The sequence below is a fragment of the Carcharhinus amblyrhynchos genome, chromosome 24, assembly GCF_965287045.1.
Source record: "Carcharhinus amblyrhynchos chromosome 24, sCarAmb.v2.hapA, whole genome shotgun sequence".
Classification (NCBI taxonomy): Eukaryota; Metazoa; Chordata; class Chondrichthyes; order Carcharhiniformes; family Carcharhinidae; genus Carcharhinus; species Carcharhinus amblyrhynchos.
Genome location: NC_137347.1, coordinates 16,463,731 through 16,535,819, shown reverse-complemented (window position 1 = coordinate 16,535,819; position 72,089 = coordinate 16,463,731).

Genomic DNA, 72,089 nt, shown 5'->3' with positions numbered 1-72,089 from the left:
AGTGAATATTTCTGAACACGTTCCTTCCAACAAATGGAAAATCCAGAAAATGATGCAACAGAATTCTTAGGGGAAGTGGATAGTCTTAATCCAGTTACAGCACAAGTTCAATACTACTTTTAAGATTAATGCAGGATTGTTGTTAACATGTTGCAAATGACCTCAACTTGTTTCAAACAATGATCTTTCTTTTTATTCATTCATGGGACATGGGCATTGCTGGTTGACCAGCATTTATTGCCCATCCCTAGTTGTCCAAGCGCAGTTGAGAGTCAACCACATTGCTGTGGTCTGGAGACACATGTAAGTCAGACCAGCAGATTTCCTTCCTTAAAGGACATTAGTGAACCAGATGGGTTTTTTTGACAATCAACAACGGTTTCATAGTACCCAGTAGATTCTTAATTCTAGATATGTTTAATTTGAGTCAAATTCTACCGTGGCAGAACGTTAGCTGAGTTTCTGGATTAATAGTCTAGCAACAATGCCACTAGGCCTTCGCCTTCCTCTTTTATCAATCAGACATGAATTTACAAGGCAAAGGAAGCAGACATTCCGATTAAAGGCAGGATTATCCTTCAGCTTAGCCAAGAGAGACAAGTGATTATTGAGTGTCTATGTTCTTCACAATCTTCTTGAGTGGTGATGTTGACATATTTTTAGGAACCCTAGGATAAAACAGAGAACACTCATAATTTGAATGACTCAGTGTCCTTCTTGCAACAAGCATCAACCTTTTATTTCAAGGGAGTGAAAATTCAGTCTGCCGCAGCTCAGGAGGTTTATACACTCAGCAGTAAGTAACTTTCTTTCACACACATAGCATCCACTAGGCGTGGGATGGACATACAGAAGATATGAATTTCTTCACAAAGTAAAGCCAAGGATGGAGGATACAAAAGGCACAGTAGCAGATGGTGGCCATCCCCATGAAGAGCTGCTGTACCTGAATTGGTTCTTCCTAGAGGGTGCTGAGGAAGAATCCTTTGCAGTATTGACTGACCTCTTGGAGGTTAAGGTCCTAGAGAATGATTGATCTTTCCAATTGATGGGTGCACCTTAGGAAGAATCTGTTGCACTTTTAGTGGCTGAGAAGCATTCAGATCTTAGTTCCACTGAATCTAACAATAGATTTCTTATCGTGTTGCCCATCAAGACTTCCCACAGAGGATTGTTATGTATGCAGGACATAGACCCTTTAAGAAATGTGTCAGATGACCTGGAGCATGGGATGACCTGCCTGGGAAACCACCCCTCCAGCCACTCAAGGGCTGGAGTGCAAGAAGTACAGTTCTTCAATAAACCCTATAGTTCCTGTGGCTTGCCTTTCCATGTGACTTCTTTGAAGCTTCCCCGCCCCAGTAGTCTCAGACTTGATAAGGATGTTTTTGCCTGAGTCCAAATTAAAGTCCAAAAAGCATCACACTGCGAAAATACTGGTCCTTCCCATGGTGAAAGGCAACTGGCACTTATACTTCAATCACAGCTGAAAATCTTCTTCTCTTCAAAGCTAGAGATCAAAGCAGAAGCTGTGGCAGATTCCTTAGCATGTCTGAAGCTATAGAATCCTGGACAGCAATCTTATCCCACAGTTGATTGTCTGTTGGAAATTTCTCTCTTCACAGAAAATGAGGCTATTTTGTCTCCATAGCTTCAGAAATTCTTCCCATTCTCCATAATGGAGGAACTTTGTACAGAGAGAAATCATAGAAATCCTACAGTGCAGGAGGAGACCATTCAGTCCTAGGTGGCACGGTAGCACAGCGGTTAGCGCTGCTGCTTCACAGCTCCAGGGTCCTGGGTTCGATTCCCGGCTTGGGTCACTGTCTGTGTGGAGTTTGCACGTTCTCCTCGTGTCTGCGTGGGTTTCCTCCCATAGTCCAAAGATGTGCGGGTTAGGTTGATTGGCCATGCTAAGAAATTGCCCCTTAGTGTCCAGGGATGTTTAGGTTAGGATTAGTGGGTAAAATATGCAGGGATATGGGGGTGGGGCCTGGGTGGGATTGTGTTCGGTGCAGACTTGATGGGCCGAAGGGCCTCTTTCTGCACTGTAGGGTTCTATGAGTCTGCACCAACAACAATCCCAACAAGGCCCTATCCCTGTAACCCCACATATTTACCCCACTAATCCCTCTAACCTACTCATTCCAGGATATTAAGGGGCAATTTAGCATGGCCAATCAACCTAACCCTCACATCTTTGGACTGTGGGAGGAAACTGGAGCATCCAGAGGAAACCCATGCAGACATGGGGAGAATGTGCAAACTCCACACAGTCACCCAAGGCCAGGTTTGAACACAGGTCCCTGGCGCTGTGAGGCAGCAGCTTCTGCTCCAATATGACTCTCTTACCACAGCTTATAGAAATTTACGGTCCTCTTGAAGTATCATTGGGAGATCATCTCTTATTTTCCTCACAGTCGTACAAGAAGTTAGCCTTTTTTTCTCCCTTGCCTCAGATCTTCAATGCCTTTTCAGTCTTTGATATAGCAGTTGATGATACAGATGTGACAGTCCTTCTTGGAGTCAAAGATCATTTCTCTTCTGAAGTTTCTTCCCCGAATCCTTCAAGGAATCAACAATTTTCTCAGTGACTGGAGTATTTCTCTTCTAGTCCCAGAGGTTCAAAGGTCAACTCCCTTCAGTCTTTCATTGAAAAGTCTGGTCCTCCCATTCTGACAGTATAGTTAAGAAAGCCCACTACTTTATAATGAAATTTGGCTTGTCAACTACAACTCTCACCAACTTTTACAGGTGCACCATTGAAAGCATTCTTTCTGATTCTATCATAGTTTGGTATGGCTCCTGCTCTGCCCAAGACCACATGAAACTACAAAAGGTCGAGAATATAGCTCAATCCATCATGCAAACCAACTTCCCATCCATTGACTCTGTCTACACTTCCCACTGCCTCGGCAAAGCAGCCAGCGTCATTAAGGACCCCACACACCTTGGGCATACTCTCTTCCACCTTCTTCTGTCAGGAAAACAATACAAAAGTCTGAAGTCACATACCAAGCAACTCAAGAGCAGCCTTTTCCTTGCTGCCATCAGGCTTTTGAGTGGATCTACCTTGCATTAAGTCTTCTCAATATATTATTTAATCCTTTATCCCATGCAGAAACATGTTTAGCTGCGTCATGAACCCTCTTTACTTTTCACTCCAATGAGTTTCTCTTGTAACATATTCTAAAAGTCTATTACTCTATCGATGGATTTATGTGGTGTTTGCAGTTCCTGTCAAAACATAGAGAACTTCTTTAGCTTATGCAAAAAGAGTTGGATTGGGAAAATTATATTTTATGGTATGCAGGAGTACTTGAGGATGCCATTTGGCTTAGATAGTTAGCACATGATTCAGAATGATGCCAGACTTCAGCCAGGCTAATGAGGTTAGCTTGCTAGAGTATGAATTACCTGATGAGTCTTCCTTATTCAAAAGAGATACCTGATGAGTCTCCCACCTAAAAGAGATACCTGATGAGTCTCCCTAGGTTAGAGTTAGTTCGGTATGCAAAAGAGATACGTGATGAGTCTTAATTGAAGGTTAAGTCAGGGAGCCTCATGTTCCCTATTTAAAGCAGGTGTGTCAGACTCTCTCCCTGCATTCAGCAGGGAACTGGAGAGCTGACTGTATGGTATAAATTAAGTAACTTGGTGATGGGACTTTCGCCTCTGTGGAGTTATTACAGCCAACATGTTCAATTCCCACTCTGGTTGAGATCCCCATAACCCGATGCATTTACCCTAGCTAGTTTCCCTGACATTAAGGGCAATTTAGCATGGCCAATCCATTTAACCCTCACATCTTTGGACTGAGAGGAGAAAACCAGGGCACCCAGAGGAAACCCACGGGAAGAATGTAGAAACTCCACACAGACAGTGAACCAAGCCAGGAATTGAACCCGGATCCCTGGCACTGTGAGGCAGCAGTGCTAAACCACTGGTCCACCATGCTACCCCTTCACCTCCTAGAGAAGCTCAGGGTAGTGCATCACTCACAGAAGAGGGTCAGGCATGATCACTGTCTCCCACCACCTTAACTAATGTCTTTTGGGAAGGAAATCTGCCATCCTTACCCGATCTAGCCTGCACGTGACTCCATACCACAGCGAAGTGTTGAATCTTAACTGCTGTCTGTACTCAGGTCAAGAGCTATTAGGGATGGGCATCAAGTACATAAGAACATAATAAGAACATAAGAAATAGGAGCAGGAGTAGGCCATCTAGCCCTTCGAGCCTGCCCCGCCATTCAAGATCATGGCTGATCTGTCGTGGCTCAGTTCCACATTCCCACCCTCTCCCCATAACCCTTAATCCCCTCTCCTATCAAAAACCCATCAACCCGCGTCTTAAAAATATTTAGCGAGGCAGCCTCCACCACTTCAACAGGCAGAGAATTCCAGAGATTCACCACCCTTTGAGTGAAGAAGTTCCTCCTCAACTCCGTTCTAAACCGCCCCCCCTTTATCTTGAGGCTGTGCCCCCTAGTCCTACTGTCTTTTTTGAGCGGGAAGAGTCTTTCCACCTCTATCCTATCCATCCCATTCATCATCTTATACGTCTCAATGAGATCATTCTCATTCTTCTAAACTCTAACGAGTACAAGCCCAGTTTATTCAGCCTCTCCTCATAGCTCAACCCCCTCAGCTCCGGTATCAGCCTAGTAAACCTCCTCTGCACTCCCTCCAAGGCCAAAATATCTTTGCGCAGGTGCGGCATTTGAATGTGATACCCACATGCCATGAAAAAATTGACAAAAAATTCGTACTTAACGAATTTGGAACTGAGGTGGAAGAGTCTCAGGTGGTCTTGCATATCTGTAAAATATGAACAGACATCAAAATCATGGGTGTACAAAGGTTTTAAAGTCTGTTTATAATTTTCCCCAATTACTTTTTCTTGGCAATTAACCCTTTTTGAGCCTTCCTCCATTTCCTATTCCTGGTACCATTATGTTTTCCCATGGCAATCCAACCGGCTAATATATTTTAGTGGAAGGGAAGAAGAACATGCAGAGACTTTGTCAGGCGGCTCAGGGCACCTGCGAGGTGCTCTCTAGCTTTCTAGCAGACCCATATTCTGCATCTATGGACAGAAGTGACATTACTTTGCTTTATATGAAAGACTCACATTCATAAGGGCACCTTTCACAGCCTCAGCAAGTTCCAAAGCACTTTACAGCCAATAAAGCACTTCTGAAGTGTAGTCACTGTTGCAAAACACAGCAATCGAAACATACAGAGGGAGATCCCACAACAGCAATGTGAAAATGCCCGGGCAATCTGTTTCAGTGATGTCGTTGGATAGATAACTATTTGCCAGGACATTTGTGATAACTCGCTTGCTCTTCTTTGAAAGTGTTTCCCTCGGATCTTTTACATCCAGCAGTGAGAGCAGCTGAAGCCTCAGTTGAGCACCTCATCAAAAAGGCAGCATCCCCAATAGTGCAGCTTTCTATGGTTCTGCATTGGACTGTCAACCGAGATTTTGATTTCAACTCTCTGGCATGGGACTTGAAGCCTAATCTTTGGACTCTAGATGACGCTATGGGCAATAAATGGTTGCCCAGTCAGTGAAGACCACATCTCCTGAATTAACTACATTTTCTCTGGTTGTCTTTCCCAAAGCAGAGTGCACCAACAGCTGTACCTTTTCCTCCCTACCCGAAGTGATGTCACTAAGGGATTAAAGTATCTGATTAAACAACATGTTGGGTGGTTCTTTCTTCTATTCAATCACAGCCGTTTCATATTTTACATGGTTTAGCAGGAACGGAAGCATACCAGGGTGAGTAGGTCAACTTTGCCTGTCAGGTAGCACTTCCCAAGTGCAGGGCCTGACAATTACCACTGCTGCCTCACAGCACCAGGGACCCAGGTTCAATTCCCGGATTGAATCACTGTTTGTATGTAGTTTACATGCTCACCCTGTGTCTACCTGTGTTTCCTCTGAGTGGTCCACTTTCCTCTCACAGTCCAAAGGACATGCAGGTTAAGTGCATTGGCCATGCTAAGTTCTCCCTCAGTGTACCCGAACAGGCACCACAGTGTGGCAGCCAAGGGATTTTCACAGTGACTTCATTGCAGCGTTTATGTAAGCCTACTTGTGATACAAATAATTAAAACGTAAAAAGAAAACTTATCTTCTGTGGGACAGCAGGGAAAGGCAGAAGACAATTAGCTGTGATATCAAACTTGGCTGCACTTCCTTGCAGGCATGCTGCAATTCTGAACAATGGTATGCTGTTTTGGAGATGGGTTAGAATAACATAAGTAATTTTAAAGGATTTATATTTGTATTTGTAATCATTAGAAATAATTCTAGTTTTAAGTGGGTTTAATTTCATGTTTCTGTGCCTGGAGGGGTAAAACCTACAGTTAGGTTCATGCTGGACAAAGGTGTTTGTATGTGTGGGGGCTGGTTTCAATTTCAGCTGTGATCCTATTGTGCTTAGAGAATGTTACCATGTGAAGAATAAGTAGAACTAGTAGGGATTGCTTGGTAACTGGAGGCCCTTGTAAGGATGAAAAAAAGCTTTTATGTTTTGGCTTTAGCTGAACCTCGGGGAGTATACAACTATAAGAGTTGAGGTCAAAATGTTGTGTGGTTTCAAGAAGAAATTAGATATATATTTTCCAATGAAAGGGATCAAGGGATTTGAGATGAAGGGAATTTCAGGAAATTGAATTTGATGATCGGTAATGATTATAAACAGCAATTATAGCATCTTGATTTCCAAGGTCATTAAAAAGTGCTTCAAATGCACTACACTACACTAGATTCAAGCCCACACCATTTTGGCTTGCTCCTTTTTAATTCCTTCCACATTTTTTTCTTTAACAGGTTCCTGACAGGTTGTAATGCTTCTGGGGCTCTCCTAAAACTTTCCAGCAATTTGCTCCACTCCCTGATTTATGATTAGAGCAGGGAACAGCATGGTAGCACAGTGGTTAGCACTGCTGCCTCATAACACCAGAGACCTGAGTTTGAATCCTGGCTTGGGATCACTGTCTGTGTGGAGTTTGCCTGTCCTCCCCGTGTCAGCGTGGGTTTCCTCGGGGTCTTCAGGTTTCTCCCACTGTCCAAAGGTTTGCAGGTTAATTGGATTGGCCAGGGTAAATTACCCTTCAGTGTCAAGGGGGACTAGCTAGGATAAATGCATGCATTATGGGGATAGGAGTTGGGTGGGATGCGATCGGTGCAGAATCAATGAGCTGTATGGCCTCCTTCTGCATTGTAGGGATTCTATGATTTCTCTTGCCTGACTCTGAAAGTCATATGTAACTGCCCACATCCCTTGGATGGAATCTTCCTACACCATCACGAGTTGCATTCTGACAGCACCTGAGTTGCACCTGTATTTATGAATAATTATGGTAATATGTTTAATGGAGGTTGAATGTTTTTTGCACTTTGAGATAAAGGTGGCTATAAATGTAACACAAACTAAACTGAAAGCGCTGAAGATGAAAATCATGCCACTAGCATCTGATTACTGACTCTGGCAGCAAGTCACCCTACCATACGCTCTGACAGAACTGTTATGGTGTTAAAGAGGAACCCAAAAATTCAGAGATAATTGCTTGAAAACAAAAAAGGGAATGTGTAAAAAAAAATTAAAAATGTATTCTGGTTCAGAAATGAACATTTGCTTCTCTTTGAGTTGTCTTTGCCTTCCTGCGTGAGTGGGAACAGACTAAAATATCTGATCCCTGAGGATTACTATTGCAGCTTCCCAGTAGCTCGATACAAAGGAAGCAAAGTGCTGCACAAGCAAGATATTTTAAAGTTAATCACAGAATGCGTGTGTGTCAAGAACCCTAACACTGTACTGCAATTAAAATCGGAATTGATTGACAAGGGTAAAATCAGCCCTGCCATGTGATATTGTAGCGTCTCACCATCAGCACTGTGTTTCACAGGAATGCTGATGGAGAAACTCTCTCGCTCTTCAAAATTAGTAGTGCTAGTGTGACATCCTCTATAAATGGCTTGCTGCTGGGCAGATATCCTCATTAAAATGATTGCTGATGTAAGGATCACTCATCAAAATGGATTTTGATCGTAATCGTCCCAGTATAAAAAAAGCACTCTTCCTATCAACATGTCGTTTCATCGCATTAGTTTGTATTAGATTTAAGCCTGCGTCCCAGGGGTGAAAAAACATTGCTCCAGCTGCCTACACTAACCTCCCTCCTCCGCCCACTTAATTATTAAACGTGTGTGGGAATTTTACACCATAAATTTAAAAAGGGGGTCACCAGTCATTTTGGAAAAGATGGTTAATGTCTTACTTATGAACACAGCTCACAATGATTACCCATGATTACAGCATAAATGATATTGTGCTGTTGAAGTTGTCAGACGTTTAAAGAACAGTGGGGCTCCTTTAGTTATACTTTATTCCCAAACTAAAAGCCCACTGCTAGTTTTGAGAAGGTATCAGTCCGATTGAGTTTCTGTACAGCAGGAAAAACCTACTCTGAAAAATTCAGCATCCACGACTCCAGAAATATTTAATTCACTTCGACCATCCCGATGGTCGCAGGATACAATGATCATTAAATAATAATTTGAATAATCATAGCAGTTCATTTGTATTAAATAGTTCACAACAGATTTGGACATGATGTGAGAAACCTCCAGGGTGGAGAAATATGAGAACCATGGGGTCAAAGCCACCTGTTGCTTCTCAGCCTGTTGCACATACCATATCACATCTCAAATTACACTTTTAATGTAACTCAGAAGTCTGAAAGAAATCTATCCAATCTTCATTTGAATAAATCGATATGAAATGATTCCACCAACTCCTTAGGGAGCCTGGTCCGTATATTGGCCACTGGCTCAATGAACTATTGATTCTGCAAATGCATTTTCAAATAACACCCTCCCCCCCTGCCCCAACACCCGCACTCTCTTAAAATCAAGCAATGCCCTCTGGTTCTGTTGATCTGGTCCAGACAGAGTAGCTTGGCCTGGTTGACAGTATCTAATCCCTACGGAATCTGAAGAACAGCCATTATAGAACCTCGTAACCTTCCTTTTCTTTCAAGGAGAGCTAACCCTTCTATCGGCTGGAGGATGGCATAGGACATTTCATTGTGTTTCATTTTCTTTGTGAACTTTGTGCTTATAAAGCTGAGAGACGCTGTTGCCCAGTATCCACTGTAAGCAGTCATGAGTTACCTACAGCATGATTAGCTGGAGCCTTATCCTTCTATCCTGTCCATTCTGTTTTATTGCTTAATAAAATGTCTATGACCTCGAACATTTTGAACAGTATGTCATCACTGCAGACTTCTGTTTTTAAAAATAGTTTAAATTCAATGCACGACATTTAGTCAGGAACATATTGGGAAGGAACATTTCAGCTTGGAAAGTGGATGGTATTAGATCGGCTGCCATTATTGCCCCTCCTGGTATTAAATCCTGCAGATTAGACTGATACTATCAGGCAGGTATACGTCTATATTTTAATTTATATACATATTATATATAGGCAACACTATCCATTTCTCGTTGCTGCTCAAGACAAGTTTCTATCCCACGTTTTTTTTTTAAAAGGTGAACGATATTCAAAGAACTTAATTTATCCCTCCAGGTTTTTGTTTAATATTCAGTCAGAGGGCAACAAATCCTTACCTAACCTGTTCCCTCATCCGCTCAGTGACAGAGCAATAATGGGTCTATCCCATTTCACATTACATGAAAATGATTGCCAGGCCTCATGTCGACTGAAGCACACATCCATAATTTTTTTTAAATCACCTGTTGGGAGATATAGCAGAATTTTTCTGTGCAAGTTGTAATCTGCTCATTTAGAGCATGTATTTTCTTCTTAATTTTGCAGATTTTTAAGCAGCAGAACCATGACATCTGTGTTTTACCGATTGAAGAAAAATCACTCACAATAGAACAGCTCCTTCAAGAAGTGGCAGTCTCATTTTATTATTCTTCACTTTTCAGCTTTACCTCTGTCACTATAGATTTATCTTAAATTATTGTATATATAATGATTCAGTGATAGATTCCAGCTCACAGAGTAAAAACACAGCAATGAGTTTATGCTCTGCCTTCACAATAGCACAAGCTGATGGCATTCGGACATACTCTCCCTTATTAACAAAAATCAAATGTCTTGAAGACAACCAGCCACTGGACATTCCAATGCTTTCTTGAAGCTCAGAGATGTAACCTTTGTGTTCAAAAGATCCGATCAAATAATTTGATTTCTATGCAAATCGATAGCACCCCAATTAGATCAGACTTTCTTTCACGTGATGCAACATTAAGGCATTGGAGGATATGGACTACAAAGCACTCAGTAGAAGCATGAGTGCATTGATAAAGTAATAATCAGATCTATAAATTTAAATAATTGTCTATTGAGGGTGTTGTCATGCTTAATTAATCATAGGATCACCTAACAGTTGACTGGCTTTAGGAAGTGAGATCATTCACACTAAAAGGTACCCTATTGTCAACACCGCACATGGTGACACGCTAACATTACACAAGAACACATGAAATAGAGTCGGCCATCCTGCCCTTCTAGCCTGTCCCGCCATTCAATGGCTGATCTATGCCGGCCTCAACTCCTTTTCTGCGCCATTTCCCCAGAGCCCTATATTCGTTTATCAAATATTTATCCTCCACTTTAAATACTGCTAATGATCCAGCCTCCGGTAGGCTTTGGGGTGGAAAATTCCTGAGATTCCCCACCCTCTGCGAGAAGAAATTTCTACGCTCATCAGTTTTAAATGACCATCATTTATCTTGTAGCTATGTCCCCTTGTTCGATACTATCCCACTAGTAAAACCATTTCAGCATCTACCGTGTCAAGTCTCCTCAGGATCTTATATGCTACGGACAGGAGAAGGTTAATTTAGGCAGCATGAATTCTTCCTTTTGTCACCTATCCATAAACAGAAAGGTGTTTTAATTTGTATTCCTCTTTATAAGCAGTGGAGCATTTCCCAGCCTCTCAATTTTGGTGTGATCTATTACTTAGCCCCACAGCAAACCTGAGATTGGATGGACTCATTGGGTTAGTTTATTTGCATGCACTCAAAACATGAAAGAGAGTTCACAACATGTCCTTCACCTTCGGATAGAAAAGGAAGGGATAGGGAAAAGAAAGATTTACAATACTGAGGCTACAGATGTTTGCTGAAATATTCTGTCCTCATTCATGGCTGGGATTTTCCAGTGCTGCTGAAAATTAATGGAGTTTTGGCTGGAACACAAAATTTTCCATTCTTGCTCTCAATGGGTCCTGCCATGGATGAGCATGGAGAACCCCACCTATTGTTTGTGTGGGTTCCAGAGGCAAGAAGCAAAGTCTAATGAGGCATTCCTTTACAGAGGGCAATGGGTTGAAAACCGATGCTGGATAATTCACTTTTTAATCAGTCTTGTAGGCAATGGTATGGACTTCCAGCCGAGGCAAGGTAGATGGGGCCAGGTATCCAGAGCTCCTTTGGTATGGCCTGTTATCAGATATCAAGTTTTGCACAGAGCTTGCAGCCTGTACTTTTGAGCATGAAAATAATTGGTGGGTCCATCAGCATATTTGTGAACTAACCACAGCTCAGCCAATGTATCAGCTTCCATTATAGAATAGCAGCTTCTGCCCAACTCTGGGTGGTAGTTTTTATTTTGCATTATACCCAAGAGCACACAGTGATTATTAGTGATAGAGGGAAGGAGTGGGACATTGAAATCATAGAAACTCTACAGTACAGAAGGAGACCATTGAACCCATCAAGTCTGCACCGACCACAATCCCACCCAGGTCCTACCCCCATATCCTTACATATTTACCCACTAATCCCTCAAACCTAAGCATCTCAGGACACTAAGGGCAAGTTTTAGCATGGCCAATCAACCTAACCCACACTTCTTTGGACTGTGGGAGGAAACTGGAGCACCTGGAGAAAACCCACACAGACACGAGGAGAATGTGCAAACTCCACACAGACAATGACCCAAGCCGGGAGTCAAACCCTGGTCCCTGGAACTGTGAAGCAGCAGTGCTAACCACTGTGCTACTGTGCCGCCCCTAAATTGGTGAAAGGGAAATTAGGATAGCAGCTACTAATACTGGCCCAGATGAGTTCTTCATGTATAACTTGGTCCAAAAGTGACTTAATTGCCTCTTTTCTTCCTCATCCTCCACTATTTCCTCGTGATCATTCATGATATTCAGCCGTTCATCATATAGCTGGTGACAAAAGCTGTCCCTTCATGATCTCCAGGTTGTGCAACATGCAGACCCCAACAAACTTCGAGATGTGCTCCACGTACCTTGAGCTCCTCCAGAGGGTCCTGGCACTGGACGCATTATTTCAGTACACTATCTGTCCTGTGACATTCCATATGGCTCAAGGCTTTCATTGTATACACATTGCATGTGTGTGTATGAGTTGTATGGGGATCACTCGTGCATGGGATCATCAGCCATGTTATCAACATAATCTTTTGTCACCGAGTAGCCACTCTTTGGTTTGCTGTTATAGCACAGGGTCAGAGAATGATGGCACAACTGCCATCATGATACTGCACATCAACCTGAACAATTTTCTGGATGTGGTCAAACACTCGTGGTGTTGTGTAATTCCTTTCAATTGCAGCATAGGGCAGAGTTCACGTGCATTGTCTGATAAAAGATGTGTATGTATCCAACTGCAAAAGCTTGCAAATCTAGCAAAGCCTCAAGCTTATTAGAATCATAGAATCCCTACAGTGAAGAAGGAGGCCATTCGAGTCTACATCGACCAAATTCCCACAAGCCTTATGCCCATAATTCCCCACATTTACCCTGCTAATCCCCTTGACACCAGGGTTAACTTAGCCAATCCACCTAGCCCACACATCTTTCTATTGTTGGAGGAAGCACACACAAACACAGGAAGAATGTACGAACTCCACACAGACAGTAAACTGAGGCCGGAATTGAACCTGGATCTCTGGTGCTGTGAGGCAGCTGTGCTAACCATTGTGCCACCATGCTGTGCATCTGTTTCAGCCTAACCAGAGAGAACAAAATATAGATTTGCTCTCAATATAAATGGCAGTGACTCCCACCCCGCATACGACAAAGGGCAGCAGATTGTGCGATGTTGCAAAGATCTCCATCTCCAACTATTTGTATAAAAGTTCATCATTATCATGGTCACCTTAATGGCCACTGGCAATTGGCCTGCTTTGAGTTTGCCATTATGGCTACAGCAGGAAGCAGATTAAAATGGGGATACTATACTAAACTGCAGATTGAGCTGCTCTTAGTTCTGAAAGCAGTGCACAATGCCATGGGCAGGTCCAGAACATCCCAACCCTTTACCCTTTGTGCTGAGGTATGATAGTAAAATCCACACTCTGTGTGAACATGGCCTCCTGCTGAGGAGCCATCTTCTCCTTCCTCTTCATTCCTCTTCCAGCAGTTTGCCTGCAGCACGTGGTTTTTACTCATTCCCTGAGTAATGGTACATTCCAGAGATGTTTACATCCATGTCTGGGAGCATCTGGTTTGTGCAGAAGCCTTGAAGTCAATAATAACTCCCTGAGCACCTGCCACACCAACACCAGCAGACATTGGCAACTTTAAACAAATGAGAGAAAGCACAAATGCTTGTAGAATCAGGGCAATGGCCAAAAGAAATCAATCAGTAAGAAGTTGATAAATAGCATGTCCAGCTGTCCATTTAAGAGGGGACATTAGCTGTGGCATTGAGATCTAAAAATGTACTGCTGGCATCAAGACAGTGTAACACTGAGAGTCATCAGGCTTTTGATGCTGTTCAATTGGCATACTTGATGCTCATGCCAATATGGCATCCAGTGCGATTTGTCCCAAAAATGTGCGTACATGCCAGGAACACAATTGTAGATATCAGCAACAAGCTTGGCACCTAAATCACAGGGTGCTGCCAGATCAAATTCCACGCTGAATGTATTTACATTTTCCCTTAAAAAGAGCAATATTACGATTTCAGGAGTTAAATAGCTTAGTGCAATAGGTGAATAGGTAAGTCCTTAATTGGGACAAGTTAGTGACAGGCTGATTAATTAATTGCATTTCTTCAGGCAATCATGCACATGTGACAGCCTTAACCTTCAATTAAGAATTTCAGAATAAACTGTAGCTGTTGTGATGGATACTTGACACATTTCACAACTGCTATATGCCACCAAACTCATTAAGATTCAAATAGAAAAGTCAGGTGCCATGGCATGGTTTGGTTCACTCACATCACAACGTTTTTATACATATTCTGCCAATGTGTCATCATAGATCCATTCCAAGCTTGCAGGTAGCTGCAGTCATTTGACTTAGGAAGAGCTCAGAGGACATGTAATCTGGGGAAAGGTGTCTGAGTGAAGTGGTGCATTGGACAGCTGCATAAAATTCAACTGTTTCAAACAAGTGTCCTTTATTCACTGATACACCAACGTATTGGCCTTTCAGAATGCTTACCGCTCTCAATTAATACAAGTATATTGACCTTTTGCTACAGCACTGGGAAGTGCTGGGAGATTGAAACTGAATGATAAAAGACCACAGCAGAGACTCTCCAGTCCCCATTTCTGAAGCGGCAGGAATGGAGTAGTACTGTGAGATTTATAAGGGATTAGTAGGGAAGTGGCAATATGATGCTGAGTAGCTGCTGATATGGGTACTGAAATTTTGAAGTAATCTGTTAAAAGCCTTTATAGAGGCATGAAGTATGTCATGGATTCAGGAAATAGAGTCAGCCACCAAGAGATGAAGCAATGCAGCGCCATATTTGGAATGTCAGTTCTTTTGCACAACGTGTGTGTGAGGTAGACTGCATTGTTAAGACAAGATAGCAACCAGGCACAGGTCTGGGTGCATTTATTATCTGCGAGGTTAGTATACAGATGTGGAGGAAGCTGACAAACATTAAGGATACTCGTAGGTAAGTCTAACCAATGTTAACATTGACATAGTGCATGGACAAGCTACAAATGCTACCGGGTGCCCTGTTACACATTTACAGCTGGCTCCTGTACCTGGAAAGATGGGGCACTGTGGAGATACTGGGCAAACATGGTTTGATAGTCAGTAGCAAAAAAAAAACAGCGATGAAGGTGCTGGCTATGCTAACCAAATCATCAGTCACTTGTTCAATATACTCCTGGGCAGCACAATGGTTGCCTGTGCAGATTATCCCTTTGTTGTTCTGAAATGTTCAGCTACATCGTATAAATCATCATCCAAAAACACATCAGGTACCACATCCAGCTCACTCACACCATCTCTCCACAGCCGCTGAGCTGTCAGACTGAACAAGCTGAAATCTCCTTCCATATAGACCTGGAAAAACATTTTGCCTGCAGTAAAAACTGCAAATACTGGAATTCTGTAATAAGAACCAAAAGTACTGAAAATACTCAGCAGGTCAGGTAGCATGTGTGGAGAAAGAATTAATTCTTCAAGTTGATGGCCTCTAATCGCCACATCGACCTGGAAAAGTTATCGATCTGGAAAGTTGACTCCACAATACTGCCTGATCTATTAGGCTGGTTTGCCAAACCCTGTGGACATGGGAGTGGAGGCAGTGGAAGAGCTGCTGGGAAAATACGGGAAATGGCCCCCTGATGCAATCTTGCCTGCGAGGAATTTTGTCAGGGGTGCACCGGGAACAGATTTGGCTGCGCATTCTACAAGGGAAGGTAGCCATATAGTCCAGCTAAGGTCCCACTAAGGAGCCATTTTGCATTAGCAACAGTATTTTGCTACCTGCCACACCACCCTCCCACACCCATGTGAATGCTACCAGCTCATTCAAAGCAGCCTTTAAACTGAAGGGCAGGGGACTGGGAAAATCACCCCCAGGATGTTTCACACCAGGTATAATACAAGTGACCCGCTAGGAAGCTTCTATCAAACAAAGTTTATTTAAGAATACAGTAAACATATAATAAAACAATTAGCAATAACTTTTACCAATTACAAACAAGAAAAAAATCATGATATTGTATATAACTTAATTGTTAAATGTACTGTTCCAACACAAACAAACCCCAACAAACACACACCACGGTTTTGGTTTAGCATAGAAAATACATATGCTCACGTAATGCTGGATCTTGCAGCTTTGCAACACCTGCTGTGAATCAGTCCTTTGGATAACCACCGATAGCAAACTTTCACCCCTAAGACAGGAAAGACTGCTTCCAGTCTGCATTCCAAAGAGCTTCTAACTAGCCAGTAGCCAGGAGAATTTCAAATACCAGGGAGAGAGACATAAACGCTGTTTTCAGTCTGGGGTTCTACAGATTCCAACTAAACTGAAAGTAACTCTTGGATTTTCCTGGTGAAGGAACCACCTGACCTTAACCAGCCAATCTGTAAATTCTGGGACATTGCATTAGACCCAAATTAAATATAAACATTGGTGCAATTATCCTGCTATAACAAGCATAAAATATACCGGTACAGGCACAATGGCAACAATCCTAAAAGGCCTTCTTCATTGAGCTGCCGACAAACATGGTCAAAATACAACTCTAAAAGGCACAGTAGTGTCACAAGTGTACAAAATTCTGAAAGTTCTTGACAGGGTGGCTGCAGAGAGGGTAATTCCAGGAGTATATTGGTTGGAGACAGGGCCACAATATGATAGCTGAGTAAGCTGACATTTGACTACCTGCAATCCTTGTGAAAATGAGTCATGTTGGAAATATGGGATCAGAAAAGCCCATGGAATGATTTTGCTGCTTTTCTTATTTCTCAGACCTTGCGTCCCAGCCTCATCTGGCAACACAGCAAAAATGTATCAATTATCGGCTGGAAAAAGAATTAGAATCAAATTGTTTGCCTCAAACCCTTTAGATTGAAATTTTAATCAGCTTCTATTTCATAAAAGACAGAAATACCGATGGGGAACACTGCCTCCCAAATGTAAATTGGCCTAGTAAATGCTTTCATTGTCATGATTTGTGTTATAATGATAGGCTCCCACGCAGAATGTGGGAATGAATATTGTGGGTGTGTAACCTACAGGAAGGGAAAATCACCAAGGGGCTATTTGCAGTGGGGCCCCAATTGCCTGAATTCTTTCAGAGGTACCATTTCCAGGAATAACACTGCATCAGCAACAAAACTGAGGGACAGGCTGACCATGCAATTATGACCTGGGACACCAGCCGTAATGAAACAAAAGTTTAAGAGAAGCGATGAGGAAAGCATTTTATAGCCACTTATTTTAAATTACCACTGCTCCAAGAACATGATGGCAGTGATGTTTATGGACAGTTACTTGAGAATAGGGCTATTTTAGGATTTTATCCTAAGTAACTAAAGGAGCAGCAGCCACTTTGATGCCAGCTATTCAATTAAATGCAACACTTTTGCTTTGAAAGAACAATGCCTTGATGCAACGGTATAATACCACAGTAATAATCAGCACAAGATCTCAGCACAAACTTAACATCAATTAGGTGTCGAGGAAGGCTTACACATGGAAAATGTTCTTCCATATTTCTCTTTGCAAATGCTGGCTGTAATTTTACCACCTCAACCGTCACCATTGGAGCAGGTGAGGGGTGAGCAATGGAAATGTCGACCTCAGGCAGGATTTTACGGTCTCGGAACAAGCGAGGCCATAAAAATCCCACTCGCTATCTGATCCGTTTCATGGCTTCCGCATTTTCTGTTTTGACTTCAGATACTTAAGTTTTATTTTGAGTTTTTAAGTTTCTTCATTAGTGTCACAAGTAGGCTTACATTAACACTGCAATGAAGTTACTGTGAAAATCCCCTAGTCGCCACACTTCGGTGCTTGTTCGGGCACACTGAGGGAGAATTTTAGCATGGTCAATGCACCTAACCAGCACGTCTTTCAAACTGCGGGAGGAAACTGGAGAACCCAGAGGAAACTCACCTAGAAGCGGGGAGAACGTGCAGACTCCGCTCAGACAGTGACCCAAGCCAGGAATTGAACTTGGATCACTGGTGCTGTGAGGCAGCAGTGCTAACCACTGTGCCGTGTCACTCTATCTAACCTAATGCACTTTTTCTTTAATTATAACACAGCCCATGGACAATAATTAGGATTCTTGCTAAGCTGGTGTATCTGATAAACATTTTTGGGTGTTAGGAATTGTGTACATGTTAGAGCAGCAGAGAAGCAGCTTCAATATCCATCACCGTGTTCTGAAGCTGGCTTAAAAGTGCAAATTGAGACCCTTTGTGCACACAATGGAAGAATGTCTATCCTGACTGCTCCAATTTGGTGAGCACAAAATTAGCCCAAACTTACATCTGTTTAATATAATCAAGTGAAACAACGATGCCATGTTAACAGTCAATGAACTGCATTGCAAGTTGTACATGAAGCCAGAGGTTAACACATTTTCACATTGCACTAAAGAATGGGGAAATGTTGATGCTATGGTTGACTGCTTCACAACAATTTTCTTTGCTCAGAACAAAAAAAAGACTGCTGTATTCATTAATAGACTGAAGCCAAACAATCTAGAAAAAGATAAGCAGAAAATGCTGGAAATACTCAGCAGGTCAGGCATGGAGACAGAAACAGAGTTAATAGCCTGGAGTTTTACCTGGAGGTTGGTTCCTTGCAAGAGGGAGGGGTGCTGTGTGATCTTGGGAAAACCGGAAGACGTGGCGAGTGGTCTATGGGGTTCCTGATTGCAGAGTGTTGGTGTCAATTGGTGGTCTTGTTGGTGTTCCACTTGCAGGTGGAGCAACTATTTGTGATTGAGTTGGACAGCAGTGAAGGGAAAATAAGAACCGCATTTCCGTTTCCATTTTTATTTGAAAGCGTGTCGTAAGTGCGGATGAGGCAGCCAGAGTAACCTTCCATGGCGTCAGGACATTTCAAAGTGCTTTATAGTCAATCAAATATTTTTTAAAATGCAGTCATTATTGTAATGTGGGAAACATGGCAGGCAATTTAAACACAGCAAGCTCCCACAACAGCAATTTGATAATGACCAGATAATCTGATTTCCAAATTGAGTGATGAATATTGGCCAGGACACGGGAGATAACCCACATACCCTACTTCAAAATAGTGTCATGGGATCTTTAATGTTCATTCAGCGAGGATAGATGGATAAGGTTAACTTTCAGATAAGAAGTTAACACTTCCCACAGCACAGCATTCCCTCGGTACTACATTGGAGTGTTGGGGGGTGGAGTTCAACCTACATCCTTCTGACTCAGAGTTGAGAATGCTAACAACTGAGCCACGCCAATACAGTGGTTTGGGAGGACAGCAACTGGTGCTCAAGAGGCAGGATTCAGATGGTGGTCAGAGGTGTTGTCCTAATGGTAGTTGGGGATGGATGGGGGAGATTTATTGGGTGGTTTGTTGGGCCTTGAGGAAACATATCTGCTCTTTCTAGCCCATAAGCCATGCTGTAAAGTCCCTTATCTCATGGCATCAATGACCCTCCCACCTTGTCTCCTTTAAGTTGCCAAGATTCTTGAGGCCCTGTAACCTCAGCTGTCTGGAGGTAAATATAGATTAACTGTTAAAATAATGGCACAAAGCCTCATTATAATATTTAAATAACTAAACTGCTTCCAATGAGCAGATCCATCCCCTCAACTGAACATGGTCAAGTTCACAGCAAGTTATGTTGCTATCTCCAATTTCATGCATTTTAGCCTCTGACATAATCCTAGATTATTTACTTTTTGCAACTAACATTCAGCCCAATAGTTTAGATCCATGACTTTTCATGAGAACTGGCCAAGTGTAGGCAACCTAAAAACAAAGAGGAAAAACTGTGGGGGCAAACTTACCAAATAAATTCTAAACACCAAATGAGTGTGAAAATGCAAAAGAACCGTGTCCATTTTTTGGGTAAGCTCTCAGATACGATCTTATGCCACTTAGAACAAGAGGCAATGTATGATTCACACCAGTAGGGGGAGTGGACAAACTCTATTCATGTCAGGAAGCCAGCCGCTGACTGTGGGGTTAATATTGCACATGCACCTTGATCTCTTAGTGTTCTGTGCACAAATATACATAATACACTGAGAGATCTGTCACTCCCCTCCAACCGCCTGCATATCACCCTACACCCTCTGAACATCAACCCCCCCCCACCCAATTAGTGGCCTCCCTGGATTGTTGAAGTGGAAATTTTCCTAATTCTTGACTGTGGTAGAAAGACTCAACAAAGTTCGTTCTAACAAAACAACTTATCTTTATTTCTGAAAGACTGCATGCAGTATAGGCAAAAACTTGAGTTCAGAGAGCCGTCGTTATGACTTGCTGATTCTTCCTCAAGTCTGCGCTTACGTAAAGAATCAGTTTGGTATTTATACATAATCATTATCAGTTTTTGTGACCAGAGCTTATTCAAAACTTCGATCAATAATAGTGTCATAAGCAATGTCATAAATAATGGTACAATCTGCTGACTCCTAAAACTCTTTGTCTCATCATTCACATTTTTATCTTGTCCTTTTGTTAGAACAGAAGAAGGCCGATGACTTCGTCATTTCTGACCTTATCTTATCTTACTCATTCATCACTAGGTCATGTGGAATCAGCCTTATCAGGTCATGACCTTCTCAGTCTTATTCATGTCTTAGGTTATGCGGAGTCAGTGTTCCTTATTCTGTACCAAATATTTGACCAATTTTCCCATCATGCCACTATTTCATTCGTACAACTTCATAGGATGATTGCCGCCCCTATACCCCCACCCAGCCGATTGCCACTCTATCTGATCCCCGATTGCAGAATCGGAGCTCTCCCCCACCCACCTTTCCTCAGGCTCTACCACCTTCAAGCCCCACCCATTCCCTTAGGCTCCATCCTTTGCCACTGTCTGGTGTCTGGTGGGCAGTTCCAGGATGCCCAGCGGGCAGTGCCAGACTGGCAGTGCTCGGCTAGCATTGTCTAAGAAGCATTGCCCACTCCCCCAACCACCCAAGGGGCTTCAATTCTTTCCAGTCCCACCGGCGAGGCCATCACGTCCGGTCTACGATGGTGAGAGACCATAGGTGATCCTCACCAGTGAGGACTCCACTGGCAATAGACTCACTGAAATTAATAATCCTTCCCTGGGAAGGGTGCAAGGCTGATCACACCGACTTCACAGGGCTGGTAGTATCGTGAGAAGCAAGAAACCAGTTGTGAAGCCGATTTTTCGCCTCTCTCGCAATCTTACCAGCTCGCCACACTGATCAACCAATGGAAGGAGCTGGTAAGATTGCCCCCTGTGAATAGATCGATGGGCAGCGTAATTAGACAATATGGCGGTGCCACACAAAATGTGATGATAATCGGTCACACAAAATAAAACAAAAGTTGGGTCGAGATGAGCTGTAACCAGCAATTGCCAAATTATCACAAGTGTCCATTGGCCAAAAAAAAGGGAGCATTCATTGTGATCAAGAATTGTGGAACACAATATTGAATCCAGAAGGTTTTAAAGAACCGAATCAAAGTATGAAGTGCTGTTGCTTGATCTTACTTTGGGCTTCATTGGAATAGCATAAGAGGCCAACACCAATGTGAGAGTGAGATAGAGAATTAGCATGACAAACGACCAGAAGCTCAGGGTCACACCTGTGGACTGAAAAGACTTGTTCAGTAAACAATCACCCTTTCTATATTTGGTTTCCCTAATATACCAGAGCTGGCATTATGAGAAGGGAATACAGTGGATTAAATTGAAAGAAGTGTAAAGTAAACTGCTGTTGGAGTCAGAAGTGGGTGGATCGAGAGTTAGTTTAATGCATAGGAAACGGAGAGTAGAGATAATTGAGACCTTTTCCAGTTGGCAAGTTGTAACTAGAAGAATACCAAAATGATCAGTGCTGATGTCTCAGCTCTTTACAATCCATATTACTGACTTAGACAAAGAGACTGAGAGTATCTAAATTTGGTGAAAATACGAAGTTAGGGAGGAATACAAGCTGTGAGGAAGATACAAAGAGGATACCAGGATATAGAATACAGGCTAAGTGTTTGGGCACCAAGATGGCAGGTGAAGTATAACGTGTGGAAGTGTGGGGTTATTCACTTTGGGTTTTAAGGATAGAAAAGCAGCATATTCTTCGAAAATGCATGAAACTAGCAAATGTTACTGTCCAGAGAGGGTCAGGTGTACTCTCACAAGAAACACAAAACGTTCGCATGCAGGTGCAGCAAGCAATTAGGAAAGCAAATGGTATGGTAGTTTTTATTGCAAAGTGATTGAAGTGCAAGAATTAAGAGGTCTGCCACAATTGGGTAGGGTTCTATGGAGACCATACCCAGAATACTATGGGGAATTTTGGGTCCCTATTTTTCAGGAAGAATATACTTGCATTGGAAGTGGTACAGCAAAGATTCAATAGCATGGCCCCTGAAGATGAAAGGGTTGTCTAATGATGAAATGATGAGTAAATTGGATTTATATTCGCTGGACTTCAGTAGGGTGGGAGATTGAAACATTCAAGCTTGTGAAGGGGTTTGACAGGGCAGATACTGAGACATTGGGGGGGATTTTCTCATCCCTCCTACCTTGGGAATCATAGCAGGCAGGGGATGGATGATACGAAGGTCTGCTGACCTCGGACAGGATTTTCCAGTCTTGGGGCGAGCGCAGCCAGAAAAACCCACCTATTGTTTCCCCTGACTGGGGAATCTGAAATAAGTTTCAGGTTCAGGGGTCAACCATTTAGGACCGAGATGAGGAGAAACGTCTTCACTCAAAGGTTGTGAATCTTTGAATTCTTTACCACAGAGGAATGGGTATGCACCAACATTGAACATATTTAAGGCTGAAACAGATTTTTGGTCCCTCAGGGATTCAAGAGATATAGGGAGCGGGCAGCAAGCCCACAATCAGCCATGACTGTATTGAATGGTGGCACAGACTCAGTGGGATGTATGGTCTTCTCCTGGTCCTATCTCTTTTGCCCTTACCTGTCATCTGGAGAAAATATTTGGGACCCAGGCAGTGGAATGAAAGGGCAGGTGTTGTATCTTCTGCACTTGCAAGTCAAAGGCTGCTGCGGGAACAGGGGTGGTTGTTGGACATGATTGAAAAGTGGATCAAGATGACACAGAGGGAGCAGTTCCTTTGGAATACCAGAAGAGATGGGGAGATATGGTTAGTAGGTGCATAAGACTGCAAATGGCACTAATGACTGAACATGGTTGGTTGAAGGTGTAGGCTGGTAAGGTGGGCAATGAAAACAAGAGAAACCTTATTATGTTTTGGGAAGGGAATAAAGGGATGAGAGCAGATGTGCAGGAAATAAGATGGGGATGGCCAAGAACTTCAAACATGGCAGAGGGAAACCCTCGGTGGAGAGAAAAGGAAGGCATTTCAGAACTTATGGTGTGGAAGGTGATGTTAGATCAATTGAAATTGACACAGAGAAACCAAAAGAATGCTGGAGGACTGCATGATATTTAAAAATAATGAAATGGTAACCTTTCCCAAAAGGTTAAAATACAGATTGCAGGATATCACAAGCAGAGCTTTAATTATTTTGTTTGGAAAAGGGATAAGGTTTACTCAACAACGGAGGAAGCTAAAAGGTTGGAAGGAGATAAATTTATACAATTAAGAGGTACTGAATGAAGGAAGCTGGAGATTACAAACAATTTTTTAGTAAGATTGGTCACAAATATTTCTGCAATAATAAACAGAAGAATACAAAATAACTGGTATAAATTTTGATGTGAAACTGTCATTTTCCAAGTCAGCTTTTATTTAATTAGCCACAGTGGTTCTCACAGCTAGCCTCAATGGACTGTATATTGCTCAAAGCAATCAATAGAGGTTTTAGTAGATCAGTACATGTTCAGTTTTCTGGTTCATCTTATCTCTGATGAGAAATTAATTTTCAACCCTGAATATATTAACTTTACTGTTGGTGTTTGATTGTACATTTCCAATTACCTCGCTGACATACATACTTCTGAGCACCTTTGACCCAATCTCCATAGAGTGAGAATATCACTAAAATAGAATAGAGCAACTCATTCAAATCAGATTAGACGAGTATCCTCTCCCAATCATGTTACTATTATATAAAACTGGTATCATATCAAAATTCAGGATGTCCAAAACTCTCTGTATTCCCTGGAAGAAGCAGATGATCTGTGACACATGGGTGGCAGTAATAAAGGGGATTTTTTTTTTGTCTGATCATCTCAGTTCAGGAACCAACCTGACAAACAGTTTTCCGTGAAATCGCATCACCTATCCATAATCAATCCCAGTTTACTATGCGAGGAGGCAGTAGCAAAGTGGTATTGTCACTGGAATAATCCAGAAACCCAGTGTAATGCTCTGGGGATCCTGGTGCAAATCCCACAATAAAAGATAGCGAAGTTTAACTTCAAAATAATCTGGAATTAAAAGTCTACTGATGACCATGAAACCATTTTGATGATTGTTTTAAAAAAAAAATCCATCTGGTTCACAAATATTCCTTGGGGAAGGAAATCTGCCATCTTTATCTGGTCTGGCCTACATGTGACTCCAGAGCCACAGCAATGTAGTTGATTCTTAAATGCCCCGAGGGATGAGTAATAAATGCTGACCCAGCCAGTGAAGCCCACATCTCATGGATGAATAAAAATAAATAAATGAACTGTTCACTGGACAACATTCATTCAAGAGTGTATGAACTATGAAGATAATGTTCAACTCAGCAAGAAGACAGATATAACTTAGAGGTAATGGTGCTTAGTCCAGCAATGGAACTTCATGATCTAAATATATTATCTCCAGATTTGTAGATTATACAAAGTTGGGTGGGAGGGTGAACTGTGAGGAGGATGCAAAGACGTTTTAGCATGATTTAGACAGGCTGAGTGTGTGGGCATCAGCATGACATATGTAGTATAATGTGGATAAATGTGAGGTTATCCACTTTGGTAGCAATAATAGGAAGAGAGATTATTTCTTGAATGGGTGTAAATTGAGAGAGGTGGATACTCAATGAGACCTTGGAATCCTTGTGCATTAGTTGCGGAAAGTAAGCACGCAGATACAACAGGCAGTAAAGACAAAAGGTGGCCTTCATAGCAAGAGGATTTGAGTATAGGGATAGGGATGTTTTGCTGCAATTGTATAAGGTGTTGGTGAGGCCACATCTGGAGCAATTTTTATGGCCTTATCTGAGCAAGGATGTCCTTGCAATAGAGGGAGTGCAGCGAAGGTTTACCAGGCTGATTCCTAGGATGGCAGGTCTGTCATATGAGGAGACACTAAGTTGGTTAGCACTATATTTGCTAGAGTTTAGAAGAGTGAGAGGGGATCTCATAGAAACTGATAAAATTCTAACAGGGTTAGACAGGGTTGATTCAGAAAGAATGTTCCCAATGGTGGGGGAGTGCAGAACTAGGGCTCATAGTTTAAGGATAAGGGGTAAATCTTTTAGAACTGAGGTGAGGAGAAATTTCTTCACCCAGAGGGTGGTGAGTGTGTGGAATTCACTACCACAGAATGTAGTTGAGGCCAAAATATCTGATTTCAAGAAAAAAATAGATATAGCTCTTAGGACTAAAGGGGTCAAGGGATATGGGAGGAAGGGGGGAAAAAAATCAGGATATTGAATTTGGTTATCAGCCATGTTCAAAATGAATGGCGCAGCAGTCTCGAAGGGCCAAATGGCCTACTCCTGTCTAATCCTTTACAGCAGACACATGTTGGCACTTTCTCAGAGGGACAGCAGTAAGGCGAGAGTATTGCTTTGCCAATGCCAAGGAGGCAGAAACAAGGCAGTCATTTTCATTTTTCTTCCATCATAAAAAATATTGGCATGGTTCTGATTCAGTGTCCTGCCTGGATTGTATCTCTTGACATATATTAGTACTTGTAAGGAAAGTAACTTTCTCATCATTAAAAAAAAATTGTCAAAGGCAACTTTTGTGCAATTCTGCTAAGGAAATAATTGAAAGATTTTCTCTGAAAACACTGTCTACGTGACAAAATCTGTGAAAATAAGCACTTTTAAGCTCTTGGAAGGTAATGCTGAGATGACAGGCAGCGTGATATCAGCTACTCAAAGCACTTGAGGCAAGTCTGGCATGTTAAGAATTTGCATGTGGTGATGGAATTGCAGATGGCACCAGTCATAATATTGACCACACTAATAATGATAGACAAGTGAGAGATTTTGATGAGAAATGCCCAAGGTCTTTCTCCTGAAGTGGGCAATTATTCTCTGTGAGCTTTCCCCCGCAGGAAGACACATGCATTATTTTTTGCACAAACACCTCATTTACATATATCACTCAACACCACGGATGTAAATCCACTGAACGATAATGTAACAAGATTAGAAAGGAACGGTGGAAAAAGCAATTATACATAAAAGTTACGACATGGAAATAGGCCATTCAGACTATATACTCTGTGTTGGCCTTTTGTTTCATATCAGCAAGTAGTTCTAATCACTTTTACCTGTCCTGATCCTATGCATCTTCAACCTTTTCCTTCATCCATCCATGCAATCTAATCTTGAATAATCACTGTTTCTGCTTGGAAATAAATTCCCACATCCTCAGAATTCTTTGTTAAAGAACTTACCCCATCTTGTTTTTAAATCACTTATGCTTATCATGTAATTCTGGCTCTCCATTCTTGACTCTGGAAGCATTCAAATCTATCCAACCTCTCCAGCAAGCAGTGAGGGAGGCTAATGGTATGTTGGCCTTCATTGCAAGAGGACATGAGTGCAGGAGCAAGGATGTCTTACTGCAGCTGCACAGAATCTTGGTGCGAGCACACCTGGAATATTGTGTGCAGTTTTGTTCTAAGAAAGGATACACTTGCCTTGAAGGGATTAGAGTAAGGATTCACCAGACTGATTCCTGGGATGGCAGGATTGTCATATGAGGAGAGGTTGGGTCGTCTGAGCAATTATTGACTGGAATTTAGAAGAAAGAGTGAGATGATTTCTAATTGAATCGTATAAAATTCTGACAGCGGTGGACAGGCCGAATGCAGTTGTTTGCACTGGCTGGAGGGTGTAGAATAAGGGGCCAAAGTCTCAAGGTATGGGGTAGGCCATTTCGAACTGGATTGAGGAGAAGTTTTTTCATTCAGATTGGGGGGGGGTGGGGGTGAACCTGTAGAATTCTCCACCACCAAAGGTTAGGGAGGCCAAATCACTGAATATATTTAAGAAGGAAATACTAGACTTCTAGACTTTAAAGGTGTCAAGGGTTTGGGAAGAGCGCTGAAGTGTGGTGTTGAGAGAAAGGATCAGCCATGATCATGTTGAATGGTGGAGCAGACTCGAAGGGTCAAGTGGCCTAATCCTGCTCCTATTTTCTAAGTTTCTGTTTCCCATCCTTTCATCATTTTAAACACTTCAACTTATTTCCAGATAATCTGTGATTTTTGAATAAAAATATTTATTCATATTTGCATTTCCTCAAATTAGGCAACACCATTCCTGGTACATTTGCATTTCATCTCCACTGATGCCGAAATCTTATGTTCTTGAGTCCAGCACTACCCAATAAATGAGGCCTCATGTATGCAGCCTCGTTATTATGCATTGCCTTTATATTCTGTATCTTGTGTGCTAATGCATAGAATTTCAATAGTTTTTTTAAACAGTCTTATCAACCCACTGCCTTTATTATCTTGTGACGCCCAAATGCCTTTTCTGTTCCATAACACTTGGCCTAAATCTAGAAAGGATATAATTACTGTTGCTACTTACGTTTTCACAGAATCCCTGCAGTGCAGAAAGAGGCCATTTGGCCCACTGAGCTTGCACCAACAACAATCTCACCCAAGCCCTATCCCTATTTACCCTGCTATGAAACGTAAATTTAGCATGGCCAATCAACCTAACCCACACATCTTTGGAGTGTGGGAGGAAACCAGAGCATGCGGAGGAAACCCATGCAGACACGGGGAGAATGTGCAAACTTCTCACAGTCAGCCTCCAGAGGCTGGCATTGAGCCTAGGTCCCTAGAGCTCTGAGGCAGCAGTGCTAACCACAGTACTTCAGACAAATTTTGACAAGGGTGGCACTGGTGGCAAAGCATTTTGCCAAAATCAGGGCAGCATGTTGGCACAGTGGTTCACACTGCTGCCTCACAGCGCCAGAGACCCAGTTCCAATTCCAGTCTCGGGTCACTGCCTGTGTGGAGTTTGCACATTTTTCCTGGGCGGAATTTTACTAACATGTCCACCTGTGATTCATTTGATCCCACCCAAGGCCAACGGAGAATGCCCTGGAATCGGAGCGGGCGTGCCGACAAAATTCCAGCCCCCATATCTGCATGGGTTTCCTCCAAGTGCCCTGGTTTCCTCCCATACTTCAAAGATGTGCGGGTTAGGTTAATTGGCCATGCTAAATTAACCCTAGTGTCACAGGGATTAGCAGATAAATATGTGGAGTTACGGGAATAGGGCCTGGATGAAATTGTGGTCGACATAGACTCGATAGCCCGAATGGCCTCCTTCTGCAGTGTAGGGATTCACACCTAATGGCATTGAATTCCACCTGACACATTATAGCTCATTCCTCTTTTGCAGCTTCATTTGACCTTTTAATGATTTAACTGCATCTATTATCATCAAATTTCAATACCCCTGGGGTCTTTGTCAAAATCATTGACGTGAACAGAAGTGATCCCAAATCCTGAACCTTGTATCCGCTTCCAGCCACTGAAAAGCTGTCCATAATTTCCATTCTGTTTTCTCCCCTCTAACCATTTTTAATCTCGTTTACCATCCTCCCCCTCATTCTGTAGAAACGATGTCCCTTGCATGCAGAATATTTAAATCTGGAAGAAGAATAATTTGGCCACAGGCTTCCATGTGAGAAAATGGAAATATGTTTTCCATCATTGAACCTTTCAAACGATGCACTGCGGCAAAGGGAAACTTGTCAGATTTCATACATATCACTGCTGGATCAAGCACCAAACAGAAACCAGAATTTTTCCCATAGGAGAAAAGAAGACGGAGAAAAGAGTCATCCCTGGGATCCAGCTACACACCTTCTTTTCTGGCCAGTTGCACTTTGTTAATGACACTCATCTAAACAAACTACAGGCTTGGTGCGATACTGAATCTGCCAATGGGGACATGTAACACTGGTACTTTGAAGACTTATGCTTTGCAATCAGTTTTCCATTACTTTACCGCAGGTTCAATCTGATTTTTTTTTATTAATTCATGGGACATGGGTGTCGCTGTCTGGCCAGCATTTATTGTCCATCCCCAGTTATCCAAGGGCAGTTCATAGAATTATAGAAGCCCTACAGTGCAGGAGGCCATTTGGCCCATCGAGTCTGCACCAATCCCACCCAGGCCCTATTCCCCTAACACTTCAGTTGAGAATCAACCACATTGCTGTGGCTCTGGAGTCACATGTAGGCCAGACCAGGTAAGGATGACCGATTTCCTTCCCAAAATGACATTAGTGCACCAGATCAGTTTTTCGACTGGGCATTTGCAGCCTTCCATATGAAGGAAATAAATTATTTTTCGCTGGTTGAGTTTTTCTCTTGTTTGTTAATGCTATGACTGTGAGTTTGGATGACTGTTATCTTACGATTCACAAGTCACCAAGACACACCTTTTGTTTTTCATGTTCCACTATTGTCTCTTTGTCTTTGAACCGCGATGTGGAGATGTCAACATTGGACTGGGGTGGGCACAGTGAGAAGTCTCACAACACCAGGTTAAAGTCCAAGAGGTGTATTTGGTATCACGAGCTTTCGGAGCACTGCTCCTTCATCAGGTGAGTGATAAAAAAGCAGCATTCTGAAAACTTGTGATGCCAAATAAACCTGTTGGGGCTTTAGTCTGTTGTAAGACTTATTTCTTTGAACCATGGAACATTTTGTCAAATAATCTGTTCTACCCTCCCCCATTGCAGGCCTCACCTTTTGTTCTTCTGCCACTCTCTTCCCTTTCCTTTAAATCAAAACTTATTACATTTCCAACTTCTCCCAATTCTGCGCCTCCCATCCCACCCTCATTTACCTTTCTCCAGGTGATCCCCGGTGAAGACAGTCCAACCCAATCCCAGTGAGCTGATTGGCAGGCAGCTCTCAGACGGGGAGGGATTTCTATTCTAATGGAGGAATTGCAGGAATTAAGCATCCTCAGTGGAGTCAGGAAGTCCAGCGGCAGGGCTCCCACTGCCAATGAGGGATTTAATTACCTCAGGGCTCCAGCATATCGGGTTGGTGGGGGTACCTCAGTAGCGGATGTTAGATCCCCTCCTACCAACCTCATTAAATTCTGCCTATTAACTCTGTTGATCTCTCTCCACAGATACTGCCAGGCTTACATGGTATTTCTGATTCTATTATCGAACATAAAGTTGTGGCTACCACTGTTACATCCCATCTGAAACCACACAAACGCCAAGAGAAAAATTCTATTGCCGCCTTCTCAAAACACTATTAAATCTCAATGCACTCGTGCACTAAGACACACCATTTAGTGTCTTGTAAACGCATTCACATTCATCACTGCACCCTACACTCAGCGAGACACCAAAGTCCATTTACAGGACGGATGTCAGAGGTAGGTTCTTTACTCAGAGGGTAGTAAGGGTGTGGAATGCCCTGCCTGCAGCAGTTGTGGACTCGCCAACTTTAAGGGCGTTCAAATGGTCAGTGGATAGGCATATGGATAACATTGGAATAGTTTAGGTTAGACGGTCATTAGGTTCGTTCCACTGGTCGGTGCAACAGAGGGCCGAAGGGCCTGTACTGTGCTATAATGTTCTATGTTCTATTCTCCCAAAAGCACTTATCCCAGCCAATTCACTAGAGTGCAGGCTGTTGATAGTCCATCAATTGTTTTTAATCCCATGCAGGTGGAGTGTAGCAACTGGGACATTATTTGTGAATTTATAAAAAGAAACAAACAGCATTTTAATTTGATTAGATAAGTTTTGCTTAAGCTTTTGTCTTCTATTACAGTGTCCCTTTAAGGGCCATCACTTAATTTTAACTTGTTAATTTGAATAATTAGCCCAATTTATTCATTGTTATACCAAAAAAGTCTAAAAAGAGACATGGGGCAGAATTTTCCCATCCCGCCCACCCCACGGGAATCGTAGTGGGCAGGTGTGGATCATGGGAATGTTAGTTTACCTTGGGCAGGATTTTCCAGTCTTGGAGCGAGAGTAGCCAGAAAATTCCACCCATGGTCCTTTAAGGGGCTGTTAATTTGTTATTTATTCAGTAGTTTCTAGTTTTTTTTCATTGGTTCACTTCAGTAAAGCATAAAGAGAGACACTCCTGAAACTGTGGACAGAATCTAACAGAGATGGTGTTGGAAGTTTACCACCTTGCCCACCCCGAGGCCAATGGGGGAATGCTGTTCTGCAGGTGTCACTAACCCCAATTCCAGGACAGGCGTACCTGTAAAATTCCAACAGATGGGGGTCTCTGCCACTGTCTGGACAGCCGCGAAACCCTCTGTTGTCTGTTTTTTTTGCTGCTTAAGCCACTAGGACACTTGAAAGTGGTGGGCCTTTCCGTAGATTCAAGGATAATAGGAGCAGAAGCCCTTCTGACCGAGAGCTGCTGGCATCTCTTTTGTGTTCAGCAGTGTCACAGGAGAGGCAATGGTTGCTGGCTGTTCAACGTCCACCCTCGGCCTTGAGTTGAATAGTGACACAGTGGTGAGTGATGGTGCCATGGGGATGGCGAGGGGACAGATTGATCAGCAAGAAGGGTAGGGAGTGGGTCTCAGCAGGCCCCCTTCCCAATGCTGGGGTCCCTTGATCAGGCACTGAATGTCTTTGAACAATGAACCTTCCTCAGGAACCCACAAAAAACACATCAGGGTTAATACCAGCAGCAGCACAATCTTTTTCACCCTGTTCTAAACTGAGATGGAAGCGGGAAGGTGACATGGTTCCCACCCACAATCCTCCCTCGCCATTAATTACACCCCCCCACCCTCACCAAACCTGCCAAAGGGGAGGACAGAAGACCTGCCCTGTGTACGTGATTGAGTTTGGGGATAAATGCTTATTATGTTTCACTCTGTAAATAAATATTAGACTGACTAAAGATTGGCTTTAATATCATCCTTCACCAACTGGCTTTCCGTAATAGAGCACAAGTGAAATATACCAGAACAATACCTAACAATACCTCAACAACAGTCTACATTTACATAGCAAGATTAAAATGCCCCTGGATGTTTCACACAGGGAAAGATAAGGAAATTGACAGCAAGCTACGGAGAGATCAGAAAGGGCAATCACCAGTTTGATCAAAAAGTGTGTTCTCAGGAAGTTTAAAAAAGATATGGGAGAAGAGTTGCAGTATCAAAAACATAGACCAAGGGAACTGGAAAATCAAGAATTGTATAAGACAAATGACATGAAATTCCATTCCACATACTAAAGCACAGAATGCAATTCACAGCATTAGAACTTCATTTAGGACTGCGTACTCATAAGATGCATCTTCTCCATCTGCCAATGTTTCCGATCATCTTATATTTCCAATATTCACCTGAACTGAACATTACCAGTGACAAGGTACTTGTTAACTGTCTTGTATTTTGAGTATTTGAAGGGTCATGAAGTGACAGCAATAGAAAAAAAGTTCAAATTGCTCTCTCAGATATTTCTTCTGAGTAGCTTTGTACTGACAGCCTCTTATTAGGCAAAGCTTTTAAGGCCTCTTCGTATTCAAGGGGATAAAGCTCAGGCACAAATCCTTTGCAGCCCATCTTTCAAAGTAGTCATGCTTTGACATTTCTAACACGCCATGTATCCCACATTCATATTTTAGTCTAAAATGTTTAAGGTAACACAATAAAATCGAGTAGAGTTGTGTGAACGAAACTCAGAGGTTCAATGACAGCCCACGGTGCATCAAACAAATAATACACAATTTAATTCTGCTTAAAATCTCTCTGTTGGACATGATTCCTTTTAATCATAAATAATAACTGAGTTGATGTCTTTCCTTACTGTGAGAGCAGATTTCACCTGTGCATCAGGTGTGGTGATGTTGTAATGGGAGAGGTTCTCTGGCCCCCTAGTGACCTGTTTCCCATTGATGGGAGATGGCGCATTGTTTGTTAGCAGCAGGATTCCCTGGTCCTGGCACTGCCAATGGGAATTCCCATTGCCATCACTATACACCGATGGCAAACCCCCAGGTAGGGGGTACGCTGCCGGTGGGTCCAGAGAATCTCGTTGGCATGAACAGTCAGAGAATTCCGGCCATTGTATTCTTTATAAGCAGGTCCTGTTGCTTCGAATGCACAGAGGAATCTTCCCCAGGTCCGTTTAAATTTTATTTTAACTACTGTCACGTCTCAACATCAATTTCTTATTCATGTCTCTATTTTTTTTCCTGATTTTTTTTGTTCCCATCAGGACATTTTGAGAAAAAGAGATGATTTGTTTTGAAGAGATTTACTTTAGACAGGGAAGGAGGAATCAGACCTGTATCAATGTAAATCACCATAGTTGCAGCATTGCATAATTTGTTCATATCCTCATAGCTGCTTTGATGCTTGCTGAGTTATCATGCCACCCTTACACGTTACAGGTTACACTACTGTTAATCCCAGAAAAGCTTTTGCAACACCTTTGTAATCGTTTCAACAATATAGCCCCTGGCTGTTATTTTCTCAAAAGCAGCCCAATCTGATTCACACTCAAAATGGAATCGGGCACCGAGACAGCCCACATATCATCATAAACAATTGTGTTTCTTTTCATTCAAACACTTTCAAGATAAGTAGAAGTAACCTTAGTACTATTCATCTCACCTTCAATGCTTCAACTGTTTATTCAAGTGTGATATCGCATTGTTGCTGGGATTTTACCACCTTCCCTGGGGCCAACGGAGAATGCTGTTCTGCGAGCCTTGCTTGCCCCAATTCTGGGGCAGGTGATGCGGTAAAATTCCAGCTAGTGTGTCTACCCAGTGGGTGACTGATGTCCACCTATTATTAATGATTGTTTGAAGGGAATATTTTGTGAAATAATAATTTAACCACATTTTCCAGTCATGTCAACTAGAAGTCCATAGTTTATACAAACATAACAGGAGCAGGCATAAGGCACTTGGCTCTTTGCTCTTGCTCATTGTGGAATCCCTACAGTGCAGAAAGAGGCCATTCAGCCCATTGAATCTGCATCATCTCTCCAAAACAGCACCCCACCCAGGCCCTCCTCTCTGTCTTATGCCCATAACTCCACGCATTTACAATGGACAATCCACCTAAAATACACATCTTTGGACTGTGCGAGGAAACTAGACCACCCAGAGGAAGCCCACACAAACACAGAGAACATGCAGACTCCATGCAGACAGTGACCCAAAGCCAGAATTGAGCCCAGGCCCCTGGCGCTGTTAGGCAGCAGTGCTAACCACTCTGCCACCATGCTGCCCATGTAAACCATACCTACTAATCTCAATTGCCCTGCTACACAACATTCAAAATCTTGCTTTTTGTTTTTCTATTTTCCTCACTTTTCCCTGGAAGCAGCGGCTCATACTGAGCTATGGTACCAGAGCTGTTAATAATATTCAGTGTTCAAAGTCCAGTATTCTCTCCCAAATGACCAACCTGCAAATGGAAACTGAGATGGAGTGTTACCCGTTTAATTGACACTGATAGATAAATCACCCCCCACACAATGTGATCACAACCGACAGTAGCAATTTGTTGGCTTGCGATGAATTGATATAATTTTGGGATTTTTATTATTCGTAATAGGATGTGGCTAGACCAGCAAATGCCCATCCCTAATTCCCCTTGAACTGGGCATTTAAGAGTCAACTGCAGTGAATGTGGAGTCACAAGTAAGCCAGACCAGATAAGGATGGCATCCTTTGGTGAGCTGGTGCCCCACGCTGCCTTCTCCAGGAAGGCCCGCCAGCTGAAAGCTGCCAGCATTCAGAAGTCAGTGGCGAATCTATTAAATAGTAGTGCCACGGGGAGGCAGTGACTGCTGCCAGCATGTCACCCACCAGAGGCCCTGGATCATGGAGTGACCCAGACCAGAGGTAAGTAATGGCAAATGGGGTTTTCTGGGGGTGGAGTGGAGTGAGGTGGGATGGGATGGGATGGTGTCATAGTAATGGAGAATGTGGAGCACGGACAGCAAAAGTGGGGGATGGCTCTCAGTGATCCCTGCTCCCCCAACCCCACCCCCTTCTCTCCTCTCCCCTGCCCCTCCACCATCCCAATACCAGGTTCCTCGATCAGGCATTGAATGCTTTTGAGTGGAGGACACCTACTACCCACCCCCCCAGGAGATCACAGGGAATCCACATATGGTGCTCCCCACACGATTGACCCACTGCTGGGTTAACACAAGTGGTAGTGGGAAGAGACCCTTAATTACGCATTAAATACCCCATAAGGACCTCAATTGATTGTCACGTAGGCTGGCTGTAACAAACTTATTTGAGGTGGAGGGTCCCCACCTGCCCAATTCAGTGCCCCATTCCAACAAACTCACTAGGGAGGACAGCACAAAATAGTGCCCCGTGTCTTCCACATAACATGTACTTTACCCCCTCAAAAATCAGTTACAATTCCCTTTTGAACGTGTACAGAAGGTAATGAACAGTTAGCTAAAGATCTATGAGCCTCTTGGAAAACAAGAACTGACTCACATCGTGCCTAACCCTATTCTTGTGTGGCTTAAACCTACATGCCCTGTCCTTCCCAATCTATCAAACTGGGTCAATCAACAAGCATGGTATCCAGCCTGCTCATTATTTCATAATGAAACATGCTGACTTCTCCACCCAAAAGCCCAATTTGCAGTCCAAACATGCAAAATGAGAACGTTACCAACTATCTTTACCTTTAATCCTTCACCAGGCAATATAAATCCATGGTCAGATATAGACTAATGATTCCAGCTCATAGTAAGACTATTCCAGCTTTTGTGAGCTTCATGCAGTTTGTGAGCGACATCAGTGCTTATCTCTCCAGCTCAAATCCTGTACTGTGTTCCTCTCCATTTTTCAGCTGCATCTGGCCTTTTACAGTCTGTTCAAACTTCACTTTGCTTGATTGACCAGTTCCTCATCTGTGCCAGAAGAATATTCTAATTTCTGATTATTGCTCAAGTAATAGCTGCTTTCTTTTCTAACACAGTGAGCAATTAAATTTTGGGAAATGTGTTTATTTTGTTCAAAAAGCAAAGTAACATCTGTTCTTTCAGCAGTAAGGATACTCCAGTATCAACAATAAAAGAACTAACTTCACAAAATAAATCAAAGAAAAAGGTTTAATAAAGAAACTTCATTGCACTACCACATGGAAAACACCCTAAACCATACAAACTCCCCAAAATCCCATCTGCTTTCAATTTACACCAGGTCAGCTGACCTCCTCACCACTTTGCCATTGGTTACATTGTCTAACGAGTCAACTAGTCAGCTGACCCTCACAGCATGTTATCATTGGTTGCATTATAACAATGTCACCCAGAAGATACTGTTTAAATTAAGTCAGTACAGGACATTTGTATACATTTTATACATGTCTTGTTGATCCTGATACCTGGAAGCTGGGATTGAACTGCCAGGATATTTGGACTTTAAGCACACTGTTCCAGTGAAGGTCAATGCAAGCTTGAGGAATGGTGCCTCATCTTTCCACTGTGAATGTACAGCTGTCCAAGCTGATCATCCCAGTGAATTTTAGATTTGAACCACGCTCCCATTTTCACAGTAAGGGAAGACTGTTGCACCAGAATGACAAGGAGTGGAGGAGGTCTTGGCTGGTGCTTGGGGTGTGTTCTTGGTGTGGCATAGTGGTTAGTACTGCTGCCTCACAGCGGCAGGGACCTGGGTTCGATTCTTGGCTTGGGTCACAGTGCAGAGTCTGCACAATCTCTCCACGTCTGTGTTGGTTTCTTCCAGGTGCTCTAGTTTCCTCGCACAGTCCAAACAACATGCTAGTTAGGTGCATTGACCATGCTAAATTCTCCCTCAGTGTACGCGAAAAGGCGCCGGAGTGTGACAACTCGGGGATTTTCACAGGAACTTCACACTGAAAAGGACCATTGCAGATCACAACATCAGTGATCCCAGTATAAACAGTGCCAGTTAAGATAAACATTGTATTAATGGAATTTCTTGGATTATTTCTAGAACAGTTTAAGGATACTTTACTGCTTATCAACATGTTAAACAAAAGTAAAACTTGTCCAGTCTGGTTATGCATGCCTCCAAATGAGTGGCACAGCCGTTAGCACTGCTGCCTCTTAGTACTAGGGGCCTGGGTTCAAATCCAGCCTCGGGTCACTGTCTGTTTGCACATTCTCCCAGTGTCTGCGTGGGTTTCCTCCGGGTGCTCTGGTTTCCTCCCACACTCCGAAGGTGTGCAGATTAGGTGGATTGGCCATGCTAAATTGCCCTTTAGTGTGCAAACTGTACAGATTAGAGGGATTAGCAGGGTAAATGTGCAAGGTTACAGGGATGGAGTGGGCCTGAGTAAGATGCTCTGTCGGAGAGTCAGTGCAGACACAATGGACCAAAAGCCTCCTTCTGCTCTGTAGGGATTCTGTGACTCTATAATAGCTGGAAACAGTATTACTGATTTTTACAGGTCTTTGAAAATATTGAGCTGGTTTTACCTTCTGGAATACATTCATTGCAGAGACAAATGGGGATAGGGAACATGTTGCCTCCTTAAGGAATGATCCCATTAAGATCCTTCACTTTGTATTAAAGCCTCCAATCCATCGCACATCATACTCCTGTATCTTGAGTCCATATATTCGGTAAGAAAACTGTTCAAATAAGTTACTAAGCGCTCTTCTTATTGACAGGTGAGTCATTTTAGTGGCCTTTGCCCAGACTGGTCCTTTGAGAAAAAGCTAGCAAAAGCATAAATTAAAACTGATGTTACTGGATGGAAATGTTACTGGATGGAAATGTGGCTGGAGTAAATGTCTGATATTCCCAGAGGAACACATTGACCTTTTCACTTGATGTCATATCCTCCTAAATTCATAATTAAGCACAAAGCTTTTAGCTGTAATTTTATCTGCAATGGCTGTCTAATGGCCGAGGACAATGCAGTACCATCCTTTAAAGAGCAGTTAAGCTTTCTACATATTCCAACCTGCTCTCCATAGCTCCTTCAGTTAATCAGCTCACACAATAGGTTCTGGCATGTGGTCCAGCCAACAGTGAGAAGAAGAAGTCAGTAATTGGCAGCTTCTAAATAGATTCCCAGCACCTCTGTTATTCCTGAGTGGACATGCTGCCCTGAGAAGTGAATCTCCCTCCTTCTGTCAACATTCTGCCCCAGGCCAGCCAACATCTGCTAGTTGGGGTGGCTCAGCGACACAGTGGTTAGCACTGCTGCCTCATCAGCGCCAGGGACCCAGGTTCAATTCCCAACTTGGGTCACTGCATGTGCGGAGTCTGTACGTTCTCCCTGTGTTGGCGTGAGTTTCCCAACAAGCACTGGAATGTGGTGACTACAAGTTTTCAGGGTTGCATTGTTAATGTAAGCTTGCTTGAGATGCCAATAAATTTAAAAAATAGTTATCTCTCTAATCCCTGACTTCCATCCTCCAATCCTTTTTTCCATATCACTTTCCATTTCCATGTTAAATTAAACAAACCCAAATTTAAAAAGTCATAAAATGACTTTAACTGTCTACTGAATGCCTCAAAGTGCCTTCCAGCCAATGAAGTACTTTTTTTTTGAAATGTAATCACTGTAGCAATGTAAGGAATGCAGCAGTCAGTCCACAACGAGCTCCACACAAACAACATTTGTGATAATTACCAAAGAAACTTTATTGTGATGTGGACTGAGGAACAGCTTTTGGCCAGGACGCCAAGGATAACTATCCAGTTCTTAGAGCTATGGATCCTTGTCCTTTTATTTTCAACTAAGAGATCACGGTTTTTAACCTCATCCAAAATAAATCACTTTGAAAAATGTTTTGCTCTGCTGCCTCATAGCACTAGGGACCTGGGTTCAATTCCAGTCTTGGGTGATTACCTGTTGGAGTATGCATGTTCTCCTCGTATCTGTGTGGGTTTCCCCCAGGTACTCTGGTTTCTTTCCACAGTCTTAAGATGTGCAGGTTAGGTGGATTGGCCTCTACTTTCTCAGAAGACTAAGGAAATTTGGTACGTCAACCAACTTCTACAGATGCACCATAGAAAGCATTCCCCTGGTTGTATCGCAGCTTAGTGTGGCTTACCCAAGACCGGACGAAACTACAAAAGGTCGCGAGCAAAGACCAGTCCATCACTCAGCCAGCCTCTCACCCATTGATTCTATCTACAGTTCCCATTGCCTCGGAAAAGCAGCCAGCATAATTAAGGACCCCACCCACCCTGGACATACTACCTTTCACCTTCTCCATCGCGAAAAAGTTACAAATGTCTGAGGACATGTACTAACTGACTCAAGAACAGCTTCTTCCTGCTACCATCAGACTTTTGAATGGACATACCTCACATTAAGTTGATCTTTCTCTACACCCAACTATGACTGTAACGCTACATTCTGCACTCTCTTCTTTCCTTCTCTATGAATGGTATGCTTTGTCTGGATATGCACAAGAAACAATACTTTTCATTGTATCCAATATATGTGACAATAATAAATCAAATCAAAAAATTGCTTCTTGGTGTCCCAAGATTTGTAGGTTGGGGGAAAGTGGGATAAATACGTGGGGTGACAGGGATAGGGCAGAGTGTGGGCCTCAGTAAGATGCTCTGTCAGAGAGTCAGTGGGCTGAATGGCCTTGTTCTGTAGGGATCCTATGAAAAGTCCCAGTGGACAATCATCCTTGATTTTTTTTCATGTACTGAACCTGACCACTTAATGGCTGTTTCCTGCCCAGTCTCAGTTTTTGGGCTGGCAGGAACATTAAAGCTCTGTGGAAGAAATAATCAGAGATAGATCTGGGGCAGGAAGGGGGCGTGGTGCCAACATCAGAATGAGTGGGGGCACCTCCCTCTCAAGAGCCAGTGACCTCCGGTCCTCACTTTCTCCTGTCACACTGATTGCCCCACCCCCTTCTCATAATGCCCAGGCCTACAGTACCCAACTCATCCTGGGCTTTTGATTTGATTTGATTTATTATTGTCAAATGTATTGGTATACAATGAAAAGTATTGTTCCTTGCATGCTCTACAGACAGAGCATTCTGTTCATAGAGAAGGAAAGGAGAGGATGCAAAATGTAATGTTACATTCATAGCTAGGGTATAGAGAAAGATCAGCTTAATATGAAGTAGGTCCATTCACAGGCCTGATGGCACCAGGAAAGAAGCTGTTCTTCAGTTGGTTGGTACATGACCTCAGACTTTTATATCTTTTCCTCACAGGAAAAAAGTGGAAGAGAGTATGTCTGGGATGAGTGGGGTCCTTGATTATGTTTACCAAGGCAGCAGGAAGTGTAGACAGAGTCAACAGATGGGAGGCTGGTTTGCGTGATGGACTGGGCTACACTCACGACCCTTTGTAGTCTCTTGTAGTCTTGAACAGAGCAGGAGTCATACCAAGCTGCAATACAATCAGAAAAGATCTTTCTATAATGCATCTGCAAAAATTGAGAGTCATAGCAGACATGGCAAATTTCCTTAACCTCCCGAGAAAGTATTTGATTTGATTTATTATTGTCACATGTATTAACATACAGTGAAAAGTATTGTTTCTTACAAACAAAGCACACCATTCATAGAGAAGGAAATGAAAGAGAGCAGAACGTAGTGTTACAGTCATAGCTAGGATGTAGGGAAAGATCAACTTAATGCAAGGGAAGTCCATTCAAAAGTCTGACAGCAGCAGGGAAGAAGTTGTTCTTGAGTCGGTTGGTACATGACCTCGAACTTTTGTACATTTTTCCTGATGGAAGAAGGTGGAAGAGAGAATGTCCAGGATGCATGGGGTCCTTAATTATACTGGCTACTTTGTCAAAGCAGCGGGAAGTGTAGACAGAGTCAATGGATGGGAGGTTGGTTTGCGTGATGGATTGGGCTACATTCATGACTTTTGTATTTCCTTGCAGTCTTGGACAGAGCAGGAGCCATACCAAGCTGTGATACAACCAGAAAGAATGCTTTCTATGGTGCATCTGTAAAAGTTGGTGACAATCGTAGCTGACGTGCCAAATTTCTTTAGTCTTCTGAGAAAGTAGAGGCGTTTGTGAGCTTTCTTAACTATACTGTTGGCACTGGGGGATCAGGTGACAGGTTGTTGTGACCTGGACACCTAAAAACTTGAAGCTCTTGACCCTTTCTACTTCATCCCTGTTGATGTAGACAGGGGTATGTTCTCCTTTACACTTCCTGAAGTCAATGACAATCTCCTTCATTTTGTTGACATTGAGGGAAAGATTATTGTTGCCTCACTAGTTCACCAGATTCTCTATTTCATTCCTGCACTCTGTCTCATCATTGTTTGAGATCCAACCCATCACGATTGTGTTGACAGCAAACTTGAAAATCGAATCGGAGGGGAATTTGGCCACATAGTCTTAGATGTATAAGGAGTATACTAGCAGACTGAAAACACAGCCTTGTGGGGCACCGGTGTTGAGGATGATCATGGAGGAGGTGTTGTTGCCTACCCTTACTGATTGTGGTTTGTGAGTTAGGAGGTTCAGGATCCAGTTGCAGAACGAGGTGCCGAGGCCCAGTTCACAGAGTTTGGAGTTGAGTTTCATGGGAATCAGTGTTGAAGGCTGAGCTGTAATCAATAATAAGGAGTCTAACATAGGTGTCCTTGTTATCTAGGGGTTCCAGGGTTGAGTGCAGGGGCAGGGAGATGGCTGCTACGAACCTGTTGCGGTGATAGGCAAACTGTAGTGGATCCAGGTAGTGGTGGGGCGCCCACCTCGCCCCCCCTCACCACTCCTCCTCCTCTTCTTCCTCCTGCGCCAGCTGGCCTCACCGCTGCTAGGCAATGTTGTGCAGAGCACAGCAAACGATGATGATATGTGAAGCATGCACAGGGTCACCTGGACATTGGGAATCCCAGCAATGGAAGTGAAGCCAAGAGCCCAGGCCTTCTACTGTGTATGGCCCACATTGAAATTTATGTAGTGCCCCAACTGGCATGCAGGGTACGTGTGACCTGCCACACACACTGTGCACAAAGGCCTGGGAGATCCCAATTATGTCGCCACTGGCTGCCTAAAATAAGCTGGGGGCATAAAATTCAGGGCAACCATAACCTTTGCGTCAACAGGGAGCAGGTGGCTGCCTCTCCCCTGAGGTGCAGATGTGTGACCACCTCACAAAGGTGTTGCACCGTGGTCTTGGAGAGCCACAGCTGGTGACAGCACATCTCCTCCGAGAAGACCTTGAATGAATTGCAGAGCTTGTATCTCCTTGGCCTCGACACCCTCTGTCTTCTGTGCATCCTCTCATGAGCCTGCTCGCCTACCTGTTGGCCCTCAGCAGCAGCACCCTGCCCTCCTTCCCCAGGGACTGGTAGTGGATGCTCCTGCAGTGGTCTCTCCACACCAGCTGCCTCCGCACCCCCCCAGCCCCTGGCCCCCATCCCTGCTGCCACCACAATGGCCAGCTCCAGAGCAAACCGAGACCCATCTGCACAGTGGGGTTTGGAAAGCGCATAGAATAACGGATTATTATCATTGGCTGCATAGACCCAGCACAATTCCAATCCCTCACTTAGACCAGTACCCCCACTTGTGTGTGCTGGCAACACCACATAATCCATGGTGCCATGTGTGACCTGATTAGGGTTGCGTGAGATTCCCATCATGACAAACGCTGGCACAGATTATGCAGGTCGATGTGCACTCTTGAGCCATTGCTATCTGTACAACTGCAGCATCTCTTACAGGCATGTGGTGCCAGTCCGTGTCACAGGGCAGGGACAGACTGCAAATCAACACCACATGTGTACTCAGTGACAGCATATTCCATGCAGTCAATGTCTAAACCTCTGCACCCTGGCCTGGAGTAGCAGCTGCTTCATCTGGTTAGACCTCAGACAGCACATGGTGCACTCCTCTCCCATCCCGCAATACCAGCACTCAGTCGAGTCCCTGACCACACCCCGCAGCAAGACAAAGCCACTGCAAATTGCCCTGGAGGAGAAGGGTAAGCAGGACTCCTTCAAGGTGCCTCTCACAATGAGCTACAGCACTGCCTTGGAGGGGAGGGCTGAGCAGGATTCCTTCATGGAATCTCTCCCAGAAAACTCTGAGAAAATAGAAGCCCCCCCCCACCCGAGATATCACTGGTCCATGGCCCAGCACCTGAAGACAGCAGGGGAGGACAAAAGAAATGTTTCAAAGACATTCTGAAGCTCTCCTTGAAGCTCGGCAACATTGACATCAGTGACTGAAAAGAGCTTGCTACCAATCATTCAATATGAAACAACTTGTCTATCAAGTTGCATCAGAATGAATCACAATGTGTTAATGGTGAGACAGAGTGGCAGGAGAGAAGGAAAGGAAAGGAAGCAAATCCTGCACTCCTCCTGCCCCATGAATTCAAGGATTTGTGGGTCGAGAATCAACCTGTTTAGTCACACGAAGATCCACGTCGGAACCTCACAATGTTGAATATGTCCCTCTCAAATCGAGGGACATCTACTGTCAACAGTAATGTCCATGCCAGCTTTCTGTATGGCAATTCACCGAATGCTCCTACCCTCCCATTTCTTAATAATGCTATAAATGTGTTCCCTTCAGATAATTAACCAATTCCCTTCTGAAACCCTCAAATGAATCTGCCTCTGCCACTCGATCAAGCAGTAGATTCCAATTCCTAACCACTCGCTGCATAAAAACGCTTCTCCTCATGTTGCCATTGCTTCATTTGGCAATCACCTTGAATGAGTGACCTCTGATTCTGGATCTCTATACCTGCACTGTCTGAATCCTTCATGATTTTGGAATACCTCAATCAAATCTTTCTTAATCTTACTCTCCATTGAGAATTATTGCAGGTTCTCCATTCTATCCACACAACTGAAGTTCCTCATTCCTGGAACCATTCTTGTGAATCTTTTCTAAACCTGTTCCAACACCTTGATACTTTCCAAACTAACTTTTTTCAATACTTCACTTGAGACAAAGACAACCGTAGAATCGTAGAAATCCTACAGTGCAGAAGGAGGCCATTTTGGCTCATTGAGTCTGTACTGACAACAATCCCATATAGGCCCTATCACCGTAACCCCACATATCTACCTCATTAATCTATCTAACTTACACATCCTAGGATATGTAGCAATTTAGCATGGACAATGCACCCAACCCACACATCTTTGGACTGTGGGAGGAAACTGGAGCACCCAGAGGAAGCCTACGCAGACACGAGGAGAACATGCAGACTCTGTACAGACAGTGACTCAAGCTGGGAATCGAACCCAGGTTCCTGGAGCTGTGAGGCAGCAGCACTAAACACTGTGCCCTATGTTTTATGTAGGTTTATCATTCCTTGTCCTTGTGCTCTATGGTCCTATTTATAAGGTCCAGAATCTCATATGCTTTCTTAATTGTTTTCTCCACCAACTTCAATGATTCATGCATATATAACCCTCTGCTCTTGCTCGCCCTTGAGGATTGTACTCTTTATTGTGTATTGCCTCTCCTCGTCCTTTCTAACCCAATAAATCAGTTCACATTTCCTTGCATTAAATCTCATCTGCCAGCTGTTCATCCATTTGACCATCCTTTTGCAGCTCTGTGATACCCTCCTCACACTTCACAGTAACTCCAAATTTTGTGTCATTTGCAAATTTTGAAATTATGCCCTGTACACCCAAGCCTCGATCATTAGAGTTACAGAGTCATACAGATATATAGTATGGAAATAATTCCTTTGACCCAACTTGTCCATGTCAACCATGTTTCCTAAACTGAACTAGTTCCATTTACCCTCAAAACATTTCCCATCCATGTACCTGTCCAAATGTTTATTAAATGTTGTAATTGTACACACCCCACCACCTCCTCTGGCAGCTCATTCCATATATGATAGCATGACTCAAACAAAATGAATGCAAACAAAGAATGGAATGCTCTAGAAAATAAAGCTACAACCACATAAGCAATTTAATTATGGGTGTAATTGTATTTTAGTAAAGACCTATTGGATAAATAAGGTGGGAAACCCAATGTATTGAGGAATGTGATTAGATCTGTAGAAAATTGAATATACTTATCTGATTAGATCTGCATAAAGGATGACTGATATGGTTAGATCTATACAGTCTTGAATATAATAGTATGATCTGTATAAAAGATGGTTATAACAGAACAACTGGGAGTACATCCTTCAGATCATTCCCGATGGCCATTGTAAGTGCAAAATAAAGTAATGTTGTGTTGATTTTCCACGATGTAGTTTGTTCTTTAAAAATTTTCTTTAACAAACCATCAACCTCTGTCATCTGATCAAAACAATTCAAGTAAGTTAGTTAAATTCAATTTACCCTCAACAAATCCATGTTGCCTTTTCTTAAATAATCTATATTTGTCCAAAGTGACTGTTACTATCCTCAAACAATTGTTTCTAAAAGTTTTCCTATTACCAAAGTTAAATGGGCTTTTTGAAGGGTGTAATATTTGCAATTCTCCATCCTCTGGCACCACCCATAATTCGAAGGAAAATAGAAGGATGATGACCTATGCCTCTGCAGTTTCCATCCTTATTTCCTTCAGTATTCTGGGATTTCATCCTGCCTGGTTACTGATCAGCTTTAAATACAGCCAGCTTATCCGATTCCTCCTTTTTATCGAATATTAACCCATCCAATGTTTCAGTAGCCTTCTCTTTCATAAATAAAAGCAAAAACATGATAGAAATACTCAGGACAGGCAGCAGCTGTGGAGAGAAATAGCGTTAATAGGATGAATCCTTCCATCCCACTCATGGTGGGTGTGGTGGTGGGCATTTGGTTCACTTATGTCCATAAGGGAAGGAAATCTGCTGTCCTTTCCTAGCTTGGCCTATATATGACGCCAGAGCTACAACAATGTGGTTAAATCTCAACTGCCCTCTGAAATGGCCCAGCAATCCATTCGGTTCCGTCAGCACTTCAAGAAAGCGGCACCATCACCTTCTCAGGGCCAACAAGGGACAGGCAATGAATGCTGGCCAGCCAGTGACGCCCGAGTCCCATGAATGAATAACAAAAAAAGGAATGGGCCATTACTCCTCTCAGGCCTGCTCCGCTATTCAATTAGATCAGCACTAATTTCTACCTCCAATCCATTTACCTGCCTCTAACTCCATAAATCTCAATCGCCTGACATAACAAAAAAAACATGTCCAACTTTTCCGAAGTTAATTGCAGAACTTTCGAGACCTGGCAATTATTTCCACACAATGAACCATCTTTCCATTATAAAAAAATGCTACAGGAAATCCTCTTGCTCTTTTATTCAAAACAGTATTAGTTTTCTTTAGCCTGTGCGTGTTCCAGCTGCGAGTCAGGAGATAATTAACTGAAAGAGACTTGAGCGAGACAGCATGAGACAGTCAGGCAGCATATAACTTAATTAGGCAAGTCCACCGTTATGATGAGGATTATGACTCCCAACACAGATTTCTGAGATAAAAATGGAGAATTAAAAATAAATATTAATATGAAATAAGAACAAAGCCGAGCAAATTACCTTAAGGTCAATTTGCTATTTTTCTTACTTGAAGAATCTAGGTCAGAATGTATAGTCATCCTCAAAGACAGCAGCTAAGGAAAGGGTAGGTGCACTCAAGGACAATGGAGGGACTTTGTGTGTGTGGAGCCAGATGAGGTGGGTGAGGTCCTTCATGAGTACATTGCATCAGTATTCACAAAGGAGAAGGATGTGGTGGGTGTGGATGGTGAACATTCTAGGACGTGTTGAGATAAAAAGGGAAAAGGTATTGGAGGTTTCGAAAAACATTAAGGTGGACAAGTCCCCAGGGCCAGATCCCATAATATAGAGATGAGGGAAGAAATTGCTGAGGCCTCAGCCAAAATCTTTGTATCCTCTTTAGCCACGGGTGAGATACCAGAGGATTAGAGAGTAACTAACATTGTTCCTCTGTTTAAGAAGGGCAGAAGACTCAAGTCGGGAAATTATAGGCCTGTGAGCCTTACATCAGCGGTGGAGAAATTATAGAAGATTCTTAGGGACAGGAAGTACTCATATCTGGAAGAGAATAGGCATGTTAGTGATAGGCAGCATGGTTTTGTGAAGGGGAAGTTGTGTCTCACAAACTTGATTGAGTTCTTTGAGGAAGTAACAAGAAAAGTTGACCAGAGTAGGCAGTGGATGTTGTATACATGGACTTTAGTGAAACCTTTGATAAGGTTCCTCATGGCAGGTTGATATAGAAGGTGAAGTCATATGGGATCTGAGGTGAGTTGATAAGATGGATACAAAACTGTCTTGGGCATAGAAAGCAGACTTAGCAGTGGATGGGTACTTTTCTGACTGGAGGTCTAAGACAAGTGATGTTCCACAAGGATCAGTGCTGGGGCTTCTGTTATTTGCAAATATATAAATTATTTGGAGGAAATGTAGGTGGTCTGATTCGTAAATTTGCAGGTGGTACAAAAATTGGGGGAGTAGCTGATAGTGAGGAGGATTGTCAGAGGATACAGCCAGATATAAATCTGGACAATATCCAGGTTTGGCTGACAAGTGGCAAGTAACATTCACACCACACACATACCAGGCCATGACCATTACCAATAAGAAACACTTTACTACCACCCCTTAACATTCAATGGTGTTACCATCACTGAATCCCCCACTGTCAACATCTTTGGGGTTACCATTGACCAGAAACTCAACGGGACTCACCACATAAACACAGTGATTACAAGAGCAAGTCAGAGGGAAGGAATGCTGTGGCAGGTAACTCACCTCCTGACTCCCCAAAGCCTATCCACCACCTACAAAGGACATGATGGAATACTCCCCACTTGCCTGGATGAGTGCAGCTCCAACAACACTCAAGACATCCAGGACAAAGCAGCCCATTTGATTGGCACCACAGCTACAAACACCCACTCCCTCCACTACTGACACTCAGTAGCAGCAGTGTGTACTATCTACAAAATGCACTACAGCAATTCACCAAAGATCCTTAGACAGCATCTTCCAAACTCACGACCACTTCCATCTAAAAGGACAAGGGCAGCAGGTACATGAGAACTCCACCACCTGCAAGTTCCCCTCCAAGCCACTCACCATCCTGAATTGGAAATATATCGCCATTCCTTCACAGTCACTGGGTCAAAATCTTAGAATCCCTCCCTAATGGCATTGTGGGTCAACCCACAGCACATGGACTGCAGCAATTCAAGAAGGTGGTCCACCACCACCTTCTCAAGTGCAACTAGGGCTGGACAATAAATGCTGGTCCAGCCAGTGATACCCATGACCCACAAATGAATAAAAAGAAACATCCTGAGATTGTAAAAGGCGTTACATAAATGCACGTCTTTATTTCCCTAAACATCATTTAAAAGAATTAAGCATATTATGTGCTGTTTAAAGTAGAAATCTCTCCATATTGTAAAAAAATTGCATTTATCTCCAAACTATTGAGACGATCTTCTAATATGTACGACCTCCAAAGTGAGTAGAGAAACCAATTTATTTTAAGAGGAGACTTCTACTAATCATATCCATCCCAGTGAGACTGTTTGACAGTGGAACTGACATTGATATCATATTCTACATGTTCCATTAGGAAAGCATATTGGTGCACTAATATCTATGTCAAAGGAACAGGAGTAGGCCATTCAGCTTTTCAAACCTGATTCCCAATTTAATAAAATTATAGCTTAGTTGTATGTCAACTCTAATCCTCCACTTTTGATCCATATCCTTTGATTTGATTTATTATTTACACATGTATTAACAGACAGTGAAAAATATTGTTTCTTACAGACAAAGCATATTATCCAAAGATGCACGGGTTTTGCTCCTTAGTGTCAGGGGGATTAACAGGGTGAATATGATGGGTTTGGGAATAGAGCCTGAGTGGTATTGTGTTGTGCAGACTTGATGGGCTGAATAGCCTCCTCCTTCTCTGTAGGGATTCTTGGATTCTATGGATTCTACATAGGGAAGGAAAGGAAAGGAGAGAGGACAGAATGTAGTATGACAATCAATGCTATTATTAGGGGTTAGAAAAAGATTAACCTAATGATATCTAACCCTTCACCCTAGGTCTGCAATTGCTCCAACACCATAGAATTTTGCAGTTGTCAATTCCAAGCTCCCATTACACTTTGGGTGAAAATATGATTCCTCATTTCAGTCCCAAATGACCTACAAAAGCAACTCTTAATTACATTGCACCTTTAATATAATGAATCCCAAGGTGCTTCACAAGCATTACAAAACAAAGTATGAAACAAAGGAGGCATCAGGCCAGGTGATCAAAAGCTTGGTTGAAGACATAGGTTTTAAGGAAGTGTCTTCAAGGAGGAAAATAAGGTTGACAGACAGAGTGATGTAGGGAGGGATTTTCAGAGTTTTGTCCCTTGGCAACTGGGGGTGCAGACAACAATAGCACAGAAATGAGAATTGAGAATTCAAAGGAGGTCATAATTAGAAGATTGCGGATGTCTCAGAGGATAATGAGGTTGGATAAGATGTTGCTTGAACCAGGGGTGGGTAGGGAGGGGGAGCGTGGAATAGCCAGTGTAGGTCAGCAAGCTCAGCCATGATGGGAAATGGGACACGAGCCACAGAACTTTGGTTGACCTCAAGTTTAGAGAGGGTCATATGTGAGAGATCAGCCAACACAGTGTTGGAAATGTTGCATTGAGAGATAATGAAGGCATGGATGAGGGTTTCAGCACCAGATGAGCCGAGATGGAGTGAGATCGAGCAATATCCTGGAGGTGGAACAAAGGGTGTCATAGAGATGTCATGAATATGAGATTTGACGCACATCGCAGGATCAAATGTGATATCAAGGTGACAAATGGACTGGCTGGATCTCAGATTGTTGCCAAGGAGAGTCAGGAGCTGGGGAACAGAGTTTGGAACAAGGACTAGAAACAATGGCTTCAGTCTTTCCAATATTTAGAATCGTAAAATCCCTACAGTGCAAAGGAGGTCACTGGACCTTCAAACCTGCACAGAAAACAATCCCATCCTAGCCCTATCCCGCCTAACCTCACGTATTTATCTGTTAGTTCCCCTGATACTAAGGGTCAATTTAGCACGGCCAATCTTTTGAGAGTGGGAGGAAAACAGGGCACCCAGAGAAAACCCACACAGACATGGGGAGAATGTGCAAACTCCACACAGACAGTGACCAAGGCCAGAATTGAACCCGGGTGCCTGGCGCTGTGAAGCAACAGTACAACAGTGCTAACCACTGTGCCACCGTGCTGCCCCATTTAATTGGAGGAAAGTTCTGCTCATCCAGTACTGGATGCCAGATAAACAGCCAGATAACTTAGTAACAGTGAAGGAATTGAGAGAAATGGAGGTTACATAGAGCTGCCGGGATACATTATTTGCTTTATTTTAGGATTTCACCTTTTCACTTTCTACATTTAAATATTAACTAAGTGGGAAATCAGACCTGCCCTACCTAGCCCCGTGCCAATTCCTTGCTCATTACCCCTAAGGGTAGAGTCATTTACTGCTGCATTGCACTGCCTCACATTTGGCTGGCAATATAACACTGAGGCTAATGGCAGTCTTCATTATTTATGCATAAATGATGCAGTAACTTTGAGCATGGAGCAGATGTGTGATTGAAAATACGTAAGTTGCTGTCCAAGTTGCATTACTCTTCTGTTAACTTTGTAAAAAAAAAGTTTGTTGTCTGTCTTAGTTTTGAAATCCACTTAACATCGTGGAGTTGTTGAATTAGTATAGGAGATACAAACTAAACCCACCATAGATATTTAAATTTATTAACTACAGCAGCTTGTATTTATGCTGTGCCCTTAACATAAAACAATGTCCCAGAGCGCTTTGCAAGAGCATCGTTAAAACAAATTGAGCTAGATAACGAGATATCAGAAACAAAAACAGAAAATGCTGGAAAACCTCAGCAGGTCTGACAGCATCTGTGGGAAGAGAATAGAGCCAATGTTTTGAGTCTAGATGACCCTAGCTGAGAGCAAAGAGAATCAGTGGAGATTTATACTATGAGGGATACATAGAGAGATATCAGGCCTGGTGACCAAACGTTTGGTCAAATAAGTCAGATTTAAGGAGCATCTTAAAGGAAAGGTGGAGATTCAAAGGGGCTCAGGGCAGAAATTCCACAACTTAGGCCCCAAGCAGCCCACAACTGGTGGAGAGAGGAAATTTGGGGATCCGCAAGAGACCACATTTGGAGGAGTAGAGAGAATTCAGAAGATTGTCACACTGCAGGAAATTAGAGGGGAACGGCCTAAACCATAGAGGGATTTGAAAACACAGATGAGAATTTTAAAACTGAAGCATTGCAGACTGGGATCCAATGCGAGCCAGAAAGCACAGGGATGATGAGTGAACAAACTTTGTGCAGGTATGGATATGGACAGAGTTGTAGCAGGGTTGTAGATGAATACAAGCAGTTGATGGAAGATAGAATATGGGAAACCACACGAGTGCAGTATAATAGTCAAATCCAGAGCTACAAATGTGTAGTTTGGTGATAAGAGCCATGTCAATACTGCAGCAGTTTGGGTTGGGCAAGCAGAGGAAGGTATGGCCAGGCTTCGTTTAGAGAAAATAGTTATTGGCCGGGATTCTCTCAAAACAAAACTAAGTGCCCAACTGGTGGGAAAACAGGAGAATTTCCCACCTGTTTTTTGGGCGTATTTACCTGAACGTATCACCAAATTTGTGCAATGCAGAGTGCCTCAGACTGATCCATGCTAAAAATCAGAGGGGGGGGTGGTGGTTGGTGGTGATGGTGGAGGACTATTCCTGCCCGAGAGACTGGCAGCATAGTGCTGAGTGGACAACTGCACATGCACTGATGTGTCAGTGCGGAGATTGGCGCACGCACACTACCACCCACCACCCCACTCCCGCCCCAAACCCCACAACCTCCCCCCAACCCTGATTGCTGGTTGGTCTTTCCCTAGAACCCCCCAATCGGTGATCTTTCCAACCTCCCACACTGCTCCCCCCACCCCCGCCACTCACCGTCCTACCATACCCCCTGGGCCTGCCCCGATCTCCCTCCCTCTTGGCCAGCCCCGACACCCCCGATGGCCAGCTCCAACACTTACCTTCCACCAATGGCCATCTGTGACTACTCCTCCCCTGAACTCTCCCTGCCCCCCCGATGGCCTGTCCCACTCGCCCTCTCACTCCCTCCCCCACCGATCCCATTTGCAGAGTGGCAGCGGGTCTTCCCCTACCACCCCGCAACCCCCACCCCACCCCACCCCCACCCCAGCCCCACCACCACCCCCACCCCACCCCCACCCTCCCACCCCAGCCTTGTCCCTTATCACTGCCTGATGCCCCTTGGGCAGTGCCAGAATGCATTGCTGGGGGATAGTCTCAGTGACCTCTTGTCCCCACCATGGGGTGAGCTGGTGGGAACAACTCCCAGCAGGGAGGGAGACACTTGCGGGTCTGGAGAATTCCATCCTGGGCCCGCTAATACAAAGAACAAAGAAAAAAGAAAATTACTGCACAGAAACAGGCCCTTTGGTCTTCCAAGCCTGCACTGACCATGCTGCCTGACTGAACTAAAACCCCCTCCCCTTCCGGGGACCGTGCCCTCTATTCCCATCCTATTTGTGTATTTGTCAAGACGCCCCTTAGAAATCACTATCATATCTGCTTCCATTACCTCCCCCAACAGCAAATTCCAGGCACCCACCACCCTCTGTGTAAAAAACTTGCCTTGTACATCTCCTTTAAACCTTACCCCTCACATCTTAAACCTGTGTCCCACTCTTCCGGCTTCTGACTATCCACTCTGTCCATGCCCCTCAATCTTGTAGACTTCTACCAGGCCGCCCCTCAATCTCTGTCGTTCTAGTGAGAACAAACCAAGTTTCTCCAAACTCTCCTTATAGCTAATGCTGTCCAGACTAGGCAACGTCCTGATAAATCTTTTCTGTATCCTCTCCAAAGCCTCCACATCCTTCTGGTAGTGTGGCGACCAGAATTGAACACTGTATTCCAAGTGTGGTTTAAGGTTCTAAAAGGCTGCAAAATGACTTGCCATATCATATGGAAATGCCAAATGTCAAACTTCTGATCCTCCCCTTTGAAACTTCAGAGTACAGGGAACCCAAGGGTGGCAGAATTTGTATTTTTTTTTAACAATGAAGGTCTTTTGCCTTAATCTTCAAACATAATTTCTATTCATTTTGCTTTGTTCGCCATCCTCCATCAACTTTAGGCTGCTTTGTCAGAAAATCCATCAGATCAATATCCCAAGCTCGACTGAGCTACATCTCAATCAGACCAGCCTCTGTAAGTAATTCCATTTTCACTCTGAGGTCAGGCAGACAGTGCTGAGGTTGCTCCTAAAATTTACCCCCCAAAACATTCATCTAATGAATCAATGCAAGCAATCCCTCATAAATCACGCAAGGGCTAATGCCAGTGTCCTCACAAAATGTCACTGAGATGCTACTGGAGAGATTTAAACCCATCTTTCCTGGCTAGAACTGGAGAGAGAACCGCACAGTTAAAATTCCCTCTCAACAATTACCACTACACGGTTTCCACATTTCCGGCTTTCTGTTTGTTAAAGGAAAATTATGTTTAACAAGTTGAATGGCTTTTAAAGTGACCAATTAGATGGATAAATAGAATTCAGTGTCCCATAACTTCCTGACTCCCCAGCAATGGATTTGGGGGTATGGGGATTGTCCCTTTAAGTGCAGCACAGCAGAAGAGAGTCACCTAGCTTGAGGGGCCAACTGGGACTGAGAGTGGGTAATCACCCCAGGGGATACAGCTCTCTCATGGGCAGAAGACAGTCAGAAGATATATTGGGACTGGGCCAGTCATTAGGCTGTTCCGGGGCAGCCGGGTATCTACCGACCTCTGTACAGTTTTTCCTCATCAATAAATACCCTTTGTGTTCCTGACAAAATCTGTATTACGTTGGCGACAAACATAAAATGGATTATGAAGACACTGCCTGTGGCCCGAGATGCGTAAGGAGTGAAATCATGGGATTTTTTATTTTAGGCAGCACGGTGGTACAGTGGTTAGCACCACTGCCTCACAGCGCCAGGGACCCGGGTTCAGTTGTGACATAAGGTGACTGTCTGTGTGGAGTTTGCACATTTCCCCCATGTCTGCGTGGGTTTCCTCCCACAATCCAAAGATGTGCAGGTTAGGTTGGTTGGCCATGCTAAACTAGCCCTAGTGTCAGGTGATTGACAGGGTAAATGCGTGGGATTATGGGAATAGGGCCCGGGTGGTCAGTGCAGATTCGATGGGCCGAATAGCCTCCTTCTGCACTGTCGGGCTTCTATGAAATGCTGAGATATTAACAGAGCCTGAGGGGCATACACAGAGCAAACCTGTGCAGTCAAAAGTTTAGAAACATATTTTGAAAATAAAGAAAAAAATAGCCCTCAGAAGCAAGAGCTGTGACTTTGATTCTTAAGGAAAGTGGAACTGAAGACAGGGACTTGCTGTCGGTTTTTCTTAAGATAAAAGAATACACAAAGCAGTGCTTCAAGTACTGCAGGACCAGTCCCAGAAGTGTAGGAAAATGAAGAGGCTGAAACAAACAGGATCCCAATTGCAGGAGATGCAGGAGAGGTTCCAGGCAGCAATCACTAAATACAGAAGTTCTGAGGTTTTGGGGAAAAGGGAAGTCCCCAACCTGCTTAAAAGAAAAGAAAAGTTATAAAAGTTTTAAAAGTAATGGTCCCAAACGACCTGTGCTGGATCTGCTGGTGAAATTAATGAAGGAAGGAATGAGCACATCAAAAGAAGAAGCAAAAACCAGACTCTCCAGGCAGCTAAAAGGAAAAAAAGTTGTAAAGATCGCTAAGAGAGTTTTCAATCAGCAGAAAGAAGTCTTAGATGATTGGAAGAGAAGCTGTAAAAATGTTTTAAAAAGGTTCAAAGGATGACCTCCCAATTTCACGTCTAAACAGTAGGTAAAGCATAGAAAGAACATAGGAACAGGAATAGGCCATTCAGCCCTTTGAGCCTGTTCTGCCATTCAATAAGATCATGGCTGATCTGTGGCCTGAATATACTTGTCTTTGGCCCATATCCCTTACTAGGGCAATTTGATTTAAGTTTACAAGATATTAAGAGAGTAGACAGGGTAGATTGGGAGAAACTATTTCAGTTAGTTGGAGAGTCAAGGACTTGGGAGAGTAGTCAAAAAATTAGAGATGAATCTTTTGGGGTGGCACAGTGATTATTATTGCTGTCTCACAGCACCAGGTACCCAGGTTCTAACTTGCCCCTTGGTGTCTCAAGATGTTTAGGTAGGATGAATTAGCCATGGGAAATGTGTGGGATTACTGCAACAGGGTGGGGGAGGGGCTGGGTAAGCTACTCTTGCAGAGAGGCAATGCAGATGCGGTGGGCCAAATGGCCTCTTAGAATCATAGAACATTACAGCACAGAAACAGTCCTTTTTCTGCCTAGTCCCACTGACCTGCGCCTGGACCTTATCCCTCCATACTCCTCTCATCCATGTACTGGTCCAAGTTTTTCTTAAAATGTTAAAAGTGAGCCCGCATTCACCATTCATCTGGCAGCTCATTCCACACTCCCACCACTCTCTGTGTGGGGAAACCCCCCCTAATATTCCCTTTAAAACTATTCCTCCTTCACCCTTAACCCATGTCCTCTAGTTGTTTTCTCCCCTAGCCTCAGTGGAAAAAGCTTGCTTGCATTCACTCTACCTATACCCATCATAATTTTATACACCTCTATCAAATCTCCCCTCATTCTCCTACGCTCCAGGGAATAAAATCCTAACCTATTCAACCTTTCTGTCAAAGGAGCCTTTTTAAGTTTTTGCAGTGTACCTTGTGGTTGTGCATACAGCTGCTTGGGTGCAATGGTGCTGGAGGGAATGAATGTTTAATGAAAAAATTAAAGCTACCTCTGCTGCAAAGTGCCACACAGAATAGAATCCCTACAATGCAGGAGGCAGTTTGGCCCATTGAGTCTGCATGACAACAATTCCACCCTGGACCCTATCCCACAACTCCACATATTTACCCTGCTAATCCCTCTAACATCCCAGGACACTAAGGGACAATATAGCATGGCCAATCCACCTAACTTGCACATCTCTGGAGTGTGGGAGGAAACCAGAGCACCCGGAGAAAACCCCCGCAGACACAGGGAGAACATGCACACTCCACACAGTTACCCAGGCCACATTTGAACCAAGATCCCTGGCACTGAGGCAGCAGCGCTAATTGCTATGCCATCACGCCACCCTACATGGTCAGCATTCTCGCTTTCTTTCCCAATAGTCCTTATCCTTGCTTTCACATTATACCTATTGGATAGGATCAGTACCTAGGGATCCTCATTCTCTTTCACACCCAAGTGCCTTTTATTCTGCACCCTTTCAGTCACATCAACACCATTCTGATCCTGTAAGAAATCTCACAACACCAGGTTAAAGTCCAACAGATTTATTTGGTAGCACGAGCTTTCAGAGCGCTGCCCCTTCTGGTCCTGCACTGAGGCCTGGAGCAAACTGTCTAGATCCCTCTATATGTCAGAGCACCTACAACTTGCACTGCACTATTGTTATTACAGCGGCACTGTGGTTCGCACTGCTGCCTCACCATGCCAGGAACCCGGGCCCAATTCCCGGCTTAGGTCACTGTCTGTGTGGAGTCTGCATGTTCCCCCCCCATGTCCACACAGGCTTCCCCCATGTGCTCCAGCCCTGCCCGCCACAGTCTGAAAGGCGTGTTGGCTAGGTGCATTGACCCGAAAAGGCTCTGGCAATGAGGGGAATTTCACAGTAACTTCATTGCAGTGTTAATGTAAGCCTTACTTGTGACTAATAGATAAATTTTACTTTAGTTCAGAGTGCAGAGAAGGTTCACAAGGATGCTGCTGGGACTTGAGAAGCTGAGTTACAGAGAAAGATTGAATAGGTTAGGACTTTATTCCCCGGAGCGTAAAAGAATGAGGGGAGACTTGATAGAGGTGTACAAGATTTTAATGCATATAGATAGAGTAAATGCAAGCAGGCTTTTTCCACTGAGGCTAGAGGAGAAAAAAAACCAGAGGACACGGGTTAAGAGTGAAAAAATTTAAAGGGAATATTGGGGGGGGGGGGGGGGGGGGGGGGGGGGGGCGGTGTGGTGGAGGAGGTGGTGTGGAGAAGGATGCTTCACACAGAGAGCAGTGGGCGTGTGGAATGAGCTGCCGGATATAGTGGTAAATGCAGGGTGTCCTTTAACATTTAACAAAATTTTGGACGGGTTCATGGATGAGGGGTGTAGATGATGTGGTCCAAGTGCAGGTCAGTGGGACTAGGCAAAAAATGGTTCAGCACAGACAAGAAGGGCCAAAAGGCCTGTTTCTGAGCTGTAATTTTTTATGGTTCTATGGTTCAATGCATCTGAGCCAAAATAGAGAAAGCTACAGCAGAAACATTCACTCAGGACAGTCTCACTATCCTCAAACTATTAACAGCTTCATGGCTATTCAACCACTGAAAAAAATACTAACCACTAAAAGCATTGAGCAACAAATTAACTATTTACACTAATCACCAAATATCCAAATCAATAACTCAAAGATATATCTGTAACTTACCCACTCGACACCCTATTCTGACGATGACAGCATTTTTTCAGTTTTGTTCTATCCAAGGTCCATCACTCTAGTCCCAAAAGCCCCATCTGTTGGCCTTCATGCTCTGATTGCCAGATCTGCCTGATCTAACTTCCTCATTCTTAGGTAAATAGAAAAAGATCAAATCTGAACATCAATGTTGATTCTTCCACTGTCGGGGTTCTATGAACTGTCAGCAGCTATCAGTTGTCTCAAGGACTCAGGACTATGGGGAAAACGGCAAAGGGCACCCCCTCCAATGATGTAAACCCCTTTCTTTTCCACCTTAACAACTTTTATTTAAGCAGCCTGCCCACTCCCACCTGCCATGCCAATTGTTTTAGGCATTGGCAGTGTATTGTATTCGTCAATTAGCTTGTTTACAAGCTCAGTGGACCCTTAAGTATTGACGTAAAAATTAGATGCAGCTTGCCAATTTCTGTGACTATCCACCTATGCGGGGCTTGCTGCTCAAGGGTGGGTGTGAAGTTGGTGGCCAAGCCATATTTTGTACCCCCCCATCGTATCCACTGGTGAAGGGCTACGAAATCCAGCCCATTGTGTTTTCCGATTATGTTGTCAAGGGGCAGAATGGAGGTGAGAAATAGGAAGGGCAAAGGATCGATGTTTTGGGGGCACCAAATATAACCGTGGAGGAGTGGGAACAGAAGCCATTTCAGTTGATTCTTCAGCAATGTTTAAATAGTTAAGAATGGATATACTCAATGCAAACACACTGAATGATGTGGATCAAAGAAGGAGATCTTATGATTAAAGAACATAATCCCTTAAGTGTGTGGGCTCCAATAGAGTTTTGAGTTTTATAAATAGGGAATAGAGTGTAATTTTAGAAATTTTACCATTGATCTCATTTGGATAAAAGCCCAAGTTAAAATGACCTGAGCAAGGGCACAATGATATTCTAACAAAAAAATTGAGTCTATTGCATTATTTAAACAGATCGTTAAAATGCCCTATAATACATTTTCAAATCAAATCTTTGTTATTCAATGTGTTTACCATCAAACTTGTTACTAACAATGCAGTATAACCAAGTATTAATTTACGAAGACAGGTTTCATTAAATGGGCTTGTGTGCCCTTGGGTACAGAAGATTAAGGGGTGATCTAATGGAGGTGTTTAAAATGATCAAAGGAGCTGATAGGGGATAGAGATAAAATGCTCCTCTGATGTGGAACTAGAGCATGGGGCATTACCTTGAAATTGAAGCTAAGCCATTCAGGAGAAATGTCAGGAGGTACATCTTTACCTGAAGAATATTGGAAATCTGGAACTCCGTCCCCCCAAAGGTTGTTGAGAGTAGTCTGATTTAAAACGTCGAGAGTTATTTAACCAAGGTGGGTGTTCCATGTTGCCACTGTGTTTCGGTTATTATTACCATGCTTTGTTGGCTTATTATACCTTCATGAGGCTTTGCTGATTATGTGACAAGTCTGAGATAGTCGACATGTAACTATTCTTGAAACTCTTTACAAAGACCTAAAGGTACGCACGAGATTTTTGAGACTCAGACCATCCTGTGTTGTATTCTCTTGGAGCCTCTTAGCCATCTGAGCATTGATGTACATCATTAATATCATCATAGTCTCATTAATTTAACCATTACTCACCAATTTAACCATTAACCCATTACTCTACAGTGGATATATGGAGTTAGGATACAGTTAAGCCATGATCTAACTGAATGGCGGAAGAGGCACATGGGGCTGAATGGCCTACTCCTGTTCCTACCATAGTGTGTACATATGTGGGGTAAGGGGGACAGTCCAAGATGTATAGATTAGATGAAGTGGCTATGCTAAATTGCCCTTTGGCGTCAGGGAGACTAGCAGGGTTGTGAACTAGCAGACTAGTGGAGTTATGGGGTAGGGCCTGGGTGGGATTGTGGTTGGTGCATATTCAATGGGCCAAATGGCCTCCTTCTGCACTGTAGGGATTCTATGGCCTAGGTAGGATGTTCTGTTAGAGAGTCGGTGTAGACTTGATGGGCAGAATGGCCTCCTTCTGCAATTTAGCATTCTATGATTGATCATGTGAAAGTGAAATAGTTCAGCTAAAGTCAAGGTAGAAAAGAGTTATCCTGAAATAATGAATGTTTTATAACAGAAAATAAAGACATAATGGACATCTTAAAATTTTTTAACTTTAAACTAAAACGTCATTTACCCCCTTGTCAATGTGCATGATTGTTCTTTTAAGAGGAATATTCCACCTTGCCTTCCATTTGCTTATTCTCCCAGGGACTCTTAGTGTATTGGCTGTCTCCTTCCGACAGATGGATCAGGATAAACAAAGACTACTGGCTACTCCGGTTTGCCAATTTTCTGTTGTTCCGTCTAGTTTTACATCTGTGCAGATGGTCAGCATCTGCCTGGGGAGGAGGAATCATTTCTCATTAGGTCTCTTGCCCTCCGTCGGTCTTTCCCTGTGGAGATCTTGACTTTGCCAGCTGCTCTACCTCTGGCCATGGCTCTTCCCTGTGGGCACGTGACATGGCCAGATGGTAAGAAGATGAAGTTCGTGAATTAAAGCAGTTTTAGATCCAGCCATGGACACTTGACATTTCAATTAGAGACACGGAAATAATTAAGATGTTCAACAATTTACCTATATATTATAATAGAAGAGCATGGGCCTAAATGTACTTTCTGCATCTCACTGAATATAGGCAATTTATATATGAATATTTTACAATAAATTTCATATCTAAAAATGAGCAGTACAATGTCATGTTAATAAATTAATATTAAATCAACATTTAGTAACTAAGAAGTAATAAGAACTTGCAATCAAATGGAAACAGAAACTGAATAAAATTTCTCCAAATGTTTCTACAATTATAGAATCGTAGAGAACAGGAGACTACTCATCCCATTGTGCCTGTACTGTCTCTTTGAAAGAGTTATTCAATTATTCCCACTCTAGCTCTCTCCTCACAGTCCTGCATTTAATTCAAGATGGCACCAGAGTGAAGCAGCTTCTTTGAGCTGTACCCAGCACACCCTCTAATTCTACCCTTTTACTCTTGTTCTATGCTGCTAAAACTGTACTAACATTCTATTCTGCACCCCCTCCCTTCCTTCTCTATGAACGGCATGCTTTGTCCGAATAGCACGCAAGAAACAATACTTTTCACTTTTACTACATGTATACATATTATACAAATGTGTGATGAGCTACTGGAGGAATTGGTTGAGGCAGGGACATTGACAAGGTTTATAAGACATTTTGACAGATGCACAAACAGGAAGGTTTTAGAGGGATATGGGCCAAATGCAGGCAAATGTGGTTAGCTTAGATGGGCATTTTGATAGGCATGGAACAGTTTGGGCCAAAGGGCCTGGCTCTGTGTTATATATTCTATGATTCTAGTAATACACATGAAAACAATAAATTAAATCAAATCAAATTAAATTAATACTCTTGCAGGTATAGTTCAAATTTTCTTCAGAAAGTTAGTGCTGAATCTGCTTCTGCCACACTATCAGGCAGTGGATTCCAAATCATAGCGATTTGTTTCATATAAAGGGCTGGCTGATCTCCCCTTGCTAATTATGTTAACTTGCGTCATTTGGTTACTGTCGTAGCAGTGAAAACAGTTTCTCCCTAACATCCCTGGCAAAGTCTTTCATCATTTTGAAAGCCCAATTTGAATCTTTCTTAACCCTTTCTATCTAAAGTGAACAATCCTTGCTTCTCTAGCCTTTGTTTATTTGTTCACAAGCTGCGACCATCACTAGTAAAACAAGTGTTAATTGCCATCCCTAATTGCCCTTCAGATGATGATGTTTAGTCACATGGGGTAGGTATACCCACAGTGCTGTCAGAGAATGAGTCCCAGGATTTTGATTCAGTGACAGCGAAGGAACTGTCATATAGTTCCAAGTCAGTGGTGTGTAACTTGGAGGTGGTGGTGATCCCATGTCTGCAACCTTTGTTCTTCTATGTGATAGAGATTGTGGGCTTTGAAGGCACTGAAAATGAACCTTGGCAAGTTGTTGTGATGCATCTGTATAATGTGCACTCTGCTGCCACTATGCACCAGTGATAGAGGGGGGTGAATGCTAAAGGTGGTGGATCAGATGCTGAACAAACAGGTTGTTTTCATGTTAAGCTCCTTGGGCATTATTGGAGCTGTGCTCATATAGGCAAATGGAGAGTATTCCATCAGACTCCAAGGCAGCAGTGCTAACCACTGTGCCACTGTGTCTTGCAGATGGTGGACAAGCTTTGGGGAGTCAGGAGGTGAGTTATTCACCGCAGAATTCCCTGCCTCCGATTTGTTTTCTGGCCTAGTGTTGATTTGGCTCGTCCAGTTAACGTGCTGGTCAGTGGTAGCCCCCAAGACGTTGATGGTGAGGATTCACTGATGGTAAACTCAATGAATATCAAGAGGAAATGACTCAATTCGCTCTCATTGTAAAAATGAACATTGCCTAGCAATTCTATGGTGTGAATGTTGCTTGCCATTTATCAGCCCAAGTCTGAATGTCGTCCAGGTCTTGCTGCCTCAGTATCTGACGAGTTGCGAAGGACACGATATTTTATGACCATCAGCAAACATCCTCACTTCTAACCTTATGATCATGGCATTAATGAAGGAAGTTGGGCCTAGAATGCTAAACTGAGGGACTTCTGCAATAATGTTGTGGGTTTGAAATGATTTACATCCGGCTACAATTATCTTCCTTTGTGTTTAAGATGCGGAGAGTTTTCCCCTTATTGCCATTTACTTCAGTTTTAGTCAGATTACTCAACGTCACACGTCAGTTTCTCTATCACTATCATTCAAGTCCACCCATCACTTCTGGCTGAAGTTGATCTAGCTTCAGTTTTGTCCTTTGCACTGTCCTCCCCATCCTTGATTCTCTCCACATAACTGAAGTCCCTCATTCCTGGTATTATTCTCATAAATCTCCTCTGCACCCATTCAAAGGTTTAAAGTGTGATGTTCAGAATTGGATAATACTCCAGCTGAGATCTAAACGTTGATTTTTAAAGGTTTAGCAGATGATATTCCTTTCAAATATGTTTTTGATGCAACAAATCAGAATTCAGTATCCTGTCTTGTTCAAAGGTATTAAAACTGATCAAGTAACTAGCATGCCAGTTGTAGAGACATGGGTAGGGGGCACATTAGTTGCCAATCAGCACTTAGTGAGTCAGACTGGAGACAAGATGATGTTCAAAGGCCTTGTTGAGGGAAGGATCTGCACACGCAGTAACCATTAGACAGTTTGAATGTTTATTTCTCCCCAGTGCACATCTAACTACCCTGATGTGGTTGACCGGGTTTCAAAATTTGAAATTTCACACTGTTATCATTTTTATTGAACTATGAGCGTTTAAAAAGGGTGAAACTTTCCCAATAAATTTCCAAGTGTTGAATTCGTGGAAAAACTGGAGTAATTCACGTTGGTTTTCTCAGCAGGAGTTCAGACTAGATAGAACCTTCTGATGCAGTGTGGCAGTGAGTCCCCCCACTCACACAGATTGCTCCCTTTCTTAGAATAGAATGCATCATATCATGGAAATCCTACAGTACAGAAGGAGGCTATTTGGCCCATCGAGTCTGCACCGACCACAATCCTACCCAGGCCCTACCCCCAAAACCCCACATATTTACCCTGGTAATACCCCTGACACTAGGGTCAATTTAGCATAGCCAGTCAACCTAACCAGCAGTGTGGGAGGTAACCAGAACAGTCGAAGTAAACCCACACAGATACGGGGAGAAAGTACAGACTCCAATCAGACAGTGCCCCAAGGCTGGAACTGAACCCGAGTCCCTGGCTCTGTGAGACAGCAGTGTTAACCACTGTGCCACCGTGCTGCCCACCCATTATCCCCACCCCTCTTGATACTGTCCCATGCTCAAGGTATTGGCACCTTGCCTCTCAGGCAGTGCGAGAGTGCCCATACCCTGGGCGCAACCCAAACACCCGACCCCCTGGGGGCCCCGATTTTCCCCCCTTCACTCCAGCAGGACCAGGCTGCCAGCTCCCTGAAAATGGGAAGCTAGTGTAATCCCCTCCGAAATGGAGCACCCTGATGGGGTGGGGGAGGGGGCAGCTAACGGGCCTGAAGACTTCAGTCTCAGGCCCACTATTTACATTTAAAACAAAAACTTGTAGTAAAACAAATTAAAATTAACTTACCTTGTCCAGCTCGATCACCGACTAGCCCAGGACCATTGCAGTGCTGTCCCTCCAGCACCCCACACCCCACCCCGATCGCAAGCCCCACAACAATTCCTAGGCCAACCCCTCCCCTTCCCAAGCTGGAGCACCCCAGTGTGCAGCCCATCCTCTAGCAGAGGCAATCTCCCCACACCCCTCAACCTGGCAGACCCTGCTGACCCCACCCCACCCCACCAGGAAGGAGACCCAACGCCCCCCGCAGATCACTACCTCTCCCAGCCTGCCCTCAATTGCTGGCCTCCCTCTAGCCCAGACCAATCCCCATGCAGAGTGGCAGCGGGATCCCCAAACCCCACCAATCGCCCCAAGGCCCTGGTGGGCAGTGACAAGACACCCCCCTGGGCATGTGAACTTTGCCCCTTGGGCAGTGCCAGAGGGCACAGCCAGGATGCCCATGCCCAGAAGGCACTATCCTCCCATCGTCCGACCCTGGAGGGGCCCTGATTGCCTTCCCTTCCGGTGGGGTGTCCCGCCAGCTCTGCGAATGTGGGGAGCTCTCTAAACCCCGCCAAAATGAAGTACTTCTGGCAGGGTGGAAGATGCTATTGGCCTGGCAAGTTCCATGCCAGGTCCAATCACATTTGAACTACATTTAAAATATATTAAAAATTTAAAGACTTAAATTACTTATCTCTCTTCCCGATGATTTCCAGCATGGTCTCAACTGTACCTGTTCTCTGGCTCTGGGAGATGTGCATGTGTTGGTAACGCATGCGCGAATCCCACAAAATGGCCAACACGCAAGTCTTCCGATCAGAAAATTTGTAGGTGGCAAAGGGAGAATTGTCCCCCGCCCCCCCCAACATTTCAGTGGTCATAAACCAACCATGTAATTGTATCACTTCCTCTTGCTGACTGGATGGGGTCATATGTAGGATCCCTAGATGACAATATGGATTCCATTAAAAAGCACACTGAGTCTTGAGGAACCTGCTAGATAGATAAAGGTTCTATGGCCTCTTCAACAGATGTCTCTTTTCAACTATGAGTAAACTGAGAAAGGAATAAGGACAGTTGCCTGGCAGACATGGCATCAATTACTTGCTCTGCACAGCAGCAAATATAAGATTGACAAATATAAAAGATGACCTCTGTTGTTTAGACACTTTTGCTGCTGTGAACCTGTCACCATTGGAATCAAAAGCAGCCCCATTCTTCTGGATGTATGTAACTTAGACTAAATTAGGTGGCACAGATTAGTCAAGGGGCCCACTCATTCCAGTAGCATGGCATCATTCTACCTATCATTTGTGGTTTGCAGCGAGTTGAACACAAGGTTCTATGTCCAATCATACAGTTTGCATCCACTTCTAGTAAGTTGAAAAATATATTTCAACATATTTTCAAAGCATACAGGCAGGATATTATTTATTCTCCAACACTTTACTTTCTAGTCACTTACAGTGCAGAAGGAGACCATTTGTCCCATCAAGTCTGCACAATCTCTCCAATAGAGCAGCTTATCCACACTTCATTCTTGGAAGGCAATATTGAATATTTGAGAACAATGGTAACTTGCATTTATATACTGTTTTTAAACACAGTAAAATATCCTGAGCTGCTTCAGAAGACCAATGATCAAACAAAATTATAAAGCAGCATTAAAAGGGGTGACCAAAGGTTTGGTCAGTGAGGTAGCTTGAAAAGGGGGTCTTAAAGGGAGAGACGGAGAGATTTATTCAGGGCATTCTGGCACTAAGGCCATTGCCTTCTAAAAGCATAACAATGAAGGAGCAAAGAAAACAAGGATGTTCAAGTGGTCCAAATGGAGGAGAATGGGAGGGGAGACACCCTGACTGAAAATTAGGATGAATTTTGAAATAAGAGAAATTAAGAATTTCGGAATGTAGATATTTAAATGGTTCTAGTAAGCGAACTCAAATGATTCATTCTCATTCAACAATTTGATTCATTAGGCTCTGCATTTATAAGCCAAATCCCCAAACCTCCAGGACTCAAGTGATTTATATGAATTTCAAGGGCTTTTAAATGGCTCTAAAGGTAATTTGGGATGTAATGAGGTTGTGAAGGGGGTTATATAAATGCAAGTACTTCTTTTGTCTATTTCTTTAAATGATGGGGCAAGAAGTGTAGTTGAGTTCTTGTTTTTACCTCCAGAAGGTTTTGCAGTTTGGATTCTTCATTGCTTGACATGCATGGGAGATGCCTAATAAAGGAGAGCCTCAGGTGGAAAGTACATGCTTTTAAGTATAGCTTCATCTCCCTGAAGTGATTAGTGCTGCAAATGCTGTTCACATTCTTATCACAATGGCAGAGCACAGCTAGAAATCTCATTAACCTCAAATCAGTGGCCTTACGTGTTTTGTCGGCTGTAGGTTATGGGTACTGTATGCAACTATTTTTTTGAGGAGATTTTCTTTTTGATGCCTTATTATGGAACAAACAGTAAATTTCTTTATCCTCTCTTGTGTGTCTTTGAGTAATGATAAGAAGCAGCTCAGCCATTCGCAGAAAATGTAAACATTTGAAGAAACATTTGTTTTGATTTTATGCATATATGATCAATGAATTTGTCTCTCACGTGGATCATCATATTTTCTTCATTATAGCTGTAATTTTACAATAGATGCGGAATGTATCTGTGCTGCATGATTGGTGAAGGCTTCTCCTGAGTATTGATCGCTATAACATTGATGACAGAACATGGGCAAATCACTGTAAGCTAGTGAATATTTCTTACATGAATGTCTCTCATATCTTTGCATCAAATACAAATTGCTTCATCCAAACAAGGCTGGGATCAATGCCCTCACTGGGCAAGTATTCCCAGTCCTACCAGGAGGTTTTTAACTAATATTTCTGCTGGAAATGTTGTTTTGGGGGAGGCCGGGGAGAGACAGACAGACAGTGCTGGAAAACAGAAATATAAGCAAAAATTACCAGAAATAAAAAGGAGAGAAATGGGAATAGCAGTAAAATTAGCAAGTTTGCCAAACAGGGAGATTGACTTTTACATACAGAAATGCTGAGTATTATAATGAAGAACAAAGACCAAAGGAAAATACAGCACAGGAACAGGTCCCTCAGCCTTAACAACCTGTGCCAATCATAATGCCCTAACTAAATTAGAAAAAAATCTTCTGCTCTTACTTGGTCCATATCCCTCAATTCCCTCCTTGTTCATGTGCCCGTCCAGATGCTTCTTAAGTGTTGCTAATGTGCCTGCTTCTGCCACCTCCTCTGGCAGCACTTTCCAGGCATCCACCACTCTATGCATAAAAAAATTTCCCCTACATGTCTTCCTTAAACATCCCCCCTCTCATCTTGAACCTGTGCCCCCTTGTAATTGACACTTCCACCCTGGGAAAAAGCCTCTGACTATCTATGCCTCTCAATTTTGTAGACCTCTCAGGTCTCCCTTCGGCCTCCTTTTTTCCAGTGAAAACAATTCTTGTTTATTCAGCCTCTCCTCATAGCCAATGTCCTCAAGACCAGGCAACATCCTGGTGAACCTTTGTTGCACTCTCTCCAAAGCTTCCATGTCCTTCTGGTGTGTGGTGACCAGAACGGTGTGTAATATTCCAAATGCAGCCTAAACAAGGTTTTATATTGCTGCAACATGGATGGCCAAATCTTGTAAAGTTACAGAATTAGGAGCACAAACTTTATAGAACATAGAACATAGTACAATGCAGCGCAGTACAGGCCCTTCAGCCCTCAATGTTGTGTCGACCTGTGAAAACCAATCCAACCCCCATCTAACTTACACTATTCCAATATAATCCATTTGTTTATCTAATGACCATTTAAATGCCCTTAATGTTGGCGAGTCCACTACTGTTGCAGGCAGAGTATTCCACTCCCTTACTACTCTGAGTAAAGAACCTACATCTGGAATCTGTCCTATATCTATCACCCCTCAATTTAAAACCATGTCCCCTCGTGCTAGCCATCACCATCCGAGGAAAAAGGCTCTCACTGTCCACCCTATCTAATCCTCTGATCATCTTGTATGCCTCTAGGTCTCTTAACCTTCTTCTCTCTAATGAAAACAGCCTCAAATCCCTCAGCCTTTCCTCATAAGACTTCCCACCATACCAGGCAACATTCTGGTAAATCTCTTCTGCACCCTTCCCAATGCTTCCATATCCTTCCAATAATGCGGTGACCAAAACTGTGCACAATACTCCAAGTGCGGCCCCACTAGAGTTTTGTACAGCTGCAACATGACCTCATGGCTCTGAAACTCAATCCCTCTGCCAATAAAAGCTAACACACTGTACGCCTTCTTAACAACCCTATCAACCCGGGTGCCAACTTTTAGGGATCTATGCACATGGACACCGAGATCTCTCTGCTCATCCACACTACCAAGTATCTTACCATTAGCCCAGTACTCTGTATTCCTGTTACTTCTTCCAAAGTGAATCACCTCTCACTTTTCTGCATTAAACTCCATTTGCCACCTCTCAGCCCAGCTCTGCAGCTTATCTATGTCCCTATGTAACCTGCAACATCCTTCCGCGCTGTCCACAACTCCACCAACTTTACTGTCATCCACAAATTTACTAATCCGTCTTTCTACGCCCTCATCCAGGTCATTTATAAAAATGACAAACAGCAGTGGCCCCAAAACAGATCCTTGCAAAACACCACTAGTAACTGAATTCCAGGATGAACTTTTCCCATCAACCACCGTCCTCCTTCTTACAGCTAGCCAATTTCTGATCCAAACCGCTAAATCACCCTCAATCCCATGCCTCCATATTTTCTGCAATACCTACCATGGTAAGTTTATGGAGAGTTACTGTACAATAGCACAATAAAGATGTTGCTTCAGCCATAGCTGAACATCCCCAGTTACAAAGATATTCAGGAGGAATAAAACAGAGGAAAATAAAGGGCAGGTTACATATTTCATGATGTAGTGAAAGGTGCAAAAGCTATATCAGTTTGGTTGGAGTTAAGGAACAGAATGCTCTATTTGGAACGTGTTACAGCTTAACGGTTGGAAGGAAATTGATCTGGGTGAAATTTTCCATTCCCATTCGCTGCTGGGATTTTCCGGTGCTGTTGAAAGTGAATAGAGTTTTGGTTGAAACGCCAAATTCTCCACTCTGGCTCACAATGGGTCCTGCCACAGATCAGATCAGAGAATGCCACCCAATGGAATAGATGTGTAAGTAAATTAGCAAAAAGGTAGGGGAAACAAATAGTTTTAACTAAGCAAGGGTCAACTGCAATTAAAGAGCATGTAAGCGGAGTTATGGAGGGACTTCTGCAATACTTTCAGAACGGCTTTTTGCATCAATATGGTTCTTTCAGAGAGAATTCGCTGACAAACTATAGGGTCCTAGTTCAGCTGGATCATTGCCATCTTTACGTTCAGTTACAGGTAGAAAAGGAAATCTTATGGAGGGTGTTGGGAACAGTGTCACTGACAAGGCTGACATATATTGTTCAGTCCAAGTTGCCATTATCTTAAGAAGATAATGGATTTTCTTCTTGAACCACGGCAAGCAGTTTTCATACGAATGAATACCTTGGTAGGCCATTTCAGTGGCTGGTTAAGAGTCAACCCTTTTGGCATGCAACTAAAATCACATGTAGGTCAAACTGGGTAAGGACAGCAAGTTCCCTCCACTAAAAGGCATGAGCGAAGCTGTTGTATTCATAAAACCCAACTGCTTCATGGTCATTTTTATCAATACCAATGAAATAAGTACTTTACTTTACAAGAAGCCTGTAAGAGTGCGAAGGAGAAGACAAAAAGGAGTAGGTAAAGCAATAGATAGCATTAGATGAAGAAGTTTTGTCAGAAAAAAAAAATGGGTGAAGCTCAAAAAGGAAAGACACTGGGACTGGATCCATCATTCTAAAAGCTTCTTCATGAGACTAGTTCAGGTTTCTCAACTATCACCATTATCCTCCAAAATGGATCAATATCCTCAATCAGCTTTATATGTTAGACAATCATTTATAGCATTTCTCATGATGCTTTCTATTAACTTAGCCAACACAAGATTAGGTGCATTGGCCATGCTAAATTCTCCCTCTGTGTACCTGAACAGGTGCTGGAGTGTGGCAACTGGGGGATTTACACAATAAATTAGTTTTTTAGTTAAGCTTTCTTAGTCACAAGTAGTGCTTACATTAACATTGCAATGAAGTTACTGTGACATTCCCCTAGTACCATAATCCAGGTCAATGTACCTAACCAGCACATCTTTCAGAATGTGGGAGGAAACCAGAGGACCTGGAGGAAACACACACAAACATGGGGAGAAGGTGCAAACTCCTCACAGAGTGGCCCAATCCAGGAATCAAACTTGGGTCCCTGGTGCTGTCAAGCAGCAGTGCTAAGCGCTGTGCTACCTGCCGCCCCAGTGTTGCAGCATTGCACTTCATTGCAGTGTGAATGTAAGCCTACTTGTGACACGAATAAATAAGCTTAAACTTAAACAAGGTGTCAAATTCACTGGTCTACTTTTCAGGGTTTAAGTAATGGTTTCAAATGTGCTTTTATCCAATTATCTGATACCACCCAAATTTTCAGAGAGATGTTCAAAATACTTAGCAAGGAACCACGTACAACCTTTGACATCTTTTCATTGCTCTAGAATAAGTGAAATATCGTTCTTCCAAGCTAACATGCAGATTTTCCTTGTGATGTGCAATCAACCCATTTGCGTTTTAGTCATTCTTGTGGTTGGAAACAAAAGTACCTGCTCAACTCTTCAAATCGTGCCCTTTACATTATCCTCAAGTCACCCTGTAATGATGCTATTTGTTCCCCAACTGACATTTGACATGAACAGATACAAAAATATTCTGTTGTTACAATGATTTTTCCACTTTAGATTGATTTTAGTTTGCCTAATGCTTGTTTTGTTGGTATTGTAATTTTTAAATCTTTTTACATCTGAAATATTGCTCCTTCCAAAGTCTTAAAATACCTCTTTTTGAGCAGGACTTGCCAAGTTGATTTTCCATACAACCATTGTGGTTCTCAATTGCTGCAATGATATCTATTAGCATAAAATTTTAAACAGTGCAACACAAGCCATGAAGTAATATTAAATCTGAGAAGTAAGGGCATCTGTGTTTGCAAAAATCATCAAAAAGATGTAAACATTAAGATTTTAGGGAGTCTAATGTTTCACATTCTTACAACGTGGCTTTTTTTTGTCTATCACAGATTCTTATTAGAGGCTTCCCACTTGCTTTCTCAACTGAAAAAGACAGACAGGTTGGAAAGAAAAGAAGAGTATCAAATGTCTAAAAAGACAAAGGCACCACTCCAATCAGCTTACTACACCAGTAGGGAGTTGCTACATGAGGAATTTCACTGCATTTTGACAGGGTTTATCTATAAGAGATTAGGCTCATCTTGTGTACGGCAAACTTCAAAGGATTTTTATTTTCATTATAACTTCTTGTGTTAGCTACAGACCATTATCAGGACATTCTAAGTGCGCAATGCTCAACATATCCATCGTCATATAGTCAGATTTTGAAATGAGTATGCTGCTACTTTTGTAATCTGTGAAACTGGGAGTATGGGCAGCCCGGTAGCAGAGTGTTTAGTACTGGTGACTTACAGCGCTTGGGACCCAAGTTCAATTCCAGCCTCGGGTGACCATCTGCATGGGGTTTGCACATTCTCCTCATGTCTGCATGGGTTTGCTCCGCGTGCTCCGGTTTCCTCCCACAGTCCAAAGACGTGTGGGTTAAGTTGATTGGCCGTGCTAAATTGACCCTACTGTCAGGCGGATTAGCAGTAAATATGTGAGGTTATGGGAATAGGGCCTGGGTGGGATTGTGGTCAGTGTAGACTCGATGGGCCAAATGACCTTGTTCTGCCCTGTAGGCATTCTATATATTCTACTGCATAATTTTCCCCTCAAAATTACCGGGGACCATCACCTCTTCCAACAGTTAATTAATGTATAATTAACATTAAAAAAAATGTTAATTTACACCCAGAGACACTTTAGCAGATACATTTCAATATTGATTCTGACCACAAAACCATTGTCGATTGTCGGAAAAACCCATCTGGTTCCCTAACATTCTTTAGGGAAGGAAATTTGCCATCTTTACCTGGTCTGACCAACATGTCACTCCATCGTTGACTCTCAACTGCCCTCAGAATAAGGGCAAATAGAGATGGGCAATAAATGCTGGCCAGCCAGCAATGCTCATGTCCCATGAA